At 55.7% G+C, this 69,153-nt stretch overlaps 2 protein-coding genes across 4 annotated transcripts; one reads left to right on the plus strand and one right to left on the minus strand.

Moving 5' to 3' along the window:
• The first annotated feature begins 3,205 nt into the window (after nt 1-3,205).
• Nucleotides 3,206-38,765, plus strand: MMEL1 (membrane metalloendopeptidase like 1). The gene is made up of 23 exons (XM_068986351.1): nt 3,206-3,359; nt 19,480-19,557; nt 20,265-20,324; nt 21,603-21,764; nt 21,938-22,018; nt 23,840-23,935; nt 24,316-24,434; nt 24,916-24,981; nt 26,267-26,401; nt 26,475-26,564; nt 32,412-32,548; nt 32,910-33,003; nt 34,276-34,404; nt 34,846-34,944; nt 35,385-35,468; nt 35,869-35,972; nt 36,257-36,315; nt 36,541-36,660; nt 37,133-37,266; nt 37,366-37,431; nt 37,994-38,089; nt 38,517-38,593; nt 38,666-38,765. The coding sequence occupies exons 1-23, from the start codon at nt 3,206-3,208 to the stop codon at nt 38,763-38,765; spliced, it is 2,340 nt and encodes a 779-aa protein (XP_068842452.1).
• A 1,338-nt stretch (nt 38,766-40,103) lies between these two features.
• PRXL2B (peroxiredoxin like 2B) lies at nt 40,104-43,187 on the minus strand. Of its 3 annotated transcripts, none has more exons than XM_068986184.1 (7): nt 43,059-43,187; nt 42,655-42,859; nt 41,901-41,952; nt 41,294-41,357; nt 41,138-41,213; nt 40,726-40,844; nt 40,104-40,234 (listed from the first exon to the last, which is right to left on the minus strand). In XM_068986184.1, exons 1-7 carry the CDS (start codon nt 43,119-43,121, stop codon nt 40,208-40,210), a joined length of 606 nt encoding a protein of 201 aa, XP_068842285.1. In that variant the 5' UTR covers nt 43,122-43,187; the 3' UTR covers nt 40,104-40,207. The 3 variants fall into 3 exon arrangements, with proteins under 3 accessions (XP_068842285.1, XP_068842284.1, XP_068842286.1); XM_068986183.1 differs by having other exon boundaries at nt 42,655-42,898; XM_068986185.1 differs by lacking the exon at nt 40,104-40,234 and having other exon boundaries at nt 40,799-40,812.
• Between the last annotated feature and the right edge of the window lie 25,966 nt (nt 43,188-69,153).

Raw genomic sequence — 69,153 nt, forward strand, 5'->3', positions numbered from 1 at the left:
GCATCCAGGTGACCTTGTATCAGGGAGGGGGAACCTCTGGCTGGACAACACAGAGCCTGGGACCCCAGAGCCAGCACACTCTGGGAAGGAATCTGTAGCCAGTAGGCTGGACCCTGACCCAGCCCTGGCTCCCGGGAAGGGCAACTCCAGTTTCTCAGTCCCCTGACCTTGGCCTTGTCCCCATTCAGACCAGCAGCCTGGGTAGCTCCTTGCTCAGGCTGGGTCTCTAGGCCTTTGGTTGGGGGTCTGCCAGGACAACCAGGGGGCTGAGGCGAGCCCTGCTTGGGGGCTAGGACAGGTTTCTGGAATCTGAACCCCTGAAGCATGGCCCTCCCCGCAGTGCAGGAGCCAACCTAAGAGACCACTGGAACGTGGACTGGAACGTTCCAGCAGGACCCAGGGTGGGTCTTCTGGTGAGGGGATGGAGTGAGCAGTTGTTTACCCCAGATCCCTGGCTCTGTGGCCTGGCCCCAGCCTTGGACTCTTACAGAGTCCCAGGAGCCCAAGGGGATCCTTCCATCTGTGAGATTCTGAAATGGAAGCAGAACCATGCTGGTGACCAAGTCAGGCCTGGAGAAGGGACATCTGGGTTCTGACTGGGGCCTCCTTTACCCAGAGGCCCCGACTCTGGCCCCATCGTGGGCCAGGGGTGCCTAACCAACACTGAAGCACTGGGGTGCCCCTGCCAACCCCAGAGGCCCTCTCCTGTTCCCCCAGTCAGGGCCACCTGCCTTCTGGGGGCCAGTGTCTCTGAGTGGGGACCCTCCCTGGTGGCCCCACCCCCACCCCATCATGATGAGCAGGGATGCCTGCTCCCCTCACAGCCCGGCAAGGCCCCCAGAACCCAGCACCCTCACTAGACCCTCCCTGGAGACAAAAGAGAAAGGAACCCCGTGACCAGGGTGGTTCTTGGTTCCAACCTCTCCACCAAGGTGAGTAGGGTAAGGAGAAGGGCCTGGCCTTCTTTCCCAGGACCCCTGTGACCCCTTTGAACCCAGGGGACAGCAAGGATGGATGAAAGGCAGGAGGTGGGACCCTCAGCCTCGAGGGACTTTGCTCACTCAGCAGGAAGCCTAGAGCCCCCAGAGCAGCTCTTGGCCCCTCCCCCACACCAAACCCAGATGGAACTTGCCCACTGTGAGCAGGAGGGGGTCCACCTCCAGAGAATCCATGCTCGCATCACAAAGGAGGCCAGAAGCCTGGAGCCACTGTCTCCCACCCCTGGGCGCCCTCCTGACTCAGCCTTCTGGACATGTCTGTGGTGGCCACTCTGAGTGACCCAAAGGTGAGCCGAGCGAGGGGCCTACCTGCCAGGCCAGCTTTCCTGGGCAGTGCAGCCAGGAGAGCACCCTCCAAGCACCACCCCATTGCCCAGGCCCCAGACAAGCAGCCCAGCACAGCCCCTCAACTCCTGTAAGCACCCCTGTCTGCCCAGCTGGCCACAGAGGCCTGAAGATGCCATGACCGTGTCTCCAGGGAGGTGGGGTCCCAAGCTTCTCCCCCTGTCGGTACCTGGCTTTGTCCTCAGTCCTCAGTGAGAGTTTTTACTGTATGCCTACCTTTGTTATGCGGAGTCCCCTGGAGTCAGCAGGACACAGTGAAGTGGACTGAGTGATAAGGAAATTCATTAGATCTGATCAGAGAAGATGCTGGCAAAACCGGGGCCACAGGGGCTAAGTTGGGCTCAGATCAGTCAGCCTGACTCATCCTTTCGTTCATTTATTCAAGTCAGTGGATGCCTCCACAGTCATGGGCACCCACCTAGGTCCTGAGGACCAGGTAGAAGGAGCCCTGTGACCCCCACACTGACACCGCCAATGGGGAGGTGGACAATGGGAATAGAAATAAGGACTGTAGAGGCTGAACCACAGATGAGGTGGTGAAGCAGTTCAGGTCTGGGCGTGGGCCAGACCGGTGGAAGCCTGGCTAAGGGGACCGCAAACAAGGACTTCCAGAAGGGGAGGGGCACAGAGAGAAGTGATGGAAGCCTGGCTGCTCCTCCCTGGTTGGGTTGTGTGGCAGTGATGTCAGAGGGCTGAGAGACCCACCCCCCACCCCTCACCCCTCAGTGAGTCTGGATACGTGTCGGCATTGAGAACAGCTAACCCAGTCATGGGCAACCTCGGGCCACGCTTACCTGCCAGCAGGCGGGACTGGGTCTGTCCTCTGTGCTGGTGTAGACTGGGCCCCAGCCCCGACATCAGGAGTATGAGCTCATATGAGGACTGAAGCTGGGAGGGCAGCCCATTCTCCCCAGGGACCCAGGCACCTTTCTCGGTCAGGACCCTGAGTGCCAGCAACAGAGGCATGCACATGAGCACACACACACACATACACCCAGGAGCATGCGCACATGTGTACATGCACATGTGCATGTTCACACGCTCATCCCATGCAGTCAGACACACACGTGTGCATCCACACATACGCTCACATGCACAGGGGACTCATGCAGCCCTCTGTGAACTGTCCTCACTGACCAGGGCAGTGCACCCTCTCGTGCCCACAGCTGCAGCCCCAGGTGTCCTCCATGCTGCTCAGAGCCTGGCCGTCACCACCTGGCCGGCTGGAGAAGGCTTCCCCTCTGTAGTGACAGGGTGGGGGGACAACTGCTGAAGCTGCCCTGCCGTGTCCTGTCTTGGCTTGCCTGGCCACCACAGTCACCCTCGCCTCCCCCTAGACCCCTTGGGCTCCAGGCAGGAACAGTGAGCAGGGAGCCCAGTGGCCCAAGCCACCTCCCAGAGGATGTCCCTGATGCAGGGGGCGCACAGCTCCAGGACATCCCCGCAAATCGGAACAAGAGCCCCAGGCAGGATCCGCTGTAGAAGACCCTTGACATCTTGGGAGCTGGGTCTCCTGGCTCCAGCGTGCCCACACCAAGCTGTGAGCTGAGCGACCCCAGACCAATCTCTGCCCTAAAGCAGACTTTGAGAGGCCAGCCTCAAAAAGGGACTGCCAACGGGCCAGGGCCGGGCCTGCCCCACCCCCGGAGTCCGGCACTCACACTCGCTGGGAAAGGGAGGAGAACCCTCAGGCGCAGGACCTGGGATGGAGAAAAGGGCCGAGCACCCTCCAGCCTCGGGCAGGGCCTCCCTAGCGCCACACCCAACCCCCGCTGCCCTGACGCCCCACCCCGGGTGGACGCCGCCCCTACCTTGGCCTTGGGGCTCCTCCGCTGTGCGGTTTCCCCGTCTAGAGACTTGCGATGGGCAAGCCCGAGAGCCCAGTGGGGATGGTGGAGATCGCCGGCCGCTCGGGGCAGAAGCACCGAGGCTTCCTGGAGGCGGGGCTGCTGCTGCTGCTGCTCCTGGTGACCGGCGCCCTGGTCACCCTGGGCCTCCTCTACGCCGACAGCAGAGGTGAGTGGGGGCGCCCCTTCCCCCGGACGGGCCACCGGCACACTGCTCACTGCGCTTGTCCGCACCCGACCTCCGGAAGGTCTGCGCGCCCGCCCACTCGGAGGAGCCCGGCTGGCGAGCAGGGCAGGCGGGGTCTGCGCGGGGCACCGGGGGCGGCCCGGCTGTGCTATAGCCTGGTGATGAGGGGCACTGACCTGTGGGGACCGGGGACCCTTCTGGAAGGCTCTGCCCTAGGCGCGGGCTGGCACCAGGCTGGTTCTGACTCGGTGGGCCTCTGCCGGACTCCAGAGAAGCTGTAGACCCTGTCCCCAGCCCCATCTGGGGGCCTCCTCCCCTCCGCTGCCGCACAGAGCGCTGCAGTTCCCGGCCGGCCCAGCAGCAGGAGCTCGCGCTCCAGCACTCGCGGCGCAGCATCCTCCGGCCGCCGCGCTCACCTGCCGCCTCCCTGGCTGCCGCCCGCAGGGACCTCGCTGGGATCCTCCTCCCCGGCGGCTGACGGCCCGGGTTCCCCGGCCTCATAGCATCTCAGGCTCTGCTTTTCAAACCTTGGTGGGGAGGGTGGGAGCAGGCTGGCGTCCTAGGGAAGTGGGGGAGCGAGAGCGCCCTGCTGGAACACCCCCACTGACAGAGCCCAAACTGTCCCCTCCTGGGGTCACGAGGCATGGGAAACAAGGGGAGGCGCTCACGTGTCTGCACCTGGGCACCAGGTAGCCCAGGTCAAACCCTGGGGTGTGAACTGTCCTCACTGGAGCACCTTGCTGCCCCAAGGGGCATGTGCAATGGGTGGACACAAACTGGGAGGTGCTCTAGGTTCCTCCTGCAGGCGGGTGGGTGGGCAGCGGGCTCAGGACTCAGGAGGATCTGCAGGAAAAGACACCCTGTCCACCCCCACCCCAGCACCCTCAACAATAGGCCAGTGGCAGTCTTTGTACTAGAATGTTCCTTCACTGACCGGAGCCACCTGCACTGCTATGGGACCACCCAGACATTGCTGGCCAGCACTGTTTCTCTGAACCAGGAGTGGGCGCCACCCCCAGATGTAATGGGCATTCCCCCTCCCCCCAGGGCTGCTCCTGCCTGACCAGGTGCCTGGCTGCACCCTGCCAGCCACTTCGGTCTCTGGCCACCCTGGGTCTTCTGTCAGGGTAGATGGGCACTGCAAGACAGAGCTCTCAGAGAGACCCCAGGGAACTCTGTTCACAGCTACTGGGCTGCAGAAACCCAGCTGAGGGGCTTCCTGGGGACTGGGCTGACCCCACCCCATCCCAGTCCTCATCTAGGCAGTACTGAGAAGTGTGAGCCCACCCTGACTGCAACAGCCTTCCCTTCTCCTCCTGGTTCCCTCAATACAAGTGGGGTCTCTGCCAGGGCTCCTGTGTCCTCCCCTACCCCCACAAATGACCCATAGCCAGTCTCTGCCTCAGGTCCTGATAGAGCCTGTGGAAGGGTTTATATGCTGTGTTATTGCTTATTCTTAAGTACTTTCTCATCCACTTTTTTTTTTTTCTTTTCGTTGATTCATGAATTACTTGGAAATCTCTCTTTTAAATTTCTAGATGGATGGAGATTTTTTTCTTAGTTGCCTTTTGTAATTGGACTCTAACTTAATTGAATTGTCATCAGAAACCATGGTTTACGTGATACTGATTCATTGGTATTTGCTGAGACTTGCTTTACGGCCAATACAAGGTCAGTTTTATAAATAATCCACATGTGATGCGGAATACATCCAATCACAGTTAGGTGAAAGTGGAGACACAGATGAGGCTTAGTACATCTATTAGGTCAATCAAATCTATATATTTGTTTCTTTCCATTTTCTTGATCTTTTAATTATTGAAAGATGTGTGTACTAAAACTTAGCCCTAGAGAACTTTCCACTCTCCTTGTAGTTATGTCAAGTATTAAATTGCCTGTTTTAAGACCCTCTGTGCTGTGTGCTATGTAACATCAGCCATGTCCAACTCTGTGCAACCCCATGGACTTTAGCCCGCCAGGCTCCTCTGTCCATGGGGTTCTCCAGGCAAGAACACCAGAGTGGATTGCCACTCCCTTCTTCAGGGGATCTTCCCAACCCAGGGATCAAATGCAAGTCTCTTACATCTCCTGCACTGGCAGACTACATTAAGGAAATTCCCTGACAGTCCTGTGGTTAGGACTCCATGCTTTCAGCACCAAGGGCATGGCCAAAAAAAAGCTACATTATTATATGGATGCAAATTTAGAATCAGTGTCTCTTCACTCAGTGTAATGGTGTGAGTGAAAGTCACTCAGTCGTGTCAGACTCTTTGCCACCCCATGGACTATACAGTCCATGGAATTCTCTAGGCCAGAATACTGGAGTGGGAAGCCTTTGCCTTCTCCAGGAGATCTTCCCAACCCAGGGATCGAACCCAGGTCTCCCACATTGCAGGCAGATTCTTTAACAGCTGAGCCACAAGCGAAGTCTGTATAATGGTGTAGTGCCCCTTTATGTCTTAATGTGCCTTTTGCCTTAATATGTTTTGTTTTCAATTCTGTCTCATCTGATCTGAGTTAGCATTTGCTCTCTATTTCCTCCATTCGTTTTCTTTGAAATTTTGTCTCTTTAGCTCTACATGTGTGTCTTTTGGAACTGTGTATTTTGTGTGGATTTTGGTCTCTATCTTCTGCCTGGAGGATTTTGTCTCCGTCTATTCACACAAAAACATATGTTTTTTTCTGTTGTGTTCTTCTGTGCTTTGATGCCTTTTTTCTTTTTTCTCACCTTCTTTTGGATTGGGCTATTATTTTTCACTCCATTTTACCTCAACTAGCTTGCAAGTTTTATATTTCTAATCCTTTTAAAGGTTATCTCACATTTTTTCATTTTAATATGTTTTTCAAAAGTTATAGATAAGGCTCTTTCATAAAAGCAACTTTTTAAAATAAAATTTGCAGTAGCAAATACAGTCCCAGGCCTATACTCCTGCCCATCCTGGAATTATGCTCCTCAGAAGTTGTCATATTCATTGTCTAGTGCAGAGGTTGGATACCTCTGGCCCATTGCTTGTTTTCCTAAATAAAGTTTTATTGGAACACAGCTGTGCCCATTCACTTGGATATTGCCTGTGGATGTTTTCATGCTACAAGAGCTAAATCGAGTAGGTGAGACAGAGTCTGTATGTGACTCACAAAGGCTAAAATATTTATCCAGCCTTTTACAGAAAAATACTGCCAACCCCTGGACTGGAATGTCTAAACTTCATCTCTGGACTCTTCTCTCTTTATTGTCATTGCTAGATCACAGAGAGGCACTATAAGGTTGTGGTTAATACCCAGGCTCCAAAGTCTGACAGGCTTGTGGGCTTGCCAGCCTCCCCAAATCCCAGCTATGTGACCTTGGAGGGTTTTCATCACACCTTTGTGCTTCAGTTTCCTTATCTGTAAAATGGAACATAACATAGTTAGAGGCTTACTTGAGGGTTCAATGATTTAATACTTCAAAAACACTTGGAAAAATGTCTATCATGATATTATGATCAGATTTTGTAATAGATGTTAGATTTGTCATTGGTCCTCTATCAGTATTATTATTGACATCCCAATGGGAGGCAGATTTGGCCCCTTAAGCCACCCAAGCTTCTGCGGTCCCAGTATAGCTACATCATTGCCTTTGATAAATCCATACTCGTCACTACATAGTTCTACTGAGTGAGTATTTTTCATAGCTGAGCTATGAAGACTAGCTGGATTATATTTCCTTTCCTTGTTATTTTTGGTTTTCTTATTAATAGCAATCTTGTTTAGGGACTCTCATTTTTCTCTTGCTTCTTCCACCCTCCTCAGACTGCATACATGTCTGTAGGATGGTGTGATATTATCCCACAGTATTTGGATGCCCAGTTCAGATTTTGTTCATTCTTTTACTCTCTGTGATACAGTTTGAAGAGTTTGACCCTAATTAATCTCCAGGTTCACTGGCTCTTTCCTCAGCTGTATCTGGACTGGTCAGCCAGTTAAAGAAATTCTAAGTTCATCTCTAATAACATGCTTTTTATTTCTGATGTTTCCCATTTTCCACTTTTTTATAGCTTCCATCCCTTTGCTGAAATGTCTTATCTGTTCATGAATATTATCCACCTATTCCATTGGACCCTTTAACATATTAATCATAATTATTCTGAAGTCTTCTTCTGATCATGCCAGTATCTGAGCTATCTCTGAGTCTAGTTTTATTGATTAATTTATCTCACGGCAGTGGATTGCTTTTTCTTCCCTGTGTGTATGTGTGTGTCTCTGTGTGTCACACATTTTTACTGAATGCTGAACATCTAAAGAAAGAGCAGAGACTGGAGTAAACAGTACTTGTACCCAGCAATAAGCACACCTGTTCTGCCAGTCTGTGTGAGTGGTTGAATCCATCTAGTCAGGAGTCAGCTGATTTGGGGTTTTGTTTTCACTCTGTCACCCTTGGTGCCCTGCAGACTTCACCTTTCTCCAGCTGTGAGTGATGACTACCTGTGCTTAGAGAAGGAACCTCTGGGCCCACTTCGCTCCTGCTCCAGCCTCAGCAATCAGCAGTCCCTAGATGTGTGTGACGCAGAAGGGTTCTCTCCATGCCTCTGTCCCTCCACAGGTGGGAGGTTGCCCTTGCTCTTTAGTGCTTGGCTTATGCTGGCAGGGGGTGGGGGAAGCTCTGGTGTCCTGGCCCAGGCTCAGTCTTGGAGTGGAGCTGTCACAGCATCCCTGCCCTGATCCCCATGTCCATCAGGCTTTGCCGTATCCCTGAGTCCCCTCCCCCTTACCTAGTAGCAGCAGACCTCAGCTAAGATCCTGGGCCCACAGGGCTCTCCTTTGCCTCTTCCATGAGCAGAGGGTTTTTACATCAGACTCTTCTCCAGACCAGTAGATTTTCACCTGGTCCCTGGGGGGTGAAAATGTTTACTGCCCTTCCCCCAAGTGGCGTAAAGTTCTTGCTTCCCACAAGAGGAAAATCCAGGTAAGCATGAGACACCAAGTGCAGGCCGCACGGCAGAAGCAGATAATCTCCTACATGCCTGTGCCACTGAGGGGAACTCTCTCTGGCCTTCTGAGAACTGCCCCAATCTTTCTCATCAACACCTAGTAAGGGTCCGTGGAAATAACTGGTGAACAAGTGCAAAATCCCCATGTGTGGAAGCTTCAGCTGTTCCACACTGGCTAACTCACACTTGGCCTTCAAGAATTCACTAAGGGGCTTCCTTGGTGGATCGGTGGTAGAGAATCTGCCTGCCAATGCAAGAGATACGGGTTTAATCCCTGATCCAGGAAGATCCCACATGCCACAGAGCAACTAAGTTCGTGTGCCACAACTATTGAGCCCGTACTCTAGAGCCTGGGAAACGCAACTACCGAGCCCACGTGCCACAGCTACCGAAGCCTAGAGCCAGTGCTCGGCAACAAGAGAAGCCACTGCAATGAGAAGCTAGTGCACCTCAACAAAGAGTAGCTCCCACTCCCTACAAGTAGAGAAAGCCCATGCGCAGCAACAAAGACCCAGCACAGCCAAAAATAAATAGTTTTAAAAAGAACATTTCAGACCTTTAAAAAAAAAGAATTCATTAAAACATTAGCTGATTTCTTCTTACTTTGTCACTTGTATGGTGACCACCTCTTACTCCTCCTGGGGACTGTCAAAGCAATAACAGCCCCATCTCTGCCGGGTGGGGCTTGTCACTCTGTTTTCTGGGTCCTCTTCTGACCTCAGGTCCTAGAGGGTCTCCAGAAAAGTATTGATTTCTGTAGACTATCTGGATTTTTCCTGTTGTTGTGAAGGGAATGATGTTCTACTGTGGCATTTGATGTCATAAGCAGAAAGCTAAACTAACATACCTTAACTCTTATGTGCATATTTGACTTACTCAGTTAGTCAATATCTTCACGTTTCTCCCAAACAACACAAGCATTTAGAATAGCTTTACTCTTCTTGTCCTCCACCCTGATCACATATTGTTGTGGATAAGTCCGTGGTTTCCACCTCATTTTTTATTTACTGCACACAGGCAACATTCTCTAATACCATCAGTTTAGTTTAGATTTTCCATGTCCTTACCTGTTTCTTTGCTCATCACTCTTCCTACTTCCCCAGCAGCCCTTATGAAGTAGTTTTCTTTCTTTCTGAAGTATATGCTTCAGAGCATGTGGAGCCTCCTGCTCACAGTGTGTCCACAGACAGTGTGTCACCTGGGGAGTTGTTAGAAATTCAGAAACTCAGGGCCCACCCTAGGCCTACTCAATGAGGACCTGCACCTAATCCCCAGGGGATCCTCTGCACTTAAATTTGGGGAGTGCTGATTAGGATGTCATTTGCTGAACTTGCTTGATAATCAGAGGAACCTGGGGCAGTTGTCTGCCCAGGAACCTCTGGCCCTATCTCAATCTGCTTGTTGTTGTTCAGTCACTAAGTTATGTCCAACTCTTTGTGACCCCATGGGCTGCAGCACACCAGGCCTCCCTGTCCTTCACCATCTTCCAGAGCTTGCTCAAACCCATGTCCATTGAGTCAGGGATGCCATCCAACCATCTTGTCCTCTTGCCTTCTCATCATCCCTGTTTCCTCTTGCCTTCACTCTTTCCCAGCATCAGGGTTTTTTTCCCAACAAGTGGGCTGTTCACATCAGGTGGCCAGAGTATTGGAGCTTCAGCTTTAGCATCAGTCCTTCCAATGAATATTCGGGACTGATTTCCTTTAAGATTGACTGGTTTTATCTCCTTGCAGTCCAACGGACTCTCAAGAGTCTTCTCCATCACCATAATTCAAAAGCATCAGTTCTTTGGCACTCAGGCTTCTTTATGGTCCAACTCTCATGTCCATACATAACTATTCGAAAAACCGTAGCTTTGACTAGATAGACTGTCGGCAAAATAATGTCTCTGTTTTTAATACACTGTCTAGTTTTCTTATTCTAGCTTTCCTTCTAAAGAGCAAGCATCTTTTAATTTCATGGCTGTATTCACTGTCCACAGTGATTTTGGAGCCCAAGAAGATAAAATCTGCCACTGTTTCCACTTTTTCCCCTTCTATTTGCCATGAAGTAATGGGATGGGTTGCCATTATCTTAGTTTTTTTAATGCTGAGTTTTAAGCCAGCTTTTTCACTTCCTCTTTCACCTTCATCAAGAAGCTCTTTAGTTCTTCTTCATGTTCTACCATTAGGGTGGTATCATCTGCATATGTAAGGTTGTTGATATTTCTCCCAACAATCTTGATTCCAGCTTGTGATTCATCCAGCCCTGCATTTTGTATGATGTACTCTGCATTGAAGATAAATAAGTAGGGTGACAATATACTGCCTTGTCATACTCTTTTCTCAATTTTGAACCACTCAATTGTTCCATGTCTAGTCCTAACTGTTACTGCTTGGGCCACCATAACAAAATACCATAGTTGGGGTGACTTCAACAACAGAAATCTGTTTCCCCAAGTTCTGGAGTCTAAGAGTCCAAGGTTGGGGTACTGGCCAATTCAATTCCTGGTGAGGACACTTCGTGGCTTGTGGACAGACACCTTCTCACTATGCCCTCATGTGGCAGAGAGGGTCAGTTCTGGGGTGTCTTCCTCTTCATATGAGATACCGGCCCCGCTGGATCAGGACCCCACCATATGCCTCATTTAACCTTCATCACCTCCTGACTGCCATCACCAGATGCAGTCACATTGGGGGTTAAAGGCCTCAACACATTAATAGGGAGTGGGGAGGGGGAGACAAACATTTAGTCCATAACAGGCCTCCATCTGGGCAAAACCAAGAAATGTTATAATGTAAGACCTCTGAAACTGTACTATATATAACCAGCATGTTAGGCCTTTCTTGTGATCAAGCAGGTTTGGGAAGCACAGCTTTGAAATACTCTTTTCAATTGCAAACCTTGGTTTTATTTATTTGAAAATCACTTTATTTGGTACTCATCCTTCAGTAATGATTTAACCGGTTTAAAAATCTGGACTTAGTTATAGACTCACTATCCTGAATGTTTACCTTTACTGTCTCTGACTTCCACTGCCACTGTTATGAGCTGTCCTTGTCAGATGAACTGTTTCCCCACTGAACTGTTTTCCTCTTGGTATCCTGCATTTTTACCACGAGGCGCCTAACTATGGGCCCTCTTTATTTATTCTGTTTTGGGTCTGTTGTGATTCCTGAATCTGAACATTAATAACATTTATTAATGTTGGAAACTTGTTGCTACTGTCTTTTTAATATTGTGGCTTCGCAGGTGGCACTAGACGTAAACAACCCGCCTGCCAATGCAAGAGACATACGAGACGTGTTCGATTCCTGAGCAGGGAGGATCCCCTGGAGAAGGCCATAGCAACCCACTCCAGTATTCTTGCCTGGAGAATTCCATGGACAGAGGAGCCTGGTGGGCCACAGTCCATGGGCTTACAAAGAGTCAGATGTGACTGAAATGACTTGGCACAAGTGCACACACATGCTCCCATGTAATCGTTTTTCTCCTTCTTAAATTCTGATTATGTATGCACTCAATTTTTCTCACTCTACCTTCCATATATCTTTTAGAGGAAAAATTTCCATCTCTTTGATTTTGCCCCACATTGTGGGGAAACCCTTTAGAACTACATTCAAATTCACTAAATCTCTCTTCAGTTCTGTTGTATCTTCCACTTGACCCATCCATTTTGGATTTTTTAAAATTCAATTTCAACAATTACATTTTTTATTTCTATAATTTCCAAGGGATTTTTTTCCAAATTGATTTTTTCTTTTTTCAAAAAAATATTTCAAACATACTTGAGTTATTTCTACATCAGCTAGCTACTGCTGCCTAACAAATTGCCCCCCTACTCAGGGGCTTAAGACAACAATTATTTATCACAACACGCATTCATCAGTGGGCTGGGGGCAGCTCACCTAATGTGGGTCAGGCTCAGCTGGGGCAGCTCTGTACAATGAACTTCACCCTCCTATGAGGACAAGCACATCCTTCTCCATGGAGAAATTCATGGAGACAAGTAGGAGCACACTTAGGGCCTAGCCTCACAACTGGAACGCATCGTTACCAAAGCTACAGAGGCAAACCAGCACTGAAGAGAGGGAGGACATGTTTTCTGCCTCCTCAGGAGTAGCAACTACTAAGGCATAGCGGCAGAGAGATGTCAAGGTCTGGGGCCCGTGATGCCAGCCTCCACAAGTTCTAGATCAGATAATCCCAAAATATGAATCCTTGGGGTTCTAGTCCTGCTGTTAGCTGTTTCTCACTCATAGAAGCTGGTCTTTTCATAAACCTAAGCGCATGTTCAAATTGGCTTTGTCTATGAGAATCCTTTGTTACTTGAGCTAAGTTTTCCTCCAGAGAATATGTGTGTTTATCTCCATCAGGCGCCTGGAGACACTACCAGCCTAAAATTAATTTCTCAGCTTGAGGTTTCCTTGACCACAGGATCATGTAGACTCATGCTCCATACCTGCATGACAATCAGCCCGGGATTATACATTCTCCAGGGAGGACAGTTGTTTTCCACCCAGTAAAGTTCTTCTTTGCCCTCTTTTGTTAGATATAGAGACAGAAACAGGAAGAGCAGAGAGACAGAAAGAGGTAACAAACTATTCACATCAAGGCCAACCTTTAGGAGAACAGATCAGTCAAAGGAAAAGTGAGTTATTTTCTAATGTAGAGAGTCTGTATGAAAATAATTATTCAAGCATATATAAAAAAGAACAAAGAATGGACACATGTCAATCTGGTATAAGGAAGGGTACTTCTTTCTGGAATCAATGGGGAAATATCCCTTTTCAGGGTCTGTTTGCTTGTGTCCATTGATCCTATTTTAGATTTAGAGGAAGACTTCATCCCTCTTCAGCTTTTGTGTCAAACCCTTGCTGATTTGCTTTTTCTCTTGCTCAGAAGAACAAATTTTGAATGAGAATATGGAGTCTGGATGGCCAAACTTGCCCAGTCACTAGTGACTGGCCATAGGTGCATGACTTTGCACACCGGCTGGTTTTCTCATCAGGAAAGTGTAGGTGGTAACACAAATGAGGCCATGTAAGCACTGCAGATGGTGACTGCAGCCATGAAATTAAAAGAGGCTTACTCCTTGGAAGAAAAGTTATGATCAACCTAGATAGCATATTCAAAGCAGAGACATTACTTTGCCGACTAAGGTCCGTCTAGTCAAGGCTATGGTTTTTCCAGTGGTCATGTATGGATGTGAGAGTTGGACTGTGAAGAAAGCTGAGCACCTAAGAATTGATGCTTTTGAACTGTGGTGTTGGAGAAGACTCTTGAGAGTCCCTTGGACTGCAAGGAGATCCAACCAGTCCATCCTGAAGGAGATCAGCCCTGGGATTTCTTTGGAAGGAATGATGCTAAAGCTGAAACTCCAGTACTTTGGCCACCTCATGTGAAGAGTTGACTCATGGGAAAAGACTCTGATGCTAGGAGGGATTGGGGGCAGGAGGAGAAGGGGACGACAGAGGATGAGATGGCTGGATGGCATCACGGACTCGATGGACATGAGTCTGAGTGAACTCCGGGAGTTGGTGATGGACAGGGAGGCCTGGCGTGCTGCGATTCATGGGGTCGCAAAGAGTCGGACATGACTGAGCGACTGAACTGAACTGAACTGAAGTTAAAGGTGATGTGCACAAACACAGTGGTCTTGCCTTATTCCATTTCAAAAATGTTCCTCAATATCCCACTGCATCCTCAGGCAATTCTTGAGCTGTAGCATCAAATGAACTTACCCAAGGAATGTTCCCCACTCAGAAAGTTACAGCAGCCTGTGCTGGGAATGCAGTGGAGGAAGTGAGAGGGGGACGCAGCATGGAGAAGAAGTGAACTTACCTCCACAGTGCTCGTCATAGGTTCTGGTTTTGTCTGACTAGACAGGCAGCAGGTCAGACAGATGCACTGTTTGGGTCCCCATGATGCTTCATTCACCCCATTTACACTATGCTTTCCTTTCTGGTCATGGTCATTCCTTCCCACATTCCCATTCCTTCCTGTGGTTACCTGTTCTTCCTGTGGGAATCCTTTCTTTAGTATTGGGTAGGCCAAAAAGTTCATTTGTGAGATGCTACAGAATGCCCAAATGAACTTTTTGGCCAACCCAATGTTTGTTGTAGTGAGTGCATCTGTAATGGAGACAAAACCTCTCCATTTTTACCTGTGATATCTTTATTTCATTTTCACTTGTTAACTAAATTTTTGCTGAATATAGAATTCTAAGTTGATAGTTTGTTTTCTTCATGCATCCATTCAAGGGTTCATTCCATCATCTCCTGACCAACATTATTTGTGATGAGAAGCCAGCCATTAATCTTATTGTCACTGTCATTTTGTTGCTAAGTTGTGTCCAACTCTTTGGGACCCTAGGGACTATAGCCCGCCAGGCTCTTCCGTTCATGGGATTTCCCAGACAAGAATACTGGAGCAGGTTGTCATTTCCTTCTCCTGGGAATCTACCCAACCCAGGGACTGAACCTATATCTCCTGCATTGGCAGGCAGAGTCTTTACCAGTAAGCCACCAGGGAAGTCCCACTCTTTTTGTAGCTCCCCTGAATTGAAGTCTTTTTCTCCTCGGGCTGCTTTTACAAATGTCTCTCTCTCTCTGTAGTTCTTAGTAATTTGATGTTAATACTGCTACATGCAGTTTCTTTGTATTTGTCCTACTTGAGATATATTGCAGTTTTGGGATCTGTAGGCTAATGTCTTTCATTTTATCTATAAACATTTGTATATGTATCTGTCTGTGTACGTAAGCTAAACATAAATTTATTTTGATGTCCCTACCTCTAATCCATGACCACATGGATCGTTCTGCCCCCTCTCCTTGTTTATCTGTAACTCCTCTTGCAGCATTGATGCACCTGGCCTTCTGTTATTTACTTGCCTACTTATTCAATTCCAACATACTCATATCACGGTTTCAGAATTGCTAGTGTGTATTCCCATGAGGGAGAACTTTATCAACTAGAGGGCAGTGCTACACACAGCTCTTTTGCCTTCAGTCTTGTGGAATCTACTCATTTCCAAGGTGAGTGAGCTCAGCATGTTGTGCATCCACCCCTTTCAGTGAGGTTACTGCACACACTGTGATATATTTAAATTCTCATGCTGCACTTCATCCTGGGGTCTCCTGACCTTCTAAATGGTCTTTCTAAAGTTTATATGCATCAGTGTTTATGCTCTCTGGTATAAAGTTCTGTGGTTTTTTGCAAGTGTTTAATATGTCATATCCACCATTACAATATTAGAAAGAATATTTTCACTGCCCTAAATTTCTCTGTGCTTCACCTCCCCTGCATCCACCAGCACCACCTCTACTTCATACCTTCCACCAAATCCCTGGCAATCATTGTTTACTTTCGCTATAGCTTTGTTTTCCTGGAATATCATATAATTGGAATCAATGTATGTAGCTTTTTCAATCTGGCTTCTTTCACTTAGCAATATACAACTTAAGATTCATTCACATCTTTTTGTGACTTGATAGCTTTTTCCTTTTTATTGCTGAATGATAATTCCATTCAATAAATGTAATGCAGTTTATTCATTATCCTATTGAAGGACATCAGGGTTGCTTCTAGGTTTTTTGAAGTTATAGATAAAGCTGCTGTAGATATTCACATTTAGGTTTTTGCATAGACATAAGTTTTGAAGTCAGTTGTGTAGCCACCTAGGAGTGGAGTTGCTGGTCATGTTGTAAGACTGGTTTTGTAAGAAACTGGCAAACTGTCTTCTAAGACAACAGTTCCAACTGTAGCATTTTTCATCCCCACCAGCAATGAGTGAGAGTTCCCAGTGCTCTCTAGCCTTACTAGCAGTTGATATCATCAGTTGCTTATTTTGCCCATTCAAAGAGGTCTGTTATGCTACCTCACTGTTGTTTCAGTGTACATTCTCTAATGAAAAATGATGCTAAGCATCTTTCCATATGTTTACTTTTCAACTGCATATTTTCTTTGGTTAGGTGTCTTCATATCTTTTATGTTCTCTTACTTTTGAGTTTTAAAAGTTCTTTGTAACTTTTGGATACCAGTGTTTCATCAAATACGTGTTTGCAAATATTTTCTCTCAGTTTGTGGCTCATATTTTCATTCTTAGCAAGACTTTCACAGAGCAAAATTTTTCACTTTAATTCTCAAGTCTCAGTTTAACTCTTTTTTAAGTCTCACTTGTCAAGTATTTTCTTTCCTGGATCATGCTATTTGTGTCCCATTTTAAAGGTCACCAAACCAAGGTCTTGTAGATTTTCTCCTGTCTACTTCAAGAAATGTTAAAACTGTGTGTATTATATTTATCTCTATAGTTCATTTTGAGTTAATTTTTGTGTAAGGTATAAGGCCTGTGTCTAATTTTTTGGTTTGTTTTTGTATTTGAATGTCCAGTTGTTCATTTTGAAACATTTATTGAATGGCTATACTTTCTCCATTGAATTGCCTTTGTGCCTCTGTCAAATATCAGTTGACTATATTTGTGTGGGTTCATTTCTGGATCCTCTATTTTGTTGCATTGATCTTTATACCAGAGAGTGTATACTATGCAGGGTTTTTTCCAGTGATTTGGCTCTTCACATCAGGTGGCCAAAGTATTGGAGCTTCAGCTTCAGCATCAGTCCCTTCATTGAACATTCAGGTTGGATTTCCTTTAGGATTGACTGGTTTGATCTCCTTGCAGTCCAAGGGACTCCCAAGAGTCTTCTCCAACACCACAGTTCAAAAGCATCAATTCTTCAGTGCTCAGCTTTCTTTATAGTCCAAATCTCACATCCATGCATGACTACTGGAAAAACCATAGCTTTGATTATATGAACCTTTGTCAGCAAAGAAATGTCTCTGCTTTTTAATACACTGTCTAGATTTGTCATAGCTTTTCTTCCAAGGAGCAAGCATCTTTTAATTTCATGGCTGCAGTCACCATCTGCAGTGATTTTGGAGCCCAAGAAAATAAAATGTGTCACTGTTTCCAGTTTTTCCCTATCTATTTGCCATGAAGTGATGGGACTGGATGCCATGATCTTCGATTTTTGAATGTTGAGTTTTAAGCCAGCTTTTCACTCTCCTCTTTCACCCTTATCAAGAGGCTCTTTATTCCTCTTCACTTTCTGCCATTAGAGTGATATCATCTGCATATCTGAGGTTGTTGATATTTCTCCCAGCAATGTTTATTCCAGCTTGTGATTCATCCAGCCTGGCATATTGCATGATGTACTCTGCATAGAAGTTAAATAAGTTAAATAACTTTTATCTGTTATATAACTGATATCTGTTCACCAACAAATCCACTTTGGGCTTTTGTTTATTTTCTTGGTTATGGGTCACATTTGTCTGCTTCCTCATGGGGGAGGATTTCTCCCAGCTTTCCTGCCCTGGCCCTGCCTTCATCTGCATCACTGCAGTGCATCAAGGGAGGCCCCAGAGAAAGAAAGAGAGCCTTGTATGACGGGGGCTCCTTGGAACCCAGTATCCCTCCCACCAGCCCAAGGGCAGCTGCAGTGCAGGCGTGCATGTTTAGCCACTCAGTCGTGTCCAGCTCTCTGGGACCCCATGGGCTGTAGCCCGCCAGGCTCCTCTCTCCATGAGATTTTTCAGGCAAGAATATTGGAGTGGGTTGTCATTTCCTTCTCCCGAAGATCTTCCTGACCCAGGGATCAAAACTGCGTCTCTTGTGTTTCCTGCTTTGCAGGTGGATTCTTTACCCAGCAGGTGCAAAGGGCTTGTTACAAATCCTTCCACTCTGTGGGAGGCATGCTCCTCCTCCTGCCCCTCCCCTTCCCCCTCCTCCTGCCCCAGGCACAGGTGAAACAGCCACAGGTCCCTCTGGTCCTGGGAGGCAGGCCTTGGCTGTTTGTGGAATTCATTTGGGTTTCTTTATGTCTTCAGCTCTCTGCTGCTTTCTAAAATTCTCATGTCACTTCTCCAGCTTGCTGTCCTTATTCATGTGGGAGCCACAATCTGTGCCCTAATCAGAAGCAAAGGCCTCTCCTCCCTGTCCTCCCTGCCACCCCAAACCCACCGCTGTCTCTTTGGCCAGAGCGCAGATAGCTAGTCCACTCTTCCACAAAGGCATGGCCATTGTCTGGAAGCCCTGTGGGTTTTTGTAACTGGCACATACCCATGGGGCAGACAGATGTCGCACCCACTCAGCACTGCGTTTCTGTTTCCTATCTGTGCGACTGTCCTCCTCATCTCCAAAGCTCAGATTTGCTTTTACAGTTTACCTCAGTCTACATATCACTTTTCTCCTGTTTCCACTGAACCGGGGGTCCCTAAGGGCAGGGCCTGTGTGGGCCTTAAATCTGATTCTCCAGGGTCCAGCACCAGGGCTGGTTGATAATATTAACACAAGTTGGACTCACGGACAAAGAAACAGATGGCGGGGAAACTCCTCTCCCCACCCCTATTCCAGACCACAGCCCCCAGGGGACACCAGCATGTCCAGGGCTTCCTGCACCCCCCACAGTTGTAGTGCTCACAGCCTTGACCTGGACAAGGCCCTCCGTGTGTCTGCCTGGTGGCGAAGGTGGCCAGGGCTGGTGGGCACTCTGCCTGGACCTGATCAACCCCCTCCTGCCACTGACCCGTCCTTCTCACAACCCCTTCAGGCCGACGCTGACCAAGCAGTGGCCCTCCCACGCAGTAGACAAATGATGGAGGGCAGCTTTGTGCTCTCAGCTGCCAGGAAAAGTGGCGGGGCTGGAGCTGAGGGTGTGGAGAATGGGTCGGGAGGTTACCCCCGCCAGAGGACATCCTTTCACCCTCAAGGAGTGCATTGTCCCTGCCTTAGCAGACCCCAGAAGCTGGCTACCCTGACCTGGGTGAGGCCCATGATCCCCCGGTCAAGGAGTATGTCAGAAGGTACTTCGTTAGGGGAAGAGGTCCTGCCTCAGGACCCCTATGGGTCCAGCAGTGGGAGGGGGGCCAGGCAGGCAGACCCGGAGAGAGACTGGCAAGCCAGGGAAGCCCCGCCCCCTCCACTCAGATTTGAGTTCTGCTGGGGCCCCTGTCTTGGTTGACTGGTGACCTGCCCCCATTACAGGGGGCAGGGGCCACCACCCCATGCACGATTCGGCCCCCCATTGCCACAAGAGAATGTCTGTGCTGCCCCAGACAGGCCTTACCACCCCAGAGCTGAGTGCTGTGTTTCTCCCCAGGGAAGCGGCTGCCACTCTTTTCTAGCCGGCTTTGCTTCTCCAAGGAAGAGAAGAACACTGTAAAACGAGCACCCCGAGGTAGCCCCGCCTCCCCTCTCAACACGGGGAGGGGGCTAGGAATCTGCACCCCCATGGGCCAGGCCACCAGCAAGGGCCGGGGAGCCTATAGCCAGGCCGGGTTCCACTGCAAGCTGGAGTGTGCAGCAGGAGGGTGGTCCTGCCCAGGACACAGTGTCCGGGAGGTGGGGGGAGGCAGTGGCAGGGATGCAGTCGTGAGGACCTACTAGATGCAGGATGTTCCCCCAAGCCTGGGGACCGGCAGGAGTCATACTGCAGCCCTGCTGGGAGCTGCTCCACGGACATGGCTGGATGGTGGGGGTTGAGAGTAGGGAGAGAGTAGGGGCATACAGTGACAGGGCAGCACAAGCAGACTGCCTGGAGGAGGTGACAGCTCATGGGTGAGAGACGGCTGGGCCCACGGGGTGGAAGGCACCACGGCTGGCTTCAGCCCTCAGAGGGGGCTCAGAGGGTGTAAAGGGGCTCCAGCGTCACTACAGGAGTCAAGCCAGAGTAAGCTTACCCTCATTTAAGGCCCAGGCCTGGGCAACCCGGGGAGGATGCCCTCAGGGCCCAGGCTGGGCCACATGGGGGTGGGATGAGTTTGAAGCTTGACCCTGCCCACTTCAGCCGTCCCCACCCCATGGGTGCCCCACCCACCCCTGCCTGCCCTGCTGGCACCTGACCATCCTTGGCCTGCACTCACACTCATCGCTCCTTATCTGCAGAGATCAAAACCTCCAAGGACAAGGTCAAGACCTGCACCACCCCTGGCTGCGTGATGGCAGGTAAGCCCGCCTCCCTGCCAAGCGTTGCCCCAGGTAGGAGGGTAGCAGTGATGGTGGTGCAGGCACTGCCCAAGGCCAGGAGGAGCCACACACACATTTATACACATACACACACCCATACATAAACACATATACACATATGCACATACCTACACATATACACATACACCCATACACACACACACACACACACACACACACACACACACACACGGCACTGGGCTGGTGGGCAGACCCGGCTGTGAACACAGGCAGGGACTCCTCTGCAGGTGTCTCACCCCTTGTGCCGCCCAGGAAGCCGCTCCCTGCCCGCTGAGGCCCTTGTGACCACAGCAAAGCTAGCACAGGGACCCCACATGCTCTTTTTCGCATTTACAGAAAGAAGAACACACAAACACACACTCTCAAGTTTTCTCCCAGGAATTCATCTTAAAATTGTGTGCCATGTGCAGCTATTTGCAGATCAAACACAGTGAAAATAGTGCAAAGAAACACTAGTGTAAAACCTCAGCAATGTGATTCTTCAGCCCACATTGGGGCCATGAAGAGACCCCTGTAGTGCTGCCTCCTGCGAGGTCCCAGACACGTAAATTAGAAGGTGAGGGAGGGTCCCGGGTGGGGTTCCAGCCTGGCCAGCCTGGCTGAAAGCATCCAACCACTGTCCCTGCCACTTGGGGTTCTGGGGACAAAGACAGCCCTCCAGCAGGAAATGAAGCCCCGTGGTGGATGACAGCGACCATCCCCCATGGACACAGTGACCCATTTCAGGGCTCTGGGGCAGGGCCAGCGTCGAGCACTTGCTGCAAGCCAGGTGGGCTCGGACAACCAGCATCGCAGATTTGCAGATGTGGAAGGGGAGGATCAGAGCAGTCACAGGGGTCCAAGGTTGTGTGGCTGATAACTGGAGTCCCTAGAGCTGGGGGCTTCCCTGGTGGCTCAGACGGTAAAGAATCCACCTGCAACGCAGGAGGCTTGGGTTCAATTCCTGGGTTGGGAAGGTCCCCTGGAGAAGGAAATAGCAACCCACTCCAGTGTTCTTGGCTGGAGAATCCCATGGACAGAGGAGCCTGGGGGCTACAGTCCATGGGATCACAAAGAGTCAGACACGACTGAGCAACTAACACACACTAGAGCTGGAGCCCCTGCTTACAACAGCCCTGAGGTCCCAGGATGACTGACGCTGCCGAGGGCCCTTGGCTGTGACTGAATATCTAACTGCCCATCGGGCCATCCACACTGGGTCTCCCCTCTCCATCCGCACCCCCTGGGGACGAACAGCTGCCAGGATCCTCCAGAACATGGACCCGTCCATGGAGCCGTGTGATGACTTCTACCAGTACGCATGCGGGGGCTGGCTGCGGCGCCACGTGATCCCTGAGACCAACTCGCGCTATAGCGTCTTTGACATCCTTCGGGACGAGCTGGAGATCATCCTCAAAGGTGAGCACAGCTTCCACCACGGGGAGCAGAGGGACGGCCAGCAGAGCCCTCCTCACCCAGCGGGCTGGGGAGAGGGAGTCCCTTGGGATGAAGCCTCACCCTGGGCTGGGACTTGGACCCTTCCCCGCCACCAGCAGTCACCTGAGGCCTCTGTTCGGCTTCTCTGCCCGCAGCGGTGCTGGAGAACTCCACCACCAAAGACCGGCCAGCCGTGCAGAAAGCCAAGGTGCTCTACCGCTCCTGCATGAATGAAAGTGAGTGGCCAATGGGGCCGCCCTGCCAGGACCCTGTTCTAGGACCCCATGGCCCTCAGCAGAGCAAGGGACAGGGCACCACTTCAAACTCACCTGGGGGGACCGTGTGCCCACCACCCCCCCACCCCACCTGACCATAGGGTCCAAGCTTCCTGTGAGCATGGGCTGACTGCCAGCTACCCAGAACCAGCTCACACCCTGTCCCTTATGGGCGACGTGTTCAGGCTGGAGGGAGATAGTGAAGGATGCATGTGTGCATAGATGCGAATGTATGTCTATTGTGTGTGTGCTTGTGTATATATGCGTGTGTAGGAATGTGTGTGTATACGTTTGAATGTGTATTGGTGTATGCATGTCTGTATTTATGCATTTGTGTGTATGTGTGTATACATATACATGTGGATATGCGTATTAAGTTTTTGTGTGTGTCTGTGTATATGTGTGCGTGTGTCTATACATATGCATATGTATGTCTTTGTGTGTATAGGCATATGTGTTTGGGTGTATGTCTTTGTATGCTTGTGTGTATACATGTATGTGTCTTTGTGTGTGTGTGTATGTATATGTATATGTGTCTGTGTGTCTGTGTGATTTGTGTGAATATGTGTATGCCTGTGTGTATGTTGGGGGCATGTTGGGGGATTTCTCGGGGAGCTGGTCCCTATTAAGAGGATTCAAACACTTGGGCCCCTCCAGCCATCTTCCCTTGGCCACCTGCCTTGGGGCTTTCAAGCCTAGCCCATGCTTTTGGCTGCTCTGGGGACAGTTCTTCGGTGCCAAGGTTCAAAGCTGGCTGTTTCCCCAGGTTCTCTGGAAGGAAGGGCTTGTTCCTGGTGTACTTGAGAGCAGGACTTGTGGGGACCCCAGCATCATTTGGGTGTCTCTGTGGAGTCTCTGGCTGGTGCACTCTCCCCTCCCCATGGAAACAAGAGGTCACCTGATCTGGTCTGGCCGGCACCTGCCAGGTGAAGGTGGTGTCCTCGGTTCCCACATGTATAGAGTTTCTGACCTGAGAGACCAAATATTCAAAAGGACAATGCCAGACTGAGTATAAAAGTACAGGTGTGACCCATGGCCTGCAGCCTGGTGGCCAGTCCCTCACCTATGGGAACCAGCCCAGGAAGCCAGTGACTCTTGTCACAACCGACCCGAGACTGCCAGGACTCCCTCAGTTTTGAACCTGCTCTCAGCTTGGGACCCAAGAAAGCAAGCCCAGTGTGCCCTCACCAGCCATGTGGGATACCATACTTCTCACTCCCCCAGGCCCTGGCCCCCCTCCCCCTGGACCACTCCCCCACCAGCCGGCTCTCGAGCCAGTCCAGATCAAGTGGCTGGCCAGTCCCTCCTCACCCGGAGCCTCTGCCTACTCCACAGGTCTCTCTGTTCCCACCCACACTGATTCTGGACCCAGGTTCTCCCAAGCTTCCTGAACCACCACACTGGGAGGTTGTGTGTCAAGCTCTCCCAGCAGTTCAGCCACCCGATGCTGGGATTGGAGGGTTCGAGGGCTTCCCCACCATCGAGTTGGTCCCCCACCCCTGCCCAGAGTGCTGCCTGGGCCTCCTGAATCCCGCCTGCTGCAGGTCACAGCCCCCAATACCCTCGTCCTGGTGGCACCTGGGCTTTCATCAACCCTGGGCCCCTCCCCACCTGTGTCCCGTCTCTGCTCTTTCCAGGGCCCCACATGTCCCACTCTGCAGAATCTGTGTAGGGAGGGTCGGACATAGCGCTGGGCGTCAGCATACCTGGGTGTGCAGCAGGTGTCACACACATACACACACCCCTCGGGCATCGGGTGAGTGACCATTCCTCCCCTTTCAGGTGAGATAGAGAAGCGAGACTCACAGCCCCTGCTGAATATCCTGGAGGTGGTGGGAGGCTGGCCAGTGGCCATGGACAAGTGGAACAAGAGCGTAGGTAAGGCAGGGCAGGTGGCCCTGGGCCTGGGGCTCCTTGGAGCCGAGGCCTTCTAGGCCCGAGCTGGAGAGTGTGCAGCAGCTCCTAGTGGGCTCTGGGTAGCCGGTCCCTTCCAGCTCGACAGAGCGGCATCCCTTCCAGAGCCCTAAGGAGAGACCCAGGGCTCCGGCTCTCAGGGCAGGCTCTGCTTCCCGCACTGTTGTTCCCTGTGGACAATGTGGGGAAGGGCGACCCCAAGCCCCCCTCCAAGGCCCACTGGTGTGCTTGCTGCCATAAGCCAGGGTCCCCTACACCCCCGAGTTCTGGGATTCCCCATCAGATGAGGGGCTGGGCTAGACCCCAAGGCCGGCGGGTCTCCAGCATGAGGCGCTGACCCTCAGGCCCCCAGTGGGAGCTGGAACAGCAGCTGGCCGTGATGAACGCACAGTTCAACCGGCGGGTGCTCATCGACCTCTTCATCTGGAACGACGACCAGAACTCCAGCCGGCACATCATCTACGTACGAGCCAGGGGGCCGGGGAGGTGGGGCTCCACAGGGCCGGGTGGGCCTGGTGTGCTCCGGGGCCCTGCTCTCATCCACACCTGCAGTACAGGGGACCAGTGCTGACCATCTGGGTTTCTGGGACCCAGGTCCTGACCAGGAGTAAGCCCATGTGCTGAGCTGGTCTTTGGGACACTCTGTCCCGGCCTTTGGCACCAGCTCAGAAAGTCTGACCTCAGAGAGCTACCACTGGTCACAGCTAGAAGGCCACAGAGGACCCGTGTGGAATGTGCCCTCACTTTGGGGGGCGGGAGAGGGTGCCCAAGGCCCTGCAGGTGGGCCTCCCCTCAGCCCACCCGCAGTCCAGCCCAGGGCAGGAGTTGGGGCTGGTGCCTGCATGCACTCCACATGGAGCTCAGGTTCCCACCAGGCACAGTCTAGGGGAGGGGCGAAGCTGGGGACCTAGCTCCGTGCCCAGGTTCCCACGCTCTGTCTGCAGATAGACCAACCCACCCTGGGCATGCCATCCCGAGAGTACTACTTCAAGGAGGGCAACAACCAGAAGGTGAGTCAAGGACTGCCTGATCCTGGATCAGCCCCATACCCCCGGCACTTTCCTGCCTGCCCCCTCTGCTCCACGTGCCCCCTGCATGTCACTTGAGGGCCCCCTGAGGCCCAGCTCCCTGTATGTCTGCCCCACCCTTGTCCCACAGCTAGCCTTTGTGGGCACCTGCGTGGCTCAGTCCCAGTGCTGAGGGCTGGACATGCAGACGTGGACCCCTGCCTTTGTCGCTGTTGCAGGGGTGCCCCTGGGCCCCTGGAGCCAGGCTTGGCAATCAGCTTAGCCCTGCAGCCCCGAGGGGCACACCCTGTCCGCCCCCTTGCCAGGGCAGAACTAGAGTCCATGCGGCCAGCTCAGGGCCTGTAGAGATCTGAACACAGCCACCAGCTAGGCCCTAAGTCTGCTCCCTGAGCTGTCCTGCTTGTGCATGCAGGAGAGAAATGGGGAACCAAATAGTGGTAAGGCAGGGCCAGCGAGGGGAAGAGGGGGAAGCTGGAGAGGAAAGACTGGGAGTGGACTGGGAAGGCAGGAGGTGACATGACCCACAACCCGGAAGCAATATGGTGGGCCTCCCGAAAGAAGCAGGCTTGTGAGCTAGGCTGTGAAGGATGGGACCAGCCAAGAGAAAGGACAAGGGTGACCAAAAGCAGGACCTGTGGAGGGTCCGTGGGGTGGGAGATCAGACCAAGGAACAGAGCAGCAGGGGCTGGAGCATGTGGATGGGCTCACACTTGGCACCCAGGGAGCAGAGCCCACCAACACTAGCCTGTGGGCACTAGCCCAGCCTGACACCAAGCAACAGGGAGGAGGAGGCCTCTGTGGTTCCCGCCCACAAATGATGGGCCACAAAGAAATTGGGTCCAAGATGGGCACACATCCTCAGGACTGATTCCCAGTGCCCAGCTGAGGCCAGCCCCCTGAGCCCTGGGCCATTTCCAGCACCTACTGTGTGCCCTGCACTTCACATGTGGCCGTGCGGTCCTCTGGATTAGGTCTCAGGCCCTGGTCACACACAGGAGGGATGGAGCGGGAAGCCCAGCCCTGATTGCCTGGTGCGGGTCACGCAGGCGCCATGCACACAGAGCTCGCAGCCACCCACCTAGGCTTGGGAGCATGAGCCCCAGCGCTGAGGGCCCTGTTCTGGGAGGCATAAGCTGTCTGGAATGCCTGTCCGGGTGAGTACCTGAGGGCTGCTCTCTGTCATATGCCCACCGCACCCCCACAGAGAGCACCATGGGGGCCAAGGCGGCCGAGGCCACCAGACTTTGTCCTGCGTCCTTTGGCCCAGGTACGGGAAGCCTACCTGCAGTTCATGGTGTCAGTGGCCACGATGCTGCGGGAGGACCTGAACCTCCCCGAGAATAGCGGCCTGGTTCAGGAAGACATGGCCCAGGTGCTGGAGCTGGAGACGCAGCTGGCCAACGTGAGGCCGCGCCCCAGGTGGGCGGTGCAGGGGGGGGCCACACCGGCCCCCGTGACCACCCGCCCTGCCGCAGGCCACGGTACCCCAGGAGGAGCGCCACGACGTCACCGCCCTGTACCACAGGATGGACCTGGAGCAGCTCCAGAACAGCTTCGGTCTGAAGGTGAGCCCTGCCCCCACCCACCCGCCTCTCCTCTTAGCCTCGATACACCCCCCGAGAGGGGCCAAGGGACCCCCCCCACATACACCCCCCAAGAAGGGCCATACATCCCCAAGAGGGGCCATGGGACCCCCCACATATGCCCTCCAGGAAGGGCCATACACCCCCTCGAGAGGGGCTGTGGGACCCCTAGATACACCCAACACGGATACTTCCACACCAGGACAGTCTAAACCTCAAGACACCCCCCGAGAGGGGCCATGGGACCCCTACATACACCCCCTCGAGAGGGGCCATGGGACCCCCACATACACCCCCTCGAGAGGGGCTGTGGGATCCCTAGATACACCCAACAGGGATACTTCCACACCAGGACAGTCTAAACCTCAAGACACCCCCCAAGAGGGGCCATGGGACCCCCACATACACCCCCTCGAGAGGGGCTGTGGGATCCCTAGATACACCCAACAGGGATACTTCCACACCAGGACAGTCTAAACCTCAAGACACGCCCAAGAGGGGCCATGGGACCCCCCACATACACCCCCTCGAGAGGGGCCGTGGGACCCCTAGATACACCCCTGCCGAGAGGGGCCGTGGGACCAGTCACTCAACAGGGACACCTTCACACCAGGACAACAGACATCAGCTGTCTGTCTGCGGATGGGGGTGCTACCCTCCCATGAGGTGGCTGCTACAACGTCCCCAGTTTTCTGAGTGGGAAACAGCCTGATAGGGGTTATGGACTCACCTGGCTGAGTTGGGCAGACCCCCACCTGGGGCTTTCTGTCCCCAGGCCCAGCTCGGGACCCCCACTGTGGCCAGACCCTCCAATCCTACCCTCCCCACTGGCCAAGCTTCATGCTCAGCACCAGAGGCTGGGGAGAGGCAGCCCAGCCTAGGAAGAGAGGAGATTGGCTTTGGGCCCTTCCCCACCCTCCACCCACCCACAGCCTGCTCTGACCACCCTGAGCAGTCAGAGGGGCCTCCCCCAGAGGGAGGAGGGACAAGAAGGCCGTTCTAGCCATTGCCAACTAAAGGCGGCAACCGAGGCCCAAGTCAGAGGGAGGAGGGTGCAGCTGGGGACAGAACCAAGTCAGCAAGAGGAAGGCAGAGGCAGAAAGCTCCTTCCTCTGACCAGAAACCTGAGTGTCTGGGGCCACGGAACGTGAGGGGACTCAGGGAACAAGAGAGGAGGTCTTGGGGAACAAGACAGGACTCAGGAGAGGCCCCACCCGGGGCTCTGAACCTGGTGCTCCGGAAGGCCCCATGGTGCCTAATCCTACTCTTCCTTCCCAGCTCTCACTCATGGCCCACTGTGACACCCCTCACCCGCAACCCACTCCCCAGCGGGCACTTTCAGGGCGCTAGCTCCATCCATGAACGAAGAAGGCAGCCCCTGCCTGGAGCTCAGGTCAGGAAAAAGACAGGTGGCCTGCAGAGTATGTCAGAGGGCCAGCAAGGGGGGGACAGAGGTACAGTGTGTGCTGAGGTCCTGAGGCCAGGGCTGCGGGATGTCTGGGGGCAAGTGGAGGCCAAGGGGGAAGGGTGGACCGTGTCAGGCCTCTGGGGCCGCTCTGAAGGCTCCAGCTGTGATGGGACAGGACTTGGCTCACAGAGAAGAGGACCTGGCTGCTGAGGGCACAGGGAGGGGAGCCGAGGGCCAGAAGCAGAGACAGGTCAGGATGCTGATGCACAACCCAGAGAGGTGGCAGCCTGGGACCAGCGGCAGCGGAAGTGCCAAGAGACCTGGCTTGTGGGTTAATTTGGAAGCGAGATGGGCAGGACTTACAAATGGACTCAACATGGGAAGTGAGAGGAACAGAACTCAAGATGGCCAGAAGCTGCCCAGGAGATGGCCCCAGAAGAGCAGGGGGCATGTTCAGGAACCCAGAGCTCAGAATGTCTGGATGATAATGGGTTTCTAAAGCTTAGAACTGTCACGTGTGAGCACATCCACACAGCCCCCGTCCTGCCCTTCCCCTGAAGCAGCGCCACCCTCCTCGCACCACACACTCGCCCTGGCTGCCTTGTTCCACATTCCCTGGGCGAGTCAACCTCTCACCTCACCGGGGCAGCAGTGACCTCCCATTCATCCTGATTGCTGTACAATCGACCCTAAGAACACACAACAGTTTGTGCATCTTCTCTACTCTTGCTGCACCTCTGGGTCAGTTCCAGTTCTGGACTTTTCTGAGCGATGTTGCTGCACTCGTTCTCTTGCCCGTTTTTTAGCACACACACAAAAAGCATCTCTGTCAGGCAACCACCCAGGGGTGCAGTGGCCAGGTTGTAGGACACAGGTCTTTCCAAAGCCATCATACCCATTTACACTCCCCAACAAGAGTGAAACGCTCCCTCTGGTGCTTGGGTGTGCCCATTCCTTCCATCTTAGCCCGTCCAGGGATGTGCTGCGGAATTCTGTCTGAGTTGGATTTGATGTTCCCTGAACTACTCTACACCATCTGGCCAGCGATGACCCCCTTTTCCTAAGTGTCTGTTCAAGTCTCTTCCCACCTCTGCCTTCTTCTTGCTGGTTTTTAGTTCTTTATAGACACTGGATGTGATCCCCGGGTCAGTTTCTGTGTATCAAATGTCCTCTCCAACGGACAGCCTGATATGTTACTCTCATACTGGTTCTTTTTTATTAAGGAGGTTTAAAACAGTCCAGTTTATCAGCTTATCAAAGTTGGATAGATACTGTCTCTATGTCTCGCGTTCTTTGCATTCTGCTTAAGAAATCTTTGCCTGTCCAGGTCCTTTAGGTCAAAGTCTACCTTGAGGTGATTTATTTTACTTATTTACTTCTTTTTGGTTATTCTGGGTCTTTGTTGCTTTGGGCAGGCTTTCTCCAGTTGCAGGGAGTGGGGGCTGCTCTTCATTGCATTGCATGGGCTTCTCATTGCAGTGGCTTCTCCTGCTGCAAAGCACAGGCTCTAGGCTCACAGGCTTCCGTAGTTGCAGCACATGAGTTTAGTAGTTCCGGTGCATGGGCTTAGTTGCTCCACATTGTGTGAAATCTTAGACCAGGGATCGAACCCATGTCCCCTGCACTGGCAGGATCCTTATCCACCGCACCACCAAGGAAGTCCGGATTTTTTATATAGAGTGAGAAGGAATTGTTTCATTTCCTCCCTGTGGCCATCCAGACGATCTAGCACGGTTTACTGAAAAGACTCCGCCATCAGCCACTGCGCTGTGTGCTGCCTTTGTTAAAGACTGAGTGTCCTTGTGTGCCTCTGCATGCATGTCTGTGTCTGTGTGTTTGTGCCTGCGTGTGTTATCTCTGAACTCCCTTCTGTTCCATTGGTCTCTGTTTATTCACACGCCAGCACCCATTGCCTTCGTTGCGACAGCTTTGTGATAAGTTCTGATGTCTACCAACTCTGCTCTTCAAGATCAAATTGATTATTCTTGAACTTTTACATTTCTTGCAAGATTCAGAGTCAGCTAGCCAATTAGACACACACACACACAAAGCTGTGGAGATTTTGATAGGGATTGCTTCCAATCTAAGTGTCAATTTGGGAGAAGATCAACATCTTTACAATCTTCTGATCCATGAACCTTCCATATATATTTATTTCTATATATTTATGTTTTCTCTTGTTTCCCTCAGTAAGTTTTACAGTTTTCTATGTCAAAGCCTCGCATATCTTAAAATAGATTTATTCCTAGGTTTTTTAAATATCATTGCCAATGGTACCATTCTGTAATATATCTTGCTTGTTCCTGGTATATATCAATAAAAATACTTTGTATACAGCAAATTTTACTCAAAGCATGTAGTAGTTCCAATAGTTTATCCTTTCATATTTTATATACACAGAGTCATGTCCTTTATGAAAAATGTGTTTTTTCCTTTTCAATTTTTTTCTTATCTTATTGAACTGGCTAGGACTTCTAGCATAATGCTAAAATCATGACAGTAGATATCTTGTTTCCTTCCTGATCTCAGAAGAAAAGCTTGCAACGTTTTGCAAGCTTTCACTTAATTTTGTTTGCGGTAGAGTGGGGTTTTATTTGTTGTCACTGTTCCTGTTGAATTCGTTGTTCAGTCACTCAGTCATGTCCAACTCTTTGCAACACCATTGACTGTAGCACGCCAGACTTCCTGTCCTTCACCGTCTTCCAGAGCTTGCTCAAACTCATGTCCATTGAGTCAGTGATGCCATTCAACCATCTCATCTTCTGTCATCCCCTTCTCCTCCTGCCATTAACCTTTCCCAGGATCAGGCTCTTTTCTAATGAGTTAGTTCTTCGAATTAGATGGCCAAAGTATTGGAGCTTCAGCTTCAGCATCAGTCCTTCCAATGAATATTCAGAATTGATTTCCTTTAGGATTGACTGCTTTGAGCTCCTTGCATTCCAAGGGACTCTCAAGAGTCTTCTCCAACACCACGGTTCAAAAGCATTAATTCTTTGGCACTCAGCATTCTTTATCATGTTGTATAGATCATTTCATTAGATTATGGAACTTATCTCCTATTCCTAATTTTCTCAGAGTGTTTATCATGAATAGATAGTCCATTTTTAAACAACTTTTCTACTGAAATTACCATGTGATCTTTCTTCTGTATTCAGTTATCATAGAGATTAACATTGATTTGATTTTTAAATGTTACACCACACTTGTATTCCTTGAGTAAATCTAATTTGGCTGTGTTGCATTATAATTTTATACTGGTATAGATGAATTCTAATTGCATTTTTACTATTTTTTTTTTGATGTTTTGATGTGAACCATTTTTTAAAGTCTTTATTGAACATGCTACAATATTGCTTGTTATATGCTTTGATTCCTTGGCCGGGAAGCATGTGGGATCTTCGCTCACCAACCAGGGTTTGAATCCACACCCCCTGCTTCCGAAGGCAAAGTCTCAACCACTGGACTGCCTGGCAGGTCCCTGGCCTATTGTTTTCTTTTCTTGTAATATCCTTATTTGATATTAAGATTATTCTTCATCTCATAAATCAAGTTGAAACAGTTTTTTCTTTTTCCCTTCTCTGAAAAGTTTGTGTAAAATTGACAGTATGTCTTCCTTAAATGTCAGTATCCACCGGAAAAGCCAGATAAGTCTGGAAAATTCTATGTGAAAATATTTTAATTAAATATCCAGTTTACTACCTTTGTATGTCTTTGGGCTTCCCAGGTGGCTCAATGGTAAAGAATACATCTGCCAATGTAGAAGACGCCAGAAACATGGGTTCAATCCCTGGTTTGGGAATATCCCCTGGGATAGGAAATGGCAACCCATTCCAGTATTCTTGTCTGGAAAATTTCATCGACAGAGGAGCCTGGCAGACTATAGTCCATGGGCTACAAATAGTCAGGCGCAACTGAGCACACACACATCCGGATTATTACACATAAAACTTTTTCTAATTCTCCTTTTGTCTTTGCTAAGTGCGTTTTTCCAGGAATTCTTCCATTGTACTTGAGTTTTCAAATACATGGCATAATCTCTTCTCACCACGTTTAGGCTTGCAATAATGTCATCCACCTTTTTCCTGATTCTGATTACCTGCACCTTCTCCCTGAAAACATGAACTTGTTAGTCAGTTGTGTCCGACTCTTTGCAACCCCAAGGACTGTAGCTCTTCCGTCCATGGAATTCTCCAGGCAAGAATACTGGAGTGGGTTGCCATTCCCTTCTTCAGGGAATCTTCCTGACCCAGGGATCAAACCCAGGTCTCCCTCATTGCAGGCAGATTCTTTACCATCTGAGCCACCAGGAAACCCACCTTCTACACCAGAATATTCTCTGGTAGGGGTGGGTTTCTTGGCTGCCTAAGAAATGTGTCTACCTTTCCACCTCCCCTTCTTTCTCCCCATCCCTCTGTCCCCAGGGATTTAACTGGACTCTCTTCATACAATCCGTGCTATCCTCTGTCAAAATCGATCTGCTGCCTAACGAAGAAGTGGTGGTCTATGGCATCCCCTACCTCCAGAATCTTGAAGGCATCATCGATGTCTACTCACCCAGGTAGGGCCAAGGAAGGCCCCAAGAGGCCTCAGTGTCTTCCCCCCTCCCCACTCTCTCCTCCCTAACAGCTCCTCCTCTCAGGAAAGGAAAGGACCCAATAAAGCATCACTCTGAGGCGTGAGCGACATGATGGGGGTAAATGCTCGTGGCCAATGGAACTTTACCTTAGAGATGCAAACCCCTCCTTGAGGCATCCAGGGGCAGGCAGGATGTATGTGGGGGTCATCTTGGATGTTTCCTCCGCCACCCTGAACTCTCTGCTTGGTGTGGAGCCTGCTGTCCAAGGGCCAGAAACCTCATCCTCTTCCTGGGCAAGCACCACCCACCTGTTCCATCCGCTTCCCTGTGCCTCCTACCCTAGGACCATGCAGAACTACCTGATTTGGCGCCTGGTGCTGGACCGCATCAGCAGCCTGAGCCAGCGGTTTAAGGAAGCGCGTGCAAGCTACCGCAAGGCGAGTGACACCCCACCCCCGTGGCTCTCCCCATATGCCAAACCTGGCCTGCCACTTGTCCCTTTATGACACTGACCACCTGCCATGGGCCAAGCACCAAGGTCCATCCTGGGGTCAGAGCCACGATTGAGGCTGACGAGGCACTGGTCCTCTTGGGCCAGCTGAACAAACCTTGATCTGCTCTTTAAAACCAGCAAGTAAGATGCAAAGGGAGGGGATAAGGGCAGGGAGGGCCTCTCCATTAGACAGTAGAGACCTTCAGGCAAGATGACCCAGGCATGAAAAGACCGCAGCCAGATTCCCCAGGAGCAGAAACAGCCAGGACAGAGGTCTTGGGGCAGCAACCCCAGGCTCACATGGGGGAAGGAGGGAGATGAGGTGGGGGACTGGCAATTGTGGGCCAGAGCAGCTCTCAGGTTCCACAGGCACTGAGAGCCCCGGGGGTGTTAAGAGTGGTAGCCAGGTTGGGGCAGCCAAGCTGGAGACATTAGCAGCCAAGCTGGGGAAGAGTGGAGCCTGAAGCTCAGTGGAGAGAGGCTGAGTCAGAGTGCTTTTGGGTCAGGAGACCCCACAGCCCTGAAGTGTGGGGCCAGATGTGGGGCCAGAGCTCCAGGCTGGCTGGGACTCGGGTTCGGAAATCTGATGGGGGAAACATTTCCATCTTGTGCTCTGTGTCCCCAAGGACAGCAAACTTTCTCACTGCCACTTTGGAGATTGGAAAAGTATAGTCAGGCATTTCCCTGGTGGCTTAGATGGTAAAGAATTTGCCCGCAATGCGGGATACCCAGGTTCTGTCCCTGGGTCAGGAAGATTCCCCTGGAGAATGGCAACCCACTCCAGTATTCTTGCCAGGAGAATCTCAAGGACAGAGGATCCTGGTGGGCTATCCCCTGTGTCCCTGAGGACCACAAGCATTCTCATCATCACTTTGGAGATGGGAAAACAGAGCCCCAGGCAGCTGGTGGCTCACGGTTGAGCTAGACAAGGCCCCCAAGGTCAACGCCACCCTGTGCTTTGGGTGGGGCTGGACTCCTGGAGAGCAAATAGTCAGGCCAGGGACAGGGGACAAGGAGGGCCCCTGGCCTCCATGGGCCGGCCTGTGGCGGGAGCCCCACCCTCCAAGCCACACACCCTGTCTTCCCACCCCTGGGGGTCAGGATTCAAAGGGAGTGTCTGAGTTTCCCCATGTACCCCATTGGTCCCTGGGTACCCTGGGGCTGAGGCCAGGGGAGTAGGTGTTGGTAAAGATGATGATGACGTGAACCATGCCAGGCACTCTATGGCACGACGGTGGAGGAGGTTCGCTGGCGGGAGTGTGTCAGCTATGTCAACAGCAACATGGAGAGCGCCGTGGGCTCACTCTATGTCAAGGAGGCCTTCCCCGGTGACAGCAAGCACGTGGTGGGTACTCCACGACCCGCCCTAGGCCTGGTGCAGCCTCCCTGCAGGGACCTCCTGGCCCCTGGTCAGGGGGTCCTGCTTGTCCAGCAGCACCTATGCATACTGGGGAGCACGTGTTTGCCCTAGTGCCCTGTCACACATAGGGATTAGGGGAAGTTATGCCCCCCATAGGACCATCAGCCCCACCCCCAGCCCTGCTGGCCTGCCTGGGAGTGGGGACAAGTTGTACGAGGCATGAGTCCAGGGCCCGGCAAGCCATAGGCCCACCCCAGACAAAGTGCAGCCATGGAGACCCTGCCCAGGAGGTCAGAAGGTCCACCCTGGACCAAGTACCCAGGGGGTTGGATCCCACCCCAAATCCCCTCCACATTCGGAGGTACCAGCCCCCTGCAGAGACCCAGTGCTGGCACCCCCAGGCACCAGGGCCCTGCACTCCTGCAGGTCAAAGAGCTCATTGACAAGGTGCGGGCAGTGTTCGTGGACACTCTGGATGAGCTGAGCTGGATGGACGAGTCATCTAAGAAGAAGGCCCAGGAGAAGGTGGGAAGGAGGCCAGGGAAGGGCGGCCCCAGTGTGAGGGCCATGGGGTGACCATCACCACACCCACTTCACAGAGAGGGCAATGAGCAGGGGGGCAGGGCTCGCTCAGGATGGGGCTTTGGACAGAGATGAGGAACCCCCAGCAAGGGGGGTGGGGGGGGGCGGCCACAGCTGCAAGGAGCAGGGGTTCCTCTGGGCCTGTGTGACAGAAGGCAGTGTGGCAGCTCGGCCCTACCCCCACCCCAGACCCCGGCTGGCAGCTGGATGAAGGTCAGTGGTGAAGGTCAGTCTCCAGTCAAGCCCTTCCACGTTCTGTCCCCATTAGCCTCCCCCCAGGCTGCAAGGAAAGCCAAGTCCCTTAGCCCCTGACCCAAATGGTGGGGACAGAACCAGGATGCCCACAGCAGGGTGGGCATGGATTGGCCCCCTCTCCTCCCCAGGCCATGAACATCCGGGAGCAGATCGGGTACCCTGACTACATCCTGGAGGAGGGGAACAAACATCTGGATGAGGAGTATTCCAACGTGCGTATTCCAGTGCGGCCCCCCAGTCCACCCCCAGGCCAGGGGCCCTCGAGAGCCCCACCTGTCCCCTCACCCAGCCCAACCTGCCCCTGAACCAGCCCAGGGGACCTTCAGCCCTCAACTCCCAGAGGTGGACCCCTCATCTGGCCATGTGCCAGGACTCCAGCATCACCTTCCGTTACCAGTGGGGAAACTGAGGCCAGGAGAGTCTCGGATCTTGCCCAGTAAACACAGAGCCAAGGTTGGCCTTTAGTCCACTTGCACCCAGTGCCTGTGAGCCACATGCAGGACTGCCTGGCGAGTCCTGAGGCCAGTCTGCAGCCATCCTTGACCTCCCTTTCCCGCCAGCCTCTCGAGGACCCCGCACACATGTCCAGAAATGACCACCTCTCTCCTATAGCTGAACTTCTCAGAGCACCTGTACTTTGAGAATGGACTGCAGAATCTGAAGGCTGGAGCCCAGCGGAGCCTCAAGAAGCTGAGGGAGAAGGTGGACCAGAACCTGTGAGTAGGGATGGTGTGGGGTGGGGGATGGGCCAGGCACCAGGCCAGCTAGGGAGGGCAGTGGTCTGACTCCGAGCCCCTTGTGCCTGCCCTCTGTTTGTGGGGCTCCAGGAAGAAACCAGGTATTCAGACTGGCCCAGACCCAGCCCTGGCCGTTGGCAGTGCTGGACCCATGATGTGACCACTGTGCAAGCGTCAGAGGGGGCTTTGGTCAGCCAAGCAGAGGAGCCTGGAGTTAAGGCCCAGGAGAACTGGGCTCTGAACGATGCGCCTGTCTTCCACAGCTGGATCATCGGGGCTGCCGTGGTGAACGCCTTCTACTCTCCAAACCGAAACCAGATTGGTACGTTCCCTCTCCACCTTGCTCCTCTAGTCCTGCCCTCCCACCTTCTAAGCCTTGGGTTTTCGCCTCTGTAAAATGGGGGGGGGGGGGGGGGGTCATAACCTCTACCTCCCCAGCTGTGGGATTTAATGGCAAGACCCCTCAATGTGCCCGCCCAGAGCCTGGCACACAGGTGTGCTCACCTAAAGCTTACTCTATCTCCCCCCACCCCCCACCCCCCAACAGTGTTCCCCGCCGGGATCCTCCAGCCCCCTTTTTTCAGCAAGGAGCAGCCTCAAGCCTTGAACTTCGGGGGCATCGGGATGGTGATCGGGCATGAGATCACCCACGGCTTTGACGACAATGGTGGGGGGCTGCCCGGGGTGCCGAGCCGCACCTCCAGTCACACACACTCCTCCCACCACTGCCTGGGGGACCCCCCCACTTGCTTCCAGAGGCCTCAAGCTGCTACCCAGGGAGGCTGGCCTTCCCCTAGGGCTGGCCCACCCAGATCTTCTGAGGGCAGCCCCGGGCCCCCAGGATCCATGCGCTCCCTCCCCTGGGGTTTGGAAAGTTTGGACATCACAGCAAGGGTCACTAGTCCCAGGGTCACTAGTCACTAGTCTCCTGAGAGAGACCCCAGGCCCTGACCTTGGGGGTGGCGTGGACGCCACTGAAGCCTTCTGTCCCCCAGGGCCTGAGCAGCCCTGACCCGGGGCCCATTCTCTGCTCACATGAACTCCAGACACGGGGATTCCAGGAGGGCGCGGGGGCGAGGCTGGTGCTGGGCAGGCTGGGGATCACGGGTAGCCTACCCCTCCCCTAACCTCCCTGTCAGGCCGGAACTTTGACAAGAACGGGAACATGCTGGACTGGTGGAGCAACTTCTCCGCCCAGCACTTCAGGGAGCAGTCAGAGTGCATGGTCTACCAGTATGGCAACTACTCCTGGGACCTGGCTGATGACCAGAACGTGAGCGGCTACCCCTGGACCGTGCCGCAGCCCTGGCCTGGGGGAGGGCGGAGGTGGACAGCCCAGGCGCTCCCCCCCGATCCTGTCTCCCGCCTGTAGGTGAATGGCTTCAGTACACTCGGGGAAAACATCGCTGACAATGGAGGGGTGCGGCAGGCATACAAGGTGGGTCCAAGTAGGGCCCCCCGGAGGAAGCGGGAGAAGGCAGTGGTCAGGCCCAGGCAGATACAGGCCTCTCAGTGTGGCAGGGACTGTCCCCTGTCCAAGCCCAAGTGTATCCTGGGACCCTTCTTCATCTGATGGGGAGGCAGCAGAGCCCTGGGGGAGCCTGCTGGCCATAGGTGGGCAAGTACCATAGCCACTTGGCCCTCACTTCACTCCACTCTTAGCTGAGGCCTCTGCACTCTGGGGAGACCACCGTCCATTGCCAAATCAGTAACAGTCCCTGCACACCTTCCAGCCTCAGCGACACCCCCGCACTGACAGCGTTGGGCACTGGGTGTCAGGAGCTCGTTTGTGGGGCAGGCTGCCTGGGCAGTGAGCCCCCACAGAACCCAGCCAGGCTCTGTGCTCAGAAGCTCCACACTGCAGAGGCAGGACCCCCACAAGGGGAGGCCTGGGAGCCAGACCTCCATCCTGCCCCAAGCCAAGGAGCAGGAGTCCTGACCAGGCTGGTGCTGCCCCGGGGAGGGCAGGCCCTGGCCCAGCACTTGTTTGGTGCCTGCAGGCTTACCTGAAGTGGGTGGCAGAAGGCGGCAAGGACCAGCAGCTGCCAGGCCTGGAACTGACCTACCAGCAACTATTCTTCATCAACTATGCGCAGGTGGGAGTCAGTTCCCCACCCCCACCCTCCCCACTTGCCCCCACACCCACTGCTGGGAACTGGCTCCCACCTCCTATCCTTGGTGAGCCCTCACTACAGGGTGCCTCCAGGGACACTGTGGGCTGGCAAGCTGGGCAGAACCGGAACTAACGGGCCAAGAGGGCTTCCTGGAGGGAAAGGGTGTCAGGGGAGGTGGGTCTGGGGAAGATTCAGATGTAGCTGTGGAGGGAAGGGGCAACCAGCTGCCTTCCCTCTCCCCACCCAAGGAGCAGGGGTCCTGGCAGAAGGAGACCACACTCCCTCACTGCCACAGCCCTAAGGGAGCCCCGCCTCCCCGGGCCCTTGTTGGGACGTGTCAGGGGCGACCCCTGCATCCCACCCCCGCCCCTTCCCCAGTTCTGCAGCCACGCCCCTCATGCGCCCACAGGTGTGGTGCGGATCCTACCGGCCAGAGTTCGCCATCCAGTCCATCAAGACTGACGTCCACAGTCCCCTGAAGTACAGGCAAGTGGCCCTGGCATCCCCGCGCCCCGCGCCCGGGCCGGCGCTGTCTCAGGCCCCTCCGTCCACCCGCAGGGTGCTGGGCTCGTTGCAGAACCTGGGCGCCTTCGCAGACGCGTTCCACTGCGCGAATGGCTCCCCCATGCACCCAAAGGTGCGATGCCGCGTCTGGTAGCCAAGGCCGAGCCGCGCTGCGCGGCCCACGCCCACCCGCCGCCCCGAGGCGTCCCATCCGCGCGGAGACAGTGCCGCCGGCGGGGACCCCGCAGCCAGCAGCCGACCCACCCGCGCCGAGCCCAGCCTCCGCACCGGGCCTGGACAGCAGCTGGCGCCTCAGATAACCGGAGGTGAGCGCCTTCCTGCCCGGAGCCGCCTCTGCGCCCGCCGCCCACCGCAGCCCTGTAGACGCGGTTATCCGTCTTCCGCCCGCTCTCCAAAGCGCGTCCTCCTCAGATGTCCACGAGCTTCAGACTTCAGCTAAGTAAACGCTTTAAAGAAGCGGCTGCCTTGTCTGTGTAGCAGGGCCCAGGGCGAGCCGTCAGGGTGACAGTACCCGAGAAAGTGCCCCCTCTCCCGCGGCACCTGCCACTGACAGCTGGAGCCGAGTGGGAACATGGCAGGGCACTCCTGACAGACCCCCAGGGTCCTTGTGCAGGACGCACAGCAGTGACCACGATGCCCCCAAATGCCCACCCATGCTGACAGTTCAGACAAGGCAGGGGGCTCCTGACTCAGGAAGGAACTAAGGTGGGGGATGGGGCAGAGGGGATGCAAGCTGCACCCCACTATCTGGTTGTGGGGTTTTGTGTAACTGGAAGCCGGTGAGGGGTTAAAGCCTGTCACGTGCCCTGAGTTTTAAATGACTACAGAGAGGCTGGGTGAGGGGGTTGGGTGGACAGGGAGAACAACTAGAAGGCCCCTGTGGTTGCCCAGGCCCAGACCAGGGGACACGGCGGAGGGGGGGCTGCTGAGAAACTCATCTGGACTCAGATGAGAGCCCCTGAAGGCGGGCAGGACAGGAGTTCTGCTCTGTACCTGTTAACTTTGAGGTGCTGGTCACCCCATGTGACGGTGCCTCAGGGAGCTAGACCTTCTCTAGGCAAGCCCCTTCCCCAGGAGGGCTTCCCTACAAGTCCCCGCTGCCCAGCAGTGCTCCCTAGAACCCAACTAGCTCCCACCAGATGTGAACTCTGACCCTGAGCCTTCCAAGCTGGGCTCCCACCTGGGGTGTTTCCTATCAGATGGAGCCCACCCCACCCTCATCTCCCACACCCTGGGCCTATTTGCAGACCTCTGACATGCAGGCAACAAAGGCCCAGGGTCTCCAGAGAAACTGCCAGGGGCATGTCCACCACCACCAACCCACCAGGGAAAGTGACTCCCCTAGTGGGGAAAGTGAAGCCTCAGGACGCACGACCACCCGCTGGCCCAGATGAAACCATCAGTGATCAAGGCCCCGGCTGCTGAGAGCAAGATTCAGAGGCAATGAAGAAACGCTGCCCAGAAACCGCAGTTTAATGCTCATCGCTGCTCACAGACCAGGGCGCCCAGAGATTCTGGAGTCTGCTCACATCCAGCTCCCAATGTGCCCGGGGCAGGCAACACCTCCTGGGACCTTCACCTCGAGCATGCCTCTTCATCGCACTGTGAAGGCAGCAGGGGCCCCATCAGGCCAGCCATGCCCCTGGGGTCAAGAGCCACTCATCCCACCCTCCAGGGCCATAGACCCTCCAGGGGGGTCTAAGGCCCAAGGAGGAGGAAAAGCATGCTGGACAGTCCCCTCCACGTGGGGCACAGAAGGTCGGCCACCAGAACCATGCTAATATGGGCTACAGTCACCTGGGACAACCCCAGCCCTCCTAGGCTGAGAGGACAGGCCACTCCTCTTCTCTGCAGCCCGAGTGACCCCCTGTCCTCCGGAGAGGCCCTGCTATGCCTGCCCATACAGCCACCCTGCCCCTGGCCTGTCACCACAAAGTGGGGCAGGCGACAGTGACATCCTGGGGCTGCCATGGGCACTGAATCACCTAAAGCCATCCAGGTCCAGCTCAAAGTCTGGCCACATTAAACGTGCAACCCTGGGGAGTTTGAGGGGGAGGCATTTAGTGAAGTGCCCACCCCAGGCCTGGGCTCACCTGGGGCGGCTCGCTGGGGCCGACCTCTGCAGAGATGCCCAAGGCCTGCAGGATGCTCTCGGGCGGGGCGTAGTCACCCGGGGACTTCTGGACAAAGTGCAGCAGCACTTTATCACCACCTGCAGCAGGTGGGGGTGGGGGTGGAGTGGTCAGGGTGCCCCTGTGCAGCCACCACCCCACCTAGTTACGGAAATGCGTGAGCTGCTCTGGCCACACCCTGCCCAGCTAAGAGGACACTGAGAGCTGGGCCACACTGCAAAGAGGGAAACTGTGATTAACAAGCCAGAGGGAAGGAGAGAGGAAGGGTCAGGGCAGAGTCAAGTTCAGCAAGACGTTCCCACCTAAGCATGTGGCCCTGCGATCCCCACCCCGTGACCACACATTAACTCCTGACGCCCGTGCCCTAGCCCACCTTTGGCAACCACCAGCAGCCCTCCGCTCTGCAGCAGATCCCCGGACAAATTCCCCTGGATGCCGACAGCCTTGGCCTGGAGGAAAGGAGCAGCCCAGGTAAGTCCTAGACAGAAGCCCTGCACCCCAGCCCCATACAACCCTGGCCCTCACAAACCTTGGCGGCCACATCACGAACAGGCTTTCCCAGGGCAGCCGGCAGGATGCTCAAGCTGTTGTACCTGCCAAGACACAGCTGGCTCGTGCAGGCTCCAACTCTGCACCAAAGACTGGGCCCCAGAGCCTGCCCCCCACCCTGACTCCACAAGATGCACCCACCAGTTCCCACAAGCAAGCCCCACCCCAACTCGCCAGGGGCTCAGGGGACATGGGGCAGCTAGGCCCGCAGCTGGCCCAGCCCCAGGAGCAGCAGCTGCCAGATCCACGGGGCCCCACAGAGGGTGTGGGGAGTGTGGACAGGGTGAGTCTAGGGATCTGGCTCAGCTGGCACCGCCAATCAGACAAGGCAGCCAGCCTGTAGCAAGGCACCCAAGGTGGTTGAGGGGCCCCTGACTGGTGCCCTAGGCCCAGGCCTCCGCTGCAGCCAGCTAGGGAGAAGTCCTGGGTGAGAAGCCTAACCTATAGCCCATAACAGACACAGGCACCCAAGAGAGAGCCTGGTAGGGCTGACTGGAGCAGTGGATGCCCCCAGAGTCCACTTGGCCAAGGAGAGGGTGGCAGGCAGAAGAAGAGGGGAGCAGTGAAGTCTGGAGCTCTCAGCTCACCGCTTGAAGCCCAGTTCCTTGTAAAACTGCTTGCTCTCATCCAGGTAGAGCTCTGGAAAGCAGAGACCACAGCTGTGTGCCCCTGGATTGCCTTCCCTCCCCCACAACCCCCCACCCCGGGGGGCTCACTCTCCTTCATCTGGCCCTCTGTCCACCCTTGGTGCCCAGCTCAGCCACCCATGACCAGGAGAGGCAGAACAGGGCTGAGTGTCCCCACTGTTAAGAGGAAGGGAGGAGGCCCAGAGGGGACAGGGGGAAAAGGAAGGAGCAGGATGCTGTGAGGGCACATCACAGGTTGGAGAGAGAGGTGGGCCAGAGACGGGGGTGGGAGCCGGTGCAGTCTGGGCTCTAGGCCCAGCCACTCCTATTGGGCTTGTGGGGAAACATCCGAGGAAGTTCAGGATCAGGCTCCTGGGGAGGTGGGAGGCTGGCAGAGGACACAGTAAAGACTTTTGGTCTTGATTCCAGGCTAGAGTCACCACTGAGCCCTCCACAGTGGGAGGAACATCATGGCTGGGCAGGCAGGTAGGGGCCACAGCTGGAGGAGACAGGGGAAGGGAAAGAGAGGAAGTACGAGGGGAGGGCAGGGGAGAGGATACAGGAGCATGGCAAAGCCGCTCCTGCGGAGAGAAGGGTCAGGGCTGGACGAGGAGGAGGCAGGCGAGTGCCCTGAGTCTGAGGAGGAGAGGGGTCTCAGGGCGGTTGGGCAGTTGAGGGGCCGGTGCTGGGGGAGGAGGGTGGGGAGCGCAGGCACCTCCTGCGAAGTAGCCACCATCCAGGAACTCCTGTAGGCCCAGGGCCTCTGGCCCCACGCCCACCAGGCGCACGCCGTGCTGGTCCAGGAGCCCCTTGAGGTTGCTGAGGTCCCGGGCGATCCAGCGACACACCATGCAGCCGAAGCGCCGCAAGCCGGCCACCACGCACGCCTGCTCCTGCCACAGGCTCCGCAGCTCTACCGCCTGCGTGTGGGCGGGTAAGGAGCGCCGCCAGACCACGGCCTGCGAGCACGTCCACACCCCAAGCCCCGCGCCAGGGCCGCTCACGTCCAGCCAGAGCGCCTAGCTCCCCACCCCCACCGCCCCCCGCCCAGACTCGGGACTCGGATGCCGCTGCTAGGTGCCGGGGCGCACCCACCTCCCTGAGCCCGCCCGGCCTCACCTCCCCGGTGACCGCGTGCTTCAGGACACACGCGCCAACGCGGGCAAGGTCCACCGTACTCATGGCGCCGGCCGCCCCAGATCTCAGCCGCGAGCCCGGATCCCCACCAGCCCTCTCCGCCTACGGTCCAGCGTACAAATCGCCTCCGCCGCGGGCACGCCCCAGACGTCGCCCCGCCCCACTTTGCGCGTGCACTGGCCCCGCTCTGCCCTGGGCACGCCCCCAGGCGTCGCCCCGCCCAACTTTGGGAGAGCACCGGCCCGGCTCCGCCCTGCCCACCTCCCACCCCCAACCCCGCTCAGCCCTGGCCCAGCCTACTGCAGCGGCTCGTATGCAAAATAGCCCCTGTATTTTGTGTCTACCTCCGTACCACCCTGAACGCGCCCGATCTCTTCTGATCTCGGATGCTAAGCAGGGTCGGGCCTGGTTAGTACTTGTTAGTGCTTAGATTTTGTATATGCGTGAGCCCGCCAGCCAAAGGTGCTGCTGGTAGCCCGGGCGGAGCTTGGCAACCGGGCCGCAGGCACCCGGCGCGCCGGGACAGAGTGCAGCGCCCTGCCCCGAGCAGCGGGCTCGATCCTGGTGTGCGGGAAGATAAGGGGAGGAGCGGCCAGGGTCCTGGGATCCCCGTGGGGTCCCATCTGGTGGAGGACCCCGAGGGTAGCCCGAAGGCCTAGCTTTTCCGTGGTCTAACAAGACCAAAATAAAACGTATCTTGAAAGTCCATGACAGTGCAGCGTTTTCTGAGTTTCACGTCCGTGTTGGCTTTCATCATAAAGTACTGTCCATTATCACGCCAGCTAAGCATCTGCTTTAACTCCCAAACTTTGGGTAAAATAGACCTAAAAGAAACAACAGCAGTTTGCTAGGCGCCTTGTGAATCTGTCATTCCTCGCGACAGCCTTGCGACGCCTTCCAGTATCGCTCAGTTTTAGCAGCGAGGGCCCTTAGCACGGAGGGTGAGAGGTGGAGCCAAGGCAAGCTGGACAGCGGAGTCTCACCTGGGTGTCCCCTGACCCCCGCGGAGAGTCTGGGGTTTCTGGCGGCTCCAGGCCCCAGACTCGGCTGGAGAAGGAAGCAACAGCCAGCAGCCCATCTGGGGTTTGGGAAGAGGGACGCCCCCTCTTGCTACCTCACTGTATTCCGCAGGGCTCCCAATAGGGGGAACACGAAGGCCCAAGATGGCTGCTGTTGCCTCCAACCTGCCGCTGGGCCTGGAAGGATGAGGGTGCTGGAGTGGCTGAAGTCCAAAATTGAGTCACTGTGTCAAAAAGAGAAGGATTTCATTTCCTGGGTATTGAAGGCAGGAAGAAAAGGCATGCAGAGACTAACAGCGGCAGGGAGCCCCTTGTCCACCAGGGAAGGAGAAACAATAGGAAATGTCACAGTTCCCGAATCCAGGTGTGCAACCCCGTAGGCTATGGTACCTCAGGGGTCTCTGGGCATCGGGCACCCAGGTGCCATGGGTGTTGCTCCACACCCCACCTCTCTCCAGGGTGCAGCAGCCCTTCTGAGACGGAAGCAAGCCCTGGGACCAACAGCACAACGGCATAGGACACGTTCCTCCTGGAGCGTTTATTGTCTGGGACTTGGCATGATACACTGGCCAGGCCTGAAAACCAGAAAGCCACCCAGTGAGCAAAGCTGTGGGCCATCCGGGCTCAGGTCCCCAGGAGTTACAGCCCAGAGACCCTCCAAGTTCCACCCCTCAGACCCAGAGGGGCAGACCCCAAGAGTCCCCACCCCAGCATTCCTTGCCCCTTGGGAATGCGGACCTCCCGAGGAGCCAGAGCCACTGTGTCATGGGGTCTCTCAATGGCAAGGGGGACAGGATGCGGAAGCCTCTGCCCAGGGAGCTTTCTGCCTCCCTGATGCCCACTCACTGCCATGGACTTCGAGCTCCTGTCCACCCTCAGGGGGCAGTGTGGGCACAGGGCAGGCTGTAAGCAGCTGGGAGAGGCACTGGGATAAAGATGAAGCAATCCTGTGAGCAGGGCTGTGTCCCCACCAAGAGCCCAGGTGTGCTTCACTCCTTTATAGGTTTGTTCATTTATTCCCTTCTCCTCTTTCCTGTCCTGTCCTGGGTTCCTCGTCTGCACCAGATCCCAGCTGGACACCAGGATCTGGGCTGCGTAGACCCAGCTCTGGCTTTAAGAAGCCCCATGCACACCCAAAGAGGAGCAGATTCTCAGCAATGATAGCCAAATTAGGGAGGTCAGCAGTCATCTTGGGGTGTGTCAGCATATCCTTGCTATGTCCTCACCGTGAGTTGCCCGGGTTCCAGGCTCCAAGTAGGCCAGCCAGGCAGCACCCAATGTCCTCCTTGAAAGGTGGGGGGACCCTCCTCGCTGAAGTGCTAACCCGCTCCTCTGTGTCTGATGGTCAGATTGGGGCAAGCTAGGCTCCAGGGTTTGGCAGTGAGGAAGTGGGCAGGGTTGCCCTTGTATCTCTTCATGTGCCCTGGGCCATTGGGGGTCAGGCTGGCAAGCAGCCCTGTCCCCCTGGCCTCACCTGCCTCTGAAAGGGTCAGTTTCTTGGGGAGAGTCCCCCATCTTTGCCTGGCCCCTCCTGACAGGTGTATCTGTTTCACAGGAGACCCATGAGAGAGAGAGTCTCTCTCCAGGTGATAATGCCTGTCCTCCCAACTCAGGTGATGCTACTAGGATGGGCAGAAGCTCCCAGGCCTCTAGTGCTCTTGGGCCCTTTGTCTACAACCCTGCCTGCAAACCTTGAAAAGAGAGACCCGGTGGGAGGGGGGTTCATGTTTGGGATCGCATGTACACCCGTGGTGGATTCATGTCAATGTATGGCAAAACCAATACAGTATTGTAAAGTAAAATAAAGTAAAAAAAAAAAAAAATTTTTTTTAAAAAAAAAGAGAGACCCAACTCCTCCCTTGGAAACAGGGGCCCTGGGAGCTGGAGCTGGGCCGAGCCTAATGAATGTATCCCGCAGGATAAAAAGTGGACACGGCTCCCCAGGAGCTGCAAGCCCTGCTGGATGTCACTGCAGGGGCTGTGGAGGACACAGCAACCGAGGTCACTGGGAGGGACCGACCTGCTAACAAAGGGGCCAGGACGCAGATGCCTGAGGTATCTCTGATCGTGCCTGCTGGAGGCTTCAGGTCACCCAGGCCCAAGTGTAGGGGCAAGAGGAGCTGGTGGGACCCCTCCTGAGCTTGCTTCAGACTCCACCCTGCAGAGAAAGGAGCTACTACTCAAAGGGTTTGCCCCTACCACCACCCACCTCCCCATCAGCCACAGGCAGCCTGAGCCCTCCCCTCACCCCTGAGCAGCACAAACACTGAGCCAGCCCTGTGAGGCGGCAGCCACCAGCCCCTCGTGGCACCACATCCCCCTGTTCCCCCGCCCCCTGAGCCCCAGTTCATCCGGAGGACAGGCCTGTGGGCCCCTCCCTCCTGGGGCTGGACTGGACAGGATGGGCATGAATGCAGCCTCATAGGGATAACACATTTGGAAGGGATTTCTAAACTAGAGTCATGTTCAGCTCCATTTCCTCTTTTGTTATGTTTTGTTTCTTTGTTTTGTTGGTTGGTTGGGTTTTGGCCACAAAGTTTGCAGGATCTTAGTTCCCAAGAAAAGGTGAAAGCTTTAGTCACTCAGTCATGTCCAACTCTTTAGGACCCCATGGACGGTAGCCCACCAGGCTCCTCTGGTGATTTAGTTGCTAAGTCGTGTCTGACTCTTGCGACCCCATGGACTGTAGCCTGCCAGGCTCCTCTGTCCATGGGATTTCTCAGGCAAGAATACTAGAGTGGGTTGCCATTTCCTCCTCCAGGAGATCTTCCCAACCCAAGGATCTAACCCAGGTCTCCTGCATTGCAGGCAGATTCTTTACTGTTGAAGCCAACCGGGAAGCCCCCTTAGGTCTCTAACCAGGGCCTACAGCAGTGAAAGCCCTGAGTTCTAACCACTGGACCACCAGGGAATTCCCCTCTGTTATTGAAAGATATATCTGGGACTTCCCTAGGGGCTCAATGGTAAAGAATCTGCCTGCCAATGCAGGAGACGCAGGTTCGATCCCTGGTCCAGGAAGATTCCACATGCCGTGGAGCAGCTAAGCCTGTGTGCCACTGCTACTGAGCCCGCCCTCTAGAGCCTGGGAGCCACAGCCACGAAAGCCCTTGGGCCTGGAGCCCACGCTCCACCACTGCAATGAGAAGTCTGGGCTCTGCAACAAAGACTAGCCCTCCGCTCACCACAATCCAAGAAAGCCTGCGCGGCAACAAAGACCCAGCATGACCAAAACTTAATTAATTTTTAAAAAGACATATTTGGGGGGAGATGATTTGAGATTCTATAAATCTGTTTCTCCTCAGACTTTCTGGGAAGTCATGAGAAGCAAGGACTTCTCATGACTCATTCCCAGCAATGAGCCTGCTCCAGGAGACATGTTGAGACTGTGTAAATATCCTATTTCACATCAAGCTCTTTATCCATTGATTCTCTTCCCTGAATAAGGCAGCTGGATGGCCTGCAGCTCATGTGCCCACAAGGGTCCCCACCCCACAGCTGGGCTCAGAGAGGCGGAGGCAGTGGCCTGGACAACATGGTTAGTGGGCAACTCTGGGTGTGAATGCAGGTCTATCTGACTTTCTGGTCCCCATGCTGGGGTGGAGGGTGGCAGGTGGGGGTGGGGATGAGAGGAGGGAGCTGGAGGAGGGAGAACAGGATGTAGTGAGGAAGGAGAGATGGGAAAGGGGAGGGCAAGGAAGAGAGGAGAGTGAGGCCTCAAGACCCAGAGTGGGAGAGAGACAGACCCAGAGGAGGAGTATGGAGAGAACCGTGTCAGGGATGGAAACTGTTGGAGCTGACGCCACAGACAGAGGGACAGACCTGAGAAGAGGAAGGCGGTGCACAGTGGGGAGAGAGGACCCTCAGACTCCCTTACTGTGGCAGTCCGCCCCCCCTGCCCGGTGACCCCAGGCTCCCTCCAGAGTCTCTGAGCACCCAGGTCCGCTCGGGGGCCAGGGGATCAGCGTGTGGGGGTCCCGCTGCAGGAGAAGGGTCCTCACCTCCAGAACCTCCCTTATAGGACCCCTGGAGCCCTCCCCCAGCCCTGACCTCAGAACCACAGGAGGGGCAGCAGCACCCCCTCTGCGTCCGCTCCACAGAAGGGCCATCATCCACCTCCAGGTAACCGGTACCTGCTGGCTCTGGCTCTCTCTGCTGGGGTGATGTGTGTGTGAGCCCAGGGTGCAGGTGACGTCTTCTAGATGCTGGCATACAACGGGGAGCAGCCAGGGTGAGGCCTGTGGGCTTTCTGCTGGGGGAGGGCCCTTACCTCCCAGGAACAGGGGGCTAAGACCATGAGGACCACCTACTGGGTCTGGGGCTGGCGCTCCTCCAGGGTTCTGTCAGGAGAGAAGATCCCAGGAGGGCAGTTTTCACAGCCTGTCCTACCACTCAGTGCCTGAGCAACAAGAGGGGCCCAAGGACCCAGGTCAGGAGGGGGGCGCTGGGCTTGCCCCCTCTGGCTTGGGTCTACGGTCTGTGTCTCCAGAGGGTTTCAGGGGACTAGGCTGCTCTTGCACTGCCCAGAGACCTGGGGACCGGGGTGCCTAGCCCCTCTGGCTCACCTCTCTCCTGAGACCTCTGGCCTCCTCTGCAGATGGCGCGGGACGAGCCCCAGGACAGTCATCCCCATTCCTGCTATCACAGAAGTCATCTTGGTGGCGGCCACATGTGGTACCCTCTGTGCTGAGGCACGTCTGCCTGGAATAAGGGCGTGCGTCAGTTGGCAGCAGGATTTCAGGGTTAGGGTCAGCTTCCTACCTGGGTCACAGACGGCACTGCAGACCCTCAATCAGGCATTGAGGGGAATAGTGGACTTCCCCAGGGTGCAGGGAGCACACAGCATACCAGGAAACTCCCCCTAGGGCTGCTTCACCTGGTACCCTGCCGCCCAGGGGTCCAGGGCACTCAGGGCTGACAGCGCAGAAGGGAGCCTACCCACCACGGCCACCTAGATACTTCTGGCAGGTACGACCCACCCACAGGGACCTAAAGACACCTGAGCTCTTCCTAGCCCCACAGTGAGCCTGCTGGGGTATGTCAGATCATTCTGTGAGAATATCAGGCCCTCTTGGGGCCTGGTTCTCTCACAGGGGCCACTCTGAGCCCCAGGTTCTGGCCAAAAATGAAATGGCAGGTACCCAGGCCAGGTCCCCTGTGCAGTGTGGCTGTGAGAATCTCAGGGGAAAGAATGGGAGCCACAGGGGGTGCCCCTATCTGTGCCCCTGTCAGGAGCTTCATGCCACTGCTGGTGGGCGCTGTGAATGGAGGTGCTCCTGGACTGGGAGGGGTGGGGTGTCTGCCCTCCGCCCATAGGGCTGACCCCCAGAAACAGCCCCTCAGAGGAGGTCCCCCCAGGGCTGCTCTCAGGCAGCACTCAGGCCCCATCTCCTCCTCTTTGCCCAGGATCATCGCCAGGGCAGAGCGATGCAGGAGGTACAGCACCTAAGGGAGATGGTACTGGCCTCAGTCTCTATCTCTGTGAAATGGGGCAGCAGCCCTGCTGCTGACCACGCTCTGTAGAAATGCCACAGTGGACCCAGGACCAACTCCAGGAATGGCTGAGTATGACTACCCTGCTCAGGCCGCAGCCTCCCTGTGGCAAAGTGGGAACCCCACCCCCAGGGATCCCAAGGCCATCCAGGCTGGACAGCCCATCAGCCTCCCTGCAGGCATGCGCTGGGCCTGGGGCTCAGCAGGCCCAGCAGGCAGGAGAGACAGACTGCTCTGGGCCAGAGGCTGGGAGAAGCCCTGCCGGGGGTCCTAGTTCCAGAGCGGGTTCTGCCTGGCCGTCAGGGGCCTCCCTGAGGAGTGACGACTGGACTCGCAGGGGAGCCACACTGGCCAGAAGAAGGTGGTCTCCACCCAGCTGCAAGAGTATCTGGGCTTATCACCCAGGACTGGCTGCCAGCCACAGGGCCCCACCCCAAAGCACATTTCAGCTAAGTGCCGCCAGGCCAGGGAGCGCCCTTACCTGCAGTGGGGTCACCTGAGACCCCTGAGTGGAACTGTTGGGGAGGGGCCCACAGAGGGGTCTTCTGCTGAGGATGGGTGTGGCTCTCCTGAGGTCAGGGGGACTGGGCACCAGCAACATGGGTCAGTCCAGGAGATTAGATACTGGGGGACAGAGGCCAAGTGAGGTCAGGACAGGGACATGGTCCAGGCAGGGACTGGGGAGGGAGGGGGTCACTGGGGTGCACCCAAGGGGCAGAAGTGGGGACAGGGCTGGCTGGTGGGACAGGCAGAGGCTCAGGGGTCTCGCCATGCTCCCACTGTCAGCCTTGGGCCCCGGGCACCAGAGTGGTAGACCCCCAACTCGCAGAGGCTCCATGCCCCCCTCAGGACCCTTCAGACCCTGGCTGCAGTGCCCTGGAAAGCCACACAGGGGTCACCTGAGGCAGGAAGGGTTTGCTCCCCAGTCCCCAGTGTCCCCTGGGCCCACAGCTGCCAGGGGAGCAGGCCCCTCGGTGACAGCTCAGTCAGGTGCAGGCTATGCTCAGGGGAGAGGTGGGGAGACCAGTGTCAGGCTGGGAGGGGTACAGCCTGTGTGGGTGGCAGGAGCTGACCAGGCCAAAGGAGGGAAAGTGAAAGTGTTAGTCACTCAGTCTGACTCTCTGCGACCCCATGGACTGTATCCTGCCAGGCTCCTCTGTCCCTGGGATTCTCCAGGCAAGGGTACTGAGTGGGTTGCCATGCCTTTCTCCAGGGGATCTTCCCGACCCAGGGATTGAACCCAGGTCTCCTGCATTGCAGAAGTTCTCTTTACTGATTGAGCCACATGGGGAGGGGCATGTAAGTGGAGAGGTGAGGCCCCCCACAATCACAGATCCTCTCTCTGCCTCACCCAGGGAACCAGCTTCCTGGCCGCTCCCTCATGCATTAGAGTTCCTATAGAAGCAGGTGACCCCCAAAGGTCATCTGCGCCTCCCCTTGCTCTGACCCCCAAGAGCCCACCTGTCCCTCCCCACAACACTGAGCCCACCAAAGGAGCTCAGCTTGGCTTCCCCCTTACCTGTCTCAGACTCTGCAGAAACAGTAACCAGTCCTCCAGAGAAGCACCGGCAGCCCCCATGCAGTGTGCCCAGTACGTGACTCCACCTCTGCCAGGCTGTGGTTCTGGCTGTTTACCCCATTTCCCTCAGCTCTGCAGAGGGTGGCTCCTTCCCGACCACCAGAGGACCCGTGAGTTGCAGCAGCGTGTACTGAGCCATCTCTGATGACTACAGGGGCTCCCCACTGTGTCCACCCCCACCATCACTGGAAAAGGGCTAGACTGGACAGTTTTGCTCCACTTCGCTGAAGGGGAGATGGGGCTTAGAAAGGGACAGGCCTTGCCCAGAGTCTCCCCTGCAACCCCAGCCAACTGTGCTCAGACCCGAACCTCAATCTTCCCGTCCAGTGGGTCTTGGGGCTGTCCCCACCCAGACTTCTCAGCTCCTCGGCAGTCCTCAGATGGACAAGGAGTAGGCCTGGGGGCAGGGACCTCTGGGCTGCAGAAGGAGGGTGTGAGGAGCCCCGCCTTCCACAGAGCAGGACGCTGAGAGGGCAGGACCCCACGGGAAGGTCACATCCCCAGGCTGCAGGCACATGGGTCAGCCAGTTTTGCCCAGATCTCCCCAGCCAGGAGTTCTGCTGGTAGAACTGGATAGCACCCACCACGTGCTCATGGTCACCACCTACTTCCATTTCCAGGGGAGCCTGAGGAGGAGAGCCTGGGATATGGCAGGGGTTCAGTCATGGGGGTGGGGCAGGGATTGACCACTTCCTGTTCCGCAAAGCTTCCCAGAGCTCAGAGGCAGAGCTGGCCCCCAGCCCGACCTCCAGCCCCATGGACTCCAGGAGTTGGAGGCAGCATGGAGGGCATTCAACCCAGTGGCTTGGGAGCCCCTGTGAGATGCCCACCAGCACAGCTCTCATCCTCCTGGGAGGGTACATCAGATTGGGCTCCTGCCCCAATTTTCAGACACTGTCTCCCCACTGCCTGCAGGCACCTGGGGGTTTCCAGTGAAGGCTGCACCCCCCTGCAGCCTTGGCTTGCCCATGATGGACTCTGAGTAGTGCTTTAGAATATTCTGGAACCCCAGTAGTATGGCAGGGGCCTAGGGCCTGGTCTGGGGCACTAGCACCACCTCTGCTCCCTCCCATGCCTTCACTGTCCTCCCACCTCCTGGGGTGCTCCTCCGGGTAGGGGTACCCCAACATCTTGAATCCCCCCCACATCTGATACATCCTCAGAGATCATTTCATTCACCCTGCCCATGCTGGGCAGGTAGGGAAACTGAGGCACAGCAAGGAGCAGGACTTACCTGTTGAAGCCTCCCCCCAAGGCCACAGAAGCAGAGCCCAGAACCAAGGTCACCTCTGAAACTGACTGAGCCCCTTTGTAACTGTTGCCAAAAGCCCCTGATGATCACTAAGGAGCTTCCTGACTCCCCATTAGGCAAAGATGCCCACTTTAGTAGGCACCCTATAGCTCCCCAGCCAATTACCTAATGCCAACCGTCCAGTAGGAATTTTGCTATAACAATTGGCTATTAACCCACAAAAACTGTCCACTTTTCCTGGTTTGTCAAGAGGTCAGCCCGCTGTACGCGCAGTGCCCACATTATTTCTGCTCTTTGTTCTTAATAAACTCACTCCCTTCTGAAATGCTCTGTGTCTGGAAATTCTTTTCCAACTCGCGCTTTGACTGCTCCAACATTACCCACATGCATCAGCGAGTTGAAGCCTGAATAGGGAGCTGCACTGCTGGCTGGACCATCCTCCCCCTGCCCCGCCCCCTCCCCACCACACCCCAGCATTGGGTTGCAAGCCCTTGGATGGCCTCCTGGGCTCATGGTCTAGTGAGGAGATGAAGTCTAAAAGTCAAAGTAAGGCTTCTGTGGTGATCTGGTGGTTAAAAGTCTTCTGTCAGTGCAGGGGACACAGGTTCAATCCCTGGTCAGGAAAGATCCCACGTGCCGTGAAGCAACTAAGCCCACGAGCTACAACTACTGAGCCTGAGCTCCTAGAGCCTATGCTCCAAAACAAGAGAAACCACTTCAATGGAAAGCTCTCGCACAGCAAGTAGAATAGCCCCCACTCGCTGCAACTAGACAAACCCGGTGCACAGCAACAAAGACCCAGAACAGCCAAAAATATAAGTAAATGTTTTTTAAAAAAAATAAATTTTTTTAAAAAGCTGAAGTAGCTTCATGTGGTGAAGGCTCACTTCTGGGCAGCAGACATCAGGCAGGGCTCTGAAGGATGAATAGGAGCCCTGGGAGTCCGGGAGACAAGGCGAGAAAGGTGTACAGTGAGGAAGAATGTGCACTAAGCAGTGTGGCCGGGTCCACTCTTGGTGAGATCTGGAGGGGGTGGCAATGCTGCTGGTCATGGCCCAACCTGTAGAGGGGCTGGAGCAAAGGCAAACCACCTGCAGGGAAAAAATACTCACATCACATACATTAATATCCTGGAGCCAAAAGATATAACTGTTACAGGGTCTGCACTTAGTCGTTCAGTCATGTCTGACTCTTTGCAACCTCATTGACTGTAGCCCTTCAGGCTTCTCTGTCCATGGGGATTCTCCAGGTAAGAATACTGGAGTGGGTTGTCATGCCCTCCTCCAGGGGATCTTCCCAACCCAGAGACCAAACCCAGGTCTCCCAAATTGCAGGTGGATTCTTTACCATCTGAGCCACCAGGGAACTGTTACAGTAAGACAATCCAATTCGCAGAGATTCGAACAAATCTTTCAAACCCAAGATGCATAGAGAGCACCGGCAAAACATCATGAGTCAACAGGGAAACCCAAACTGAAACCAACGGAACAGCCAAGATTAACGTCTGACCAAATGCTGACGAGCACACAGAGCCATTGGGAATCTCAGCACTCCCAGGGATGAATGGAACATGGAACGGCCACTTTGGGCCATGGATTGGCAAGTTGTTACAAACTTACAGACACACCTAACACAGGACTGGGCAATTCCCCTCCTGGGTAAGTAAGGAAGAGAAATGAGAAGACATGTCCACACCAGAGGGCTTGCCAGGTGGTCCTAGTGGTAAAGAACCCGTAGGCCGATGCAGGAGACCTGAGACACTTGTTTGATCCCTGGGTGGGGAAGATCCCCTGGAGGAGGGCATGGCAACCCACTCCAGTATTCTTGCCTGGAGGATCCCATGGACAGACGAGGTGGAGGGTGACACACAGTCCATAGGGTGGCAGAGTCAGACACGATTGAAGCGACCTAGCCCGCATGCACGTCCACATCAGAACTTGTTTACAGAAGTTCAGAGCAGCTTTCCCAGTAATCACCAAGAGCCGGAAACCACCCAGACAGGTGAGTAGACACATAAAGCGTGGCATATTCGTACAATGGGACCCTACTCAGCAATAAGACAATGAATCTTGGTGCACACAGCATCAAAGGAACCCTGCAGTCACTATGCTGAGTGAAGAGCCAGGCTGCATGACTGCACTGCTGTGAAATCTGGGAGCAGGCAGACATCACCACAAGTGAAAGAGATCAGGGATGCTTGGATGGGGCTGGGGCCTGCCTGGAAAGGGGGCGGGGCTAGTGGTGAGGGCTGCCGTGGCAATGTACCTGAGTCTGGAGGGTTTCAACAAGAAAAAATCATTTCTCACAGGTCTGGAGGCTGGAGGTCTGAGATCAAGGTGTCCAGGGTCAGCCTGAGGCCGCCCTCCTTGGCTCGCAGATGGCTGCCTTCTTGCCACATCCTCACCCACATCCCCCATGTCTCTCCTCTTAGGAGCACACCAGTCCCCTGGGACCAGCGCCCTTCCCTTCTACCCACCTCCTGAGAGCCTGTCTCCAGATGCAGCCACGCTGGAGGTCAGCACTTCAACACATGAATCCAGAGTAGATGGGACACAGGGCAAACAGACACAGAGCAGAATGCAATCCCCGAGGGCCACGAACTTTCTCCCTCGTTCAGTACTGTCTGTGTCCCCAGCACCTGGCACTGAACAGAGACTCAGAACAAACCCAATGGGTAACAGTGAGGCCGAGGATAGCTGCTTGCCCGCCTGGCTGCTCTCCCAGTGAACAGAACAACAGCACAGCACAGCCAATGCCCGCAAAGACACGTCGACCAGGTCTGACTGCAGACGGAACACAATCTCAGTCGGGCCACAGAAGTGACCCTGCTGATGCAGCGACTGCTGCTGCTTTCTGCCTCAGCCTCAGCTCCAGCCTCGCTCCACCCGCTCAGCGGGATGTACTGAGATGCTCCATCATCGACTTGCCTTGTCCCTGACAGTGAAACCTATCAGAGCCTCTGGGGCTCCCAGGCACAGAAGCCTTTCTGTGTGTACCATTTCTTGTTTGTAAGGAATAGACTCCAGCCTCTATGACCTTCCCTGAGTTTCAAAGAGCAGATTCAGACAGTTGCTAATCAGGGAAGGAAGGGGACAATGGAGGACAGTAACTGAGGCCCTGCCCGCACCCTGATCCTTATTAGCAATCCCACCCCTGAACCACTGCTGTAAAACTCCTCATCAAATCCCCCTGGGTGGGGACACCGTTTTTCAGGGAAGGCACCCACCATGGACCCCTTTGCCTGATAAAGCTTCTGGATCTGGGGATGGGGGATGGAGGGATGGGAGTATGGGGGAGGGGGAAGGGCTGACACAGACAACCTCCACTTTCTTCTCTACCCTCTTCTGCAGGCTGTGAGTTTGGGGAACTGCATGTTTCACTTTTACAAGAAAAAGGCTGATGAGGACATGGATTAACATTCACTGCTGGTCAAGGCCAGGTGACCAGGACAGCCCTGGGAGCCCCATACTGTCCCCAGAAGGAAGCCTTGTCAGGTATTCCTCGCCTGCTGCACCCCCGACTCCCCACCCTCCACAATGGGCCCCCACTCCTCAGCCCTGGACTGTGGGATTCAGAAATGAATCAGGTCTAGTCCTGCCTCCAGGGGCCTGGCCAGCACTCTGTACACTCACATGGCACAGCAGAGTTAGTCACCAAAAGGTGGAAAACACTGGGAGTCCAGCCACAGAGGAATGGCACCCCCATACAAGGGAGAGTTATTCATCCAGAAGAAGGGTTAGAGCTCTGGCACCTGCCACAGTGTGGATGAACCTTGAGGACATGATGCTACGTGACAAGCTGACGTCAAGGGACAAGCACTGAATGACTCCAGTCACGTGAGTGTCTAGAGCAGCCAAGTCTACAGAGATAGCAGGTGAAGAGGGGGAAGGGGAGTGAGTGCTCAATGGGGACAGAGTTTCTATGGAGATGATGAAAAAGTTCTGGAGACAGATAGTGCTGATGGCTGCACAACCATATTTATATCCTTAAGGTAGCAGAATTACACACTTAGAAATGGCTAAGGTGGTAACTTAAAGTATGTATGTATGTTTTATCACAATCTGAAATTAATGATTCAATAACGTTTTGTTTGCAAAGAAAGCAGGGGTGATCCTCGCGGTTTTGGAATGTTCTGCATCTGGACCCAATCAGCACCCCTAATCTGATCCCTGTACTATAGTTGGTCCCCCCACCCCCAACCGTGCCATGCAACATGCGAGACCAGGGGTCAAGCCCACACCCCCTCACCCCTGCAATGAAAGCATGGATTCTTATCCACTGGCCGGCCAGGGAAGTCCCTCTGCACTATCGTTTTGTGAGGTGTTACTGATGGTGAAGGGTGCATGAGCTCCTTCTGTGTTGTTTCGCACAATTCCCTGTGAATTACCTCCAAACAAAACATCAACTAAAAGAATATAAATAAAAGGGAAGCATGTGAACTAAAGGTCTGCACACTACGTGCAGGAAGAGATGGCCAGTTGTCCAGGCTCCTGGGCCGTGGACCCTACACCTTTGAGGTGCCACCCCGGGGTGTTGCTCCAGCTTCCTTCCTTGGCCAGAAAAAGGAACCACTGCCTCCAGGAGGTGACACTGGAGGGTGGGGCCCCGGGGCCTGGGAGCTGGTGTTGTCCACCTTCAAGAGCTATGGTTTCCTTTTTAAATGTGAACCATGATCATGTCCTTCCCCCAAACTGTTATCAGGACATTTAAAAGATGCTCACCCCGGCCTGTCTCCTTTGTTTCAATGTGGTCACGGGCTTCATTTCACAAAGAAAACCTGGGACATGAGGGTAATGTTGTGTGGCCACAGCCTGGTGAGAGGCTCCCCACACCCAACTCGTATGTTCCTGCCCTTTTGAACAGCACTTGTGAGGCAGCCCTGAGACTCCACCACCTGTGACATGGACGTGGTCAACCTATCCCCCACATTCTGCTGCTGAGATATCTGACACGTGACAAATTGGCTCCCTGAATTCGCCAGCCGGCCACGATAACCAACTGCCCAATTGACCCAGAAGCAGAGGACCGTGTCCACGGCCCCAGCCCCGCCCCAGGACCAAGGTCCCCAGATAAGCTGGGGGGGAGGGGGGCCCTCCGGGGCCCAGGGACCAGGCGGTCACCTGCTCCACAGCTGAGGGTCTCTGCCCGCCTCTGATAAGAAAATTGGAGGGCTCTGAGCCAGTGGGCCTTACCCTGAGTCCAGGCTCCTCAGGCCTCCAGGAAGCCAAGCTCTGTGTAACCCACATTTATTAAACACCTACTGGATGCTGGGGAATGGGGCAGAGGGATGGCCCATTGGTGGCTGCCCCTCCCCCAGAGGAGTGAACTGCTGGTAAGGGGAGTAACTGGAGCCTGAGCATGGAGCAGGGGCTCAGAGGTGGGAACCTCCATTGGAGCAGGAGATGGCGCACAACCCCATCATCTGGAGCCACTCCAGGCACAGAGGCAGCCACGCCATCCACGAGGCTGCTGCCCGCTGCTGTGGCCACCACCTCTGCCCGCTGACCACCTTCTCTAACTTCCGCTTGCTCTCCACATAGCTCACCCCTTTTCCAGAGCTTGACTGAAGCCCCGCCCAGGTGGGGGCAGCCCCTGGCTCTGTCTGCACCCAGCCTGGGGCGGACTTGGGCCCAGGGATCCTCCACCTCCGCTTCTGCTGAGAAGCGAGGGAACTCAGAGTCCCTTCCCTTCTGGGAGCCGCCAGGCGGCAGGACCAGGCCAGGAGACGCCAGAGGGCAGCAAACCCCGGATCTATGCCCTGATCTCTCCTGGATGGGCTTTAGTCAAGGAGCAGGGGAGAGGCGGATCGGGGGAAGGAGCCTGGGGCCACACTCCCTTTAAGATTGTGACCCCGCGTCCCCTCCCATACCAGTTCAGTGAGGGACACGGGCTGGGCCCAGGACCCGTGACTTCTCAGCCTTGCCGCCAAGGGAGGAGGGGGCTCTAATCGTGGGGAACAGATGGGGGCAAGATTGAGGGGTCCACGAAGACGTACCTGGGGGAGCCCCAGTCCTTGCTCTGCTCAGTAATGTTGGGCGGCCACCACAGGGGCAGAAAGGGAGCGAGAGAGGTTAGGGCCAGCCTCCACTGCTGAGAGGCGCCAGCCCACCCCCACCCAATTCCCAGTGTGTCCTTTGCAGGGTCAGCAGGGTCACACTAGGAACGATCTGCCGTGAACTGGGGACAATGTCGCTCTGGCTCAGAACCCACACCGAGGGCACCATAGGGAGCTCCCAGAGACAGGAGGCTCCCCCTAGGAGGCCTGGCTCAGGGAGGCCCCAGAAGACAGACTCTTTGTCCTTAGAGGCTGAGGGAGTAGACTGGGCAATGACCACGGTTCCAGGGAAGAGGTCAGCAGGGCAGGGATCCAGCCCAGGACACCCTGGCACAATGCCCCACCCCTGGAGGCCCAGACCCGTCCCCATGCCCTGGGCAGGGACCCCAAATCTCAGGGGTGGTGGTCCGCTTGAGGGTGGGGCAGAGACCCAGGTGGAGTCTGCAGACCAGGACCTTTATTCAAGCTCCACGTGGTCCAGTTCTGAGACACACATGGTATGAACCCTGCACCTCTGCAATGCATACCCCTGTATCCCACGGGGATGGCACGCGCCCCTTAGCCCACTGATGTCCAGCAGGTGGGCACACCCTTCAAGGGCACAGCACGCCACCACCTCACTCCCGCTCTAACATAAAGCATCTAGTCCTCTTCCAGCCTGAAAGAAGGAGAGGTGGAGCTGCAGGGCCCGGCTGGGATGACCAGGCACGCCCGCCCCGACCCCACCCCACTCCCTGCCTTGGACAAACTTGATCATTTACCGCCTTTGTAATATACAAAACCCTTGTCCCCAGGACTCCTCTTCAAGGCCTGGGCACAGCCCACAGCGGACAGTGGCAGGCCGGGCTGCTCAGCCTTGGCGGGAAAAGGAGGGGAACCACATTGCCTTCTTCGGGAGGAGCACTGCAGCTGGCCATCACGGCTAAGCCCCGACCTGGGACCCTAGTGGGAGGGGACCCTAGTGGGACGGGACCCCAGTGGGAGGGGAGTGCGTGCGCCTGCGGCTCTAGGGCGGCGGGGGCAGGGGTTCTTCCGCAAGGCAAGGTGCTCTTCCGCTCCACCTAGGTCTCCATCCACAGTTCGTGCAGGGAGAAGTCCGGAAGGCTTCTCGGAGGCCGCAGGCCAAGCTTTCCCTGGATCCATCCGCAGTGTGAACAGTGTCAGGGAGAGCGAGCCCAGCTGGGGACTGCGTGGGGGGGAAGCGAGGGCTGTCTGGGGCCCGACCTCCGGGTTTGGGTGACACCCCTTCGCGACCGTCGCCAGGACGGACGCAAAGCGCACCAGGCATGGTACCACCGCCATCTCCAGCTCGTCCCTTCCCCGGCTCCGACCTGACCGAGCGCCGCGCAAACTGCTCGAACGAGAGGAAGAGCAGAGCGTTAGCGAGGTGTCCGCTGGACCCTGCAGGGACCCCCGGGGACGCCCTGCGCTGCAGTCTCACCAGACTCGGATCAGGGTTCACTCTGGGGGTACTCACGGGGTCACGCCAAGGGCTGGGGCGCCTGGTGCAGGAGGGCGGCAGGAAGGCGGTAGTGGCGGTGCTTTTATGGAACCGGGCTGGAACTAGGGTAGGGGGCCCAAGGGCAGGCACGCTTCCCCACCTCCCCGCGCTCACTCAGCAGCCAATCGGAGGCCAGAGCTGGATGAAGCTCGGACGCCAGAGGCCGCTGGCTGGGATAAGGAAGTGCCTCCGCCCCCAGCAGGTGGGGGTGTGGGCGGGGCGCTGGGGGACACGTGGGCGCAAGCTGAATATCTCTGCTCCTGATACCAGTCCTCAAAGCCCCATGGCCCGGCCCCCAGCGGCCAGCAGCCTTGCAGGACTCAGGACCAGGGAAAGTGTCCCTCCCCCGGGTCTTGGCGTACGGATCAGTTCCTTCCCGGACACTGAGGACAGGCGTCCCCACTGGCCACGTTCTGGTCGCTGTCTGTCCACCGGTGACACATTTTGTCCCTCCTATGAACCTCTCCAGTGGCTCACACCTGACCCGGAGCTCTCCTAGACAGGGGACCTTCTGGAGAAGGCCATCCTCACTGGGCGACAATTGGTGCAGGGTCCCCAGAATGTGGAGCCCCATGGAGACACAGCCTGAATCAGAAAAGGGTCCTACCAGCTGGGCTGCACGGAGAGGCCATTGCCTCTGCCCCGGAGAGTTCCCACACTCCCCCCTGCTCTTGAGAAGCCAGCCTCCAGCTGCCACCTCCTCTGGGAAGCTCCCCTGGCCTCCCCAGGCTGGTCCTTGTCTGATGTGCACTGGGCAGTTAATTCCTGAGGCCAGGTACCCTGCCTCCCCTCCTCCCTTACCCCACACCCTGCTTCCTCCAGGACTTGGTATTTTGAAACATCTGAATTTAGGGGGCTCTTACAGCAGCCCAGGGAAGTGGCAGTGCTGTCCCACATCTCAGATGAGGAAGCTGAGGTCAAGATGGAGGCTGCGCCCAGCCTTCTGCCTTCGCCATGTCTCCCTCTTGTCACCTGTATGGTGTGGCAGAATGGGGTTGGGGCAGGTGGGGGCGTCTAAGTAAAAAGGAGGTGAGAGCAGCAAGGCTGTGTGCCAGCGGGTGATGGTGATCTGAGGCCAGTGGGGGAGTGGGAGAGGGCAGGCTGGTGGCGAGGCAGGCATAGCAGCGGGAGTGTGCCGGTCCAAGGGAGAAGGCCAAGGATGAGTGACAGGTCTGAGAACCATGCCAGCTTCCAACAGAGGGAGGGGAGGGGCGGGTGGCTGGCCTGGGTGGCCCCATAGGGCTCTCCCAAGTGCCCAGCCCCAGGGACCTCCCAGCCCCCGGTGGTCAGTGGGCAGGCGCCGCCTCCATGGTTGCGAGCTCTGCCTGGGGGTGGCCAGGTAGGCTGCGCTGCGCCTCTGCTCACCCCCCCCGCCGCCAGGCCCTGAAAGGCTGGGAGCCTTTTGTGGGAGAGCAGCTGGCGGCCGGCCTTTATGTGGGGCTGTGGGAAAGTCCGCGGCCAGCCTCTCACAGCCTCTCAAAGGCAGGGATTATCTCGGGGCCTGCAGGACACCCTCTCAAGGACATCCCTCCCGGCGGGGGTGGGGGCAGGGCGCCTCTGCAGAGGTCCTGTCCGCCAAGCCCTGGCCCCACAGCCCCTTGGACAGGAAGGATCCCTGAGCGGGGGAAACCCTGACGCCCCGCTCCCTGCCCCCAGCCATCCAGCTGCCAGGCTCAGAACTGCCTGCCACATGAGATGGGGTTTTCAGGGAGCCCCCCCACCCTGCCCCTCAGGGGTCTCCCCTCGGACTGTCCAGGTCCCTGGCCCTTCAGGGGCTGGTCAGCAGAAGGCTATGCTTGGGGCTGTGCCCACCCTGGGCTGACTCAGGGCAGGCCCAGGGTGGAGGTCAGGGGGCCTGAATGGGGAGAGTGGGGCACACTTACTTAGCACCCACGGCATGCAGACTAAGCAGGATATGCAGCCTCTCCCTGGAATTGCTTGGAATCCTGAGAGGGAGGCAGGCCCACCTGTGCTCACTGGACAGAGGATAGACCAGCCCCGCCACTGCTGAGGTCACATCGTCCTGGGTGCTCCTTGGCCCTGCACCCAGCCTTTTCCTGTTCCATCAGGTGGCTTTCACGTGGCCCACATGTGGGCAGGGATCACCAACCCAAGAAATGGAACCAAGTGGGGTGGGTAGAAACAAAAGCATTAGTGCCAGCCGCACCTGCATGGCCACCTGAATACTCTGCCTTTATCCCCTCCCTTCATCCTCAGCATGGTCTTGCAATGGAGTGTTGTTAGCCCCATTTTACAGATGAAGAAACTGAGGTCTACTACTAAGTGGTAGTAGTAGTCACAGTGCCCGGGTTTGAGTCCTGAGCCCACAGCCCTGTCCTGAGGCCATGCTGCCCCCAGAGGCTCTCTGATGGTTGCATCCAAGAGGTAGCAATCCTAAGGGCTGGGGAGGGGAGAGAGGCATCCCCCTTGTCCCCTCGTCATCCTAGCAGTGCCAGGCTGGGGCATGCATGGGACACCCTGGGGGCTGTGAGACAGGAAGGTGATGCCAGGCCAGATGTGTGGCCTTCCAGCTACTGCTGCTTCCTCAACCTTCAAAGGCAGCCCGGGGCCCCGCCCTGCTGGGACGACTGCTCCCCAGATGGCCTCTGGGTCCGCAGCCCCGCACACAAAGCCCGGCGGCCTGTGTGAATGAGTTTGTCGCCGGGCACGCGCCTTTTGTGCCGGATGAATGTCCCCAGCAGGGGGCGGGGTGTGGGAAGCCACCCGGAGCGGGCCTCCCGCCCAAATTCCCGCGGACTGGGGGTGGGCAGGGCTGCGGGGCTGCTGCTCAGAAAAAGCCCCAGAGCCAAGAGCCGGCATCAGCCTTGGGCAGCACAGGCTCCCTGTCCACAGGCCCCCCAGCTTTCTCAAGTAGCATCCGATGAAGGGGGTCCACAGGGCTGGTGAGACCACTGGGGTTCCCCTGTCTTGTTCCACACACAGGGAAACCAAGGAGCTCCAGGGTAGGTGGCAGCTGCCCCATGGGGCCCAGAGCTACTGGGTGAACCCAGGGGGTCGCCTGCTGGACACCTGTGGTTGAGACCAGGAGCCGTCTGAATCCCAGAGGCTAGAAGTGGGACACCGAAGGTGGGGTCACTGCCAGACCTGGGCAAACCAGAGAAGGGAGCCCTCACCTCTACCTTAGTGGAGACCCCATGGCCAGGCTCTGGGCACTCTGCCTGGCATTTAGCCACCACTTTAAGTAGCTGGGGGTGGGCAGGCTTGATCTTGCCCCCTCCCCTAAGCTTTTGGCTGGCCGGGAGCCCAAGACTGGTTTGGCTACACTTGCCTTCACCTGTGAACCAGGCATCATGTCCCCTGCCCCACTGAGTGGGTCCAAGGAGACTCCCCAGCCCAGTGGCTCAGGGAGCACCAAGTGTGCCCTGGGCCACTGCTGAGCCTCACTGAGGGGTCCCCTCAATGGGCTGGAAGCCTGGAGCCCCTGGCATTGGGCTCTGACTGCCAGTTATAACATGGGGTCTGCAGGAGGTGGGAGCCAGCAGGTACCCACAGGGAATGCTGATGAAGTAGTTTGGCATCAGGGCAGGGATCCTGTGGGGGGATTGGGAAGGAACTGAGGGTCCAGGGATCAGGGAGGAATGACCAAGGATGTGGAGCCTCACATCTGTGATCCCCATAATACCTGAGAGCAGAGGGTCCCCGCTGGGACAGTACCTGCAGAGCTGGATTCTCTTCTCCTTTCAGCCATCATAGGATAGGGGGATGGGGCTGAGTGAGGCAAAGAGAAAGGATTTCGAAACTCAGTGCCCCAGAACTGCAGGTCTCCTTGGCATTCCTCCATAATTGATCCAACAGCAGGCAGGCCCCAGAGGGCCTGCCTAAAGCCCCCTTCCTCTGAGCTGTTGCCCCCTATATTTCCCATCCCTCAAGCCCCCAGTGACCTAAGCACAAGGCAGGGGAGCACCTTACAGATCAGCAAGACCAATCCAACCATCAGTGGGGACACCGAGGCCCAGAGCTGGACTGCTGGTGGGTGGAGGAAGGGGTTGGACAAGGCAGCCTAGGGCCCCCAATGAGCCCTTGGGGGCAGCCATGTGAGAATTAACTTTAGCCGGGGACGGCGGGGGTGGGCAGAGCTGGGTGCTTTTAGCACAAAACGGATCTTCTCTGTGGTACACAACAGCACCTGTGCTTGGGCATGGACTCCTCCCAATGAATGTGAAGGGGAAGACTCCCCCCTCCCCCACCGGGCAGTGAAAGACATGCAAGTGGGGTCTAGGAGCTGAGTGACTGCCGTGGTGCTTTCTGCTGCCCCATCTGCCATAACCCAGTGTCCAGTCTGGTCTCAGCCACAAACTGGGCCTCAGTTTGCTTACCCACACAATGGGCATGAGGGCTTCCCAGGTGGCACTAGTGGTAAAGAATACGCCTGCCAATGCAGAAGATTTAAGAGACTGGAATTCGATCCCTGGGGTGATCCCTGAATCAAGAAGATCCCCTGGAGGAGGGCATGGCAACCCATTCTAGTATTCTTGCCTGGAGAATCCCATGAACAGAGGAACCTGGCACACACAGTGGCCATGAAAACCCTCACCCTCAGCAAGGTGCCCCTCTGAGTGCGGCTGCCACACCAGCCCCAGAAGCAAGAGGGATGCAGCGGGGGGCAAGACCTATTCCTGAGCTGGGGGTGGGAGGCTGGTAAGGATAGCAGTTAACACAGCGACGATTTGGTGGGTGCCGTTCCTGACTGCAGGTGACCGAACCTGCCCTACAGTAAATATGTCAGGGTTTAGAGGCCTGCGGTTCACCCACTCTGGTCTGCCTCCATCCAGGAGAACAGCACTCCTTATAGTAATAGCAGAGGGATCGTCTGGCTGTGGTCCAGTAATATTTTATTTCTGGATTCTGAAATTTGAATTCCATCTCATTTTCACGTGTCTCAAAATATTTTTCTTCTTTGGATGTTTCTTTCAAGGATTTAAACATGTAACAGCGCTCTTCTCGGAAGGCATGAAAATGGCGGAGGGCCGCGGCCCGCCCCTATCCAGCACTCCAAAACCTAGTAGGTGGGCGCAGGCATCCTCCCTGCTTTACAGATGAGGAGACCGAGGCACGGTAGGGTTCAGGCTACCCGGTGAGGGCCGCCAGGAGTCCTCCCGCTCCGCCCGGCCCGCGAGCTCTCCACGGACGCGGGCAGCCCCGCGGGAGCTCCGTGCGTGCCCATCAGTGCCCCTCCCCGCGGGCGGGCTGTGGGTTCCCACTGCCCGGCGGTTCCCACACTGCGCGGCGGCAGCGGAAGCGTGCCTGCTCCCCCGCCCCCAGCCTCCCGGCGGCATTAGCGCCGGGGTCTGCCCCTGAATGAATGAGGGCGGCCGCGGGGGGCGAGGGGGGGCAACTCCCAAAAGACCATCTGGCTCAGCGTTATAATAGAGCAATAAAGGGCTTGTCTGCCTTTCAGAGGTTGGGAACGAGCTGCTCTCTGACACCGCGGGGTTTTTAACCAGCTGGGGACAGCGACCTGGCCCTGCCCTGGCCTCGCGGGGCGGGGGCGGGGCGCGGCCACGTGGGCCCGCGCGGCCCCTAATCCCGAGGCGCCGTGAGACGCACGGCTCCTGCGCTTTCCCACCGCCCACCTCCGCGCGTCCCTGTCCACCCCCCTGCGCCCACCTCCCCACCACCACCTTACACCTGGAAAACTGAAGCCCAGGAAGTAGGGGCTGATGGAGCCCGGGATCTGTGCCCCCTGTCTGCTAAGTCTGCCGCGCAGCTCTTTTGGGAACCTGGGGCCTGTTTGGTCCGCAAAATCCGGGGGTGGTCCCCAAGTCTACAGTCCCTGGCTGACCCCCCACCCCCTCATGAAATGCAGGGGTCCCTCAGATCTATGGACACCTTGCTTCAACCCCAGGATTGAGCATAACCTTGATGAGATGAAAGAAAGGGGTAAGGGGTGGGGGAGGCCAGGCAGCCATCCAAGGGCAACTTTTGGGGAGGGTCCAAGTTCCGGGATCCCAGAATATGATCCAGTTATCAGGTTTATGACCTGACCCAGCCCTTTTGGCCATCCTCAGTTAGCTCCAGCAACCTGGAGCCAGTCCCCTGCTTCAGGTGGTCTTGGCAGAGAAAGCCCATCCTACGCAGGTAAATCAAGGCACAGAAGGCAAGAGCAGAGCCCAGCCTCGGCCTGGACACACCCTGTGCCCATCCCGCCCAATCCCTCCTCCCCCAAAACCAGCTCCCCCTAGTGTATTACTGAAATGCCAAAGGGAAGGAGACCATCTTCTGGGTGGGGGGTACACAGGCAGGGGCAGTACAGACCCCAGAAACTGGGAGCTGGCTGCAGAGTTGCCCCCCCACAGGATGGGCAACTTGGTCCCACCCAGCACCCGGGGTGAGGGCCGAGAATGGCCTTGTCTGTGCCCCCAGCAGTGCCCCTAGAAACCACCCCACTTTGGATAGGGGTTTCAGTGGGTCTCTGGGCACCCAGCCTAGAGAACTTTGAGCCTGGGGAGAAACTGCAAGGCACTGGCTGAGAGCCTGACCCCCAGAAGCAGGCTTGGGCAGGGGCTCTGTGGCCTTAGGGCGTGGGAGCAAAGGGTGGGTAGAGAGGGGTGCAGAAGACAAAGCCGCCAGCCCCTGCTTCAGCCCCTGGAGCTGCCACCTCCTCTGACCTGCGGGCAGAAGGAGCTGCAGGGCCCCGGCTGTCTGGCTCGGTCTGTGGCCTTGGGCCAGACCCCTCCTCTTTCGAAGCCTCAGTTTCCTCCTCTGTGCAATGGACATGATAATAATCATCCTTGGATCCCAGAGTCAGACACCAAGCCTTTCCTCTGGGGCTTGGCGTGGGGTGGGCACTCAGGAAATGCTGGCTTTACTTTAGTGCCCTGTGAGCTGGAGTGGCCCGGCCTCCAGGTTGACTGGAGGAGGAGGTGTGGAGAGAGTCTGGCAGACCACCCCCCTTCCCGGATCAGCCCCTGCAGCCTGCTTTCTGTCCTGGAGCAGAAGGGGGTAACCCCTAGAGTTCCCACCCAGCAGCACCCAGAGTTGGCCAAGAAGCTGTCTGTGGAACCCCAACTGCCCTGGGGAGAGGGCTGGGGACCCCCTTTCTGCAACCTGGCCTCTATTATGGGGGCTCCAGGCTGAGGGACAAGAGAAGGCATCTGTGCGCCCCCTCCACCCCGGGCCTCGGGTTTCCTGCTGTTTGAAAGCATCCCCTCACCCGCCATCCCAGACTTCCGGTCCACCTCCCGGGTCCAGCATAACCCAGGAGCGCTGGTCCTGAGCTCTGAGTGTCATGCTTGGGGAGAGGCCCCTCTCCAGACACACTGAACCCTCAGCCCCTTCTGAGCTCGGGGGGCTGACTGACCCGCCATGTGGCCCGGTACCACGGCCCAGTCCCAGGTAGGATGGTGATGGACCATGGCACTCTCAACACCTCAGTTTCCCCTGTGAGATGGGGATAATCTTTCCTGCCTCTAAATGTTGCTGGAGGCCTGGCTGAGCTGTGGTGCCGCCCTGGGGAGGGCACTGACCCCCAGACAGTGAGGAAGGGGGCTGCTAAGAGACAAGGTCTTCCCACACCCCCCCGGGGCCCCGAGTTCACCTACTTCAGGAAGGGGTGCCCAGAGTAGCATCCAGCCCAACTCAGGTCCTCCTCCAGTTGGGGCCCCTAATGCCAGGCTGCAGGAGGGAGGAGAGGATGCCTGAGGTGTGTACACACGCTGACCTACCAAGGGAAGCAAGCCAAGCAGAGAGGCTGGGGGCAGTGCCAGGCCCTTTGCCTCCAGAGCCCAGGCATGGGTGCACATCCATGGGTGTACATGCCAGGGCACACATGCATGGCACACACATGGGAAAGCCTGCTCCAGCCAGACCTGGAGACTTCCCATCCCTGCCTTGCTCACCCCCAAGTCCGTATCCCCCCAATCTCTTTACCTGGATAAAGCTTCTCAGAATTCCTTACCAGGTACACAGCTAGTCTCCCTTCAAGGACCTCCTTGGGCACTGCCTCCTCCAGGAAGTCCTCCCTTGGTATCCCCACCTTTCTCTTCAGCCCCCTAAATCCAGGGCTCTTCTGAAAAATGTCAGTGTCTCAAGCTTTCCCCAAGACTCCCCATGCTCCCTGGGGCCCTGAGTGAGCCTAAATGTGCCCATTTAGAAATTATACAAGCAGCTGATGCTCCTTCCAGAAAATCTGAAGAAAGCAGACAGAAGAAAAACTAAGTTTCTGGCCCCAAACTGTCAGCATTTGGGAAGTTTCCCCCGCCTCTCTGCTAATGTCAGGTGGACATTCTTTCTTCCCTGTAACTCCACGGTAGGCTAACTACTCCCTCAAAGTGACCTCCTACGTGTAAGGTCTCCCAGCCCCAATTTTAGCCCCACTCCAGCCCCAGGACAGGGGCCAGGCCTCAGTCCCCTCGCAGGCCAGGTGCATCATCCAGGTGTCTCCTCCCAGGGAAGGAAAGGGAAGCATCCACAGTGGGAAGAGGGGAGAAGAGCCCCCTCTCACATCCAGTTCTCTGGTCTGGTTCTGGGAGTGCGGGGAGCTAGGGTGGAAGAGAGCAGACAGTGGAGGAGCGGGTGCTCCCGTGCCCCAGAGCACTCCTCCCCCAGAGCGCCTCCACTGCAGTGTGGCCACGCAGCCAGAGGTTCCCACACTCCGGACCCTCCGCCTTCAAGCCACAAAGGCAGCCCGCGTGCCTCGCAGCCTGCCTGGGAGCTGCGCCCGCCCTTTGTCCAGAGTCCTGGCCACCCGCCATCTGGAGTGTGGCTCCAGCCAGGGGATCCAGGGAGCAATCATGTGCCCCTTCGCACACACCCGGGGGTAATGGAGGGGGAAGTATGTTGCCTCTCCCCAGTCCCATCTCCACAGCAGGCTCCACTCACGTCTGTGCCCCAGGCCCCCAGCCTTGACTCTGTACTCCACCTCCGCAGGTCCAAGTCCAAGCTCTCACCCTCACCCTCTGTGTGGCCTCAGCAGCCTCAGCAACCTCTCGATGTGCCTATGGGCTCTCCCCGCCTTGTACCTAGTAATAAATGCTCAGAAACGTGGACTCACCACTGTCACCATCATGTCAGCTGTCCCTGAGTTCATGGGACCACGGGCAAAATTTAACCTCTCTGACCCCCTGGCTGCTGCCTGTCAAACAGGGAAGGGACGGTCCCCTCCCTGGGCAGTCCTAAGAAGGCAAATTCTTGTTCCTTATGTGGTGCTTAGTAGATGCTG

Source organism: Capricornis sumatraensis, chromosome 14 (genome assembly GCF_032405125.1).
Source record: "Capricornis sumatraensis isolate serow.1 chromosome 14, serow.2, whole genome shotgun sequence".
Taxonomy (NCBI): Eukaryota; Metazoa; Chordata; class Mammalia; order Artiodactyla; family Bovidae; genus Capricornis; species Capricornis sumatraensis.

What these genes read in the sequence shown, in the direction of transcription:
- MMEL1 (XM_068986351.1), top strand. Translation starts at nt 3,206, where the DNA reads ATGGGCAAGCCCGAGAGCCCAGTGGGGATGGTGGAGATCGCCGGCCGC. An exon ending in TCTTCATCAACTATGCGCAG is followed by an intron (nt 38,090 to 38,516) that starts GTGGGAGTCAGT and finishes ATGCGCCCACAG; the next exon opens with GTGTGGTGCGGATCCTACCG. An exon ending in CACAGTCCCCTGAAGTACAG is followed by an intron (nt 38,594 to 38,665) that starts GCAAGTGGCCCT and finishes GTCCACCCGCAG; the next exon opens with GGTGCTGGGCTCGTTGCAGA.
- PRXL2B (XM_068986183.1), bottom strand. Translation starts at nt 43,121, where the DNA reads ATGAGTACGGTGGACCTTGCCCGCGTTGGCGCGTGTGTCCTGAAGCAC. An exon ending in AAGGAACTGGGCTTCAAGCG is followed by an intron (nt 41,358 to 41,900) that starts GTGAGCTGAGAG and finishes GTGTCTTGGCAG; the next exon opens with GTACAACAGCTTGAGCATCC. An exon ending in TTCGTGATGTGGCCGCCAAG is followed by an intron (nt 41,214 to 41,293) that starts GTTTGTGAGGGC and finishes CCTTTCCTCCAG; the next exon opens with GCCAAGGCTGTCGGCATCCA.